This window comes from Capsicum annuum, chromosome 7, assembly GCF_002878395.1.
Source record: "Capsicum annuum cultivar UCD-10X-F1 chromosome 7, UCD10Xv1.1, whole genome shotgun sequence".
Classification (NCBI taxonomy): Eukaryota; Viridiplantae; Streptophyta; class Magnoliopsida; order Solanales; family Solanaceae; genus Capsicum; species Capsicum annuum.
The window spans coordinates 5,464,882-5,519,367 of record NC_061117.1 but is presented as its reverse complement, the minus strand read 5'-3'; the positions used below and the strand labels follow the sequence as shown (position 1 = coordinate 5,519,367).

The window sequence follows — 54,486 nt, the reverse complement described above, 5'->3', positions numbered from 1 at the left end:
TATATATATATATATATATATATATATAAAAATGTAATTAAAAAAAAACACCCCTACATGACACCAAAAAAAAAAACAATAACTTTTTTTAAAAAAAAACATTCTCCCTTAGAAGACTTTACAATAAATAACATCATTTAATTTTTTTTCCTTTAATTTTTATTTTATTAAATAAATATATAGAATTGAATTAAGAGTCCTAAAATATAGAAATATGAAACCTGAAACATATCGTAAAATTAAGAGTCCTAAAATATATGGAAGGAAATAAACAGTCCTAAAATAGAAAAAATATATTTCTTGAAAAAACAAAAATTACCATGAATATAGCTATTGTGATGTACCATAAATTACCTGATAACTTGGTACCAACCTAAAACTAAAAAAAAAAATTAAAAAAAAATCCACCCCTGACGTAAAACCCACAAAAACTGTATAATAATAAAAAATTATAATTTAAAAAATCCAGAAGTAATATAATAATAAAAAGTTGTAATTAAGAAAACCCTAAAATAATATAATAATAAAATAAATTGTAACTAAAAAAATCCCATCACTACGTGAAACCAAAAAAATAATATACTAATCAATGCATATCTATTCAACCAAAAAATATATCATATCATAATTAAAAAATTGTAATTACAAAAAAAATCACCCCAAGTGAACCAAAAAAAAAATATAATATAAAGGAGGAGACATTTTTGGACTTAAATTTAATGTTAAGGGCATTTTTTATCCAAATAGGTGGATGAAGGGGCATTTTTGAACCAATAGATGAATAAGGGTATTTTTGAGTCATTTCTAATACATTAAGGGTATTTTTGAACCAAATAGATGGATGGAAGGGTATTTTTGAGCCTAAAGGTGGAAGAAGGGTATTTGTGTACCATTTTCAATAGTTGAAGGGTATATTAGACCCATTTCCGTATTTTTTTAAAAAAAAAGGCCAAACCTATCGATGACCCCCTAAACTTGGCACCATCTTTCACTTAGTTACCTCAACTGGATCATGTTCATTTTAAACACCTCAAGTAGATAAAAGTGTCTTACTTTGACACTTTTTGCCCTTATTAAAAAATTGAGGCGAGGCGCGTGTGGGTCAGACGACCCATGTGGATTTTATAAGCCAATTATAACCTGTCACGGAGGAAACTACTTTACACATGATTTTTGTCCAAAATTAAGGGGTAAAATCCCACAAAATTCACATTTCCATATCATTTCTCAAACCCGATTGAAGAGCTTTGATATTTTTTATTTTGTTTACTTTTGATTCGATTTTCATTGATTCGTAGAGAGATCTAGCTAATAATGATATTTTTTGTAGGTACAATGCATGCAATGAAGTGTTGATTAATGTTCATCGACGAAATTGAAGATTTTTTTTTATAAAATTGATGAAATTGAAGAAATTTGAGGTACAACTAAAGTTGTTCTTTATTTTTTTTCTATTTTCCTTACTGTATGGATGTTTTACCCCAACAATTTGTAGTGTTTTTTCTGAATTTTTGTTATTAGGGTGTTTTTTAGGGATTTCAGTGACAAAGTTAGGGTTTTGTGTGGGTTTTTTTGGGAATTTTGCTAATTTATGTGTTATTTTCTTGATTTCCCTAATAAACAGGGTTATTTTGGTACTTTTTTGGTTCAAGGGTATTTTGGGTATTTTTTTTGTTGAGAATCTTGTGAGGGCTGTTAAGGAAATACAATGGACAACTATATTTTGACCTATTTTCATCATGGGGGGAATGTTATAGCCGGCCCTAAACTTAGTTATAAAGGTGAGGTTGATGTCTTTGTTGTTGCTATTGATAAAGACCACTATAGTCTTTTTGAGTTTCTTTCCTACGCCAAAGATCTTGGGTATTCAAATATTGAGGGGTTCTACTGTTAACATACAGATGGTGAAGAGTTAGTTCCAATTAATTCTGATAGGGAGTTAATAGACTTTGTGAAGAACTTGAAAGATGGTGATGAGCTTGATGTGTTTCTTCTTCATGGAATTGATGAAGATATTGAGGTTGTGTCACAGTCTTCTCTTCTTTTAGAAGGGCCACCCGTGTGTATTGATGAAGATGATATAAGTAGTGATGGTAATGAGGTTAGAGGTCTTGATGACGATCTGAATGGTAATGAATTAGATGTGCCCAATACTGATTCAGATGTTGAAATCCTTACTGAGGATGGTTCAGACATTGATGATGAGTTAAGAGCCTTTAGGGCTGAAAGTAGAAGCAAAGAAAATTCAAAAAAAAAAGAGTAAAAGCTAGAGAAGAAATACCTGTAGGTGAAGCTGGTATTGACAAAGGTTTTTAGGACATTTTCAGAAAAAGAAAGACAAATATGTGGATAGATTAGGAGGTGATGAAGAGTTCATTGATAATTCAAACTGTGATAGTATTGATAACACTGATTTGGTAGATGGGGATGTTGTTGTGGGTGCTCACTTACCAAGGAGAAGAAAACGTAGTAAAATCAGATTTGATGATGATTATGGTGTTGTTGTTTTTGAACTTGGGATGATTTTTAATAGTCCTAAGGAATTTAGAAAATCATTGGGGAGGTATGCAGTAGAAAACAGAGTTTAAATTATTTTAAGACCTAACGGGACTCATAGAGTGAGTGCTGAGTGCAAATTGAAGCCAAAATATAATTGGTTGTGTTATAGTGCAATTGACAGAGATTCTGGTAATTTCATGATTAAAAACTATAATTCAGTGCATAAGTGCACAACATCAAACAAGAACAAGTGTACAACTAAAATTGTTGCTAAAAGATTTAGAGATGACATAATTAAACAACCATCTTTAAGGATTTGGGAAATACAAAAACTGTGCGGAGAAAAATTGGGATTATATGTGGGTAGACCAATCTGTTATAAGGCTAGATTACAAGTTCCAAGAGAGTACATGGGGGATTGGAACTTGGAGTTTGCAAGATTATGTGATTATAATGAGATGATAAAACAAACCAATCTTGGTAGTTCTGTTTGGCTGAGAATGGATATAGAAACTGTCCTTGATAAAAATTTATTTACGTATTTCTATGTATGTCTTGATGCATTGAATAAAGGTGGATGGAAGGATGTAGAGGAATTATAGGGTTTAATGAATGTTTCTTAAAGTGTGCTTGTAAGGGTGAACTTCTAGTAGCAGTTGAGAAAAATGGTAACAATCAGATATTTCCTATAGCCTGGGCAGTTGTAGACAAAGAAACTAAGCATATTGGAGTTTTTTTATTAAATATTTGAAAGAGGATCTGCAGTTGGGTACTTGAGCAGGTCTTACTGTGATGACTGATATGCAAAGAGGAACTTGATTACATGAGGCAACTTAGTATGCAAGGTAAGGATATTGTTGGTGATTTATTGCATTATCCTAGGCAGTCATGGGTTAGGGCATTCTTTAAAGAAGATTGTAAGTGTGATGTTGTTGAACATAACATGTGTGAGACCTTTAACTCGTGGATCTTAGTTCCTAGACACAAGTTTATCATTACCATGTTGGAGGACATTAGGAGAAAAATCATGGTAGAACAGTAGATATGATTAGGTTTGCCAATACTTGGATATGTGATATTTCACCTATGGCTAGACTTATATTGGAGGAGAATAATGAAAGGGCTAGGGCTTGCAAGGTTCTTTGAAATGCTGATGTTGGGTTTGAAATTGGAGAAAGGGAGCTTAGGCATACAGTGGACTTGAGTAGTAGGATTTTGTAGTTGTACAACTTGGCAGTTAAGAGGCATTCCCTGCCAACATGCTATTTGTGCTTTTTATCATGTTGAACAAAAGCCCGAACCTTATATGGAGCATTGGTATAAAAAGGAAACCTTCATGAAGGCTTACAGTCACTTTATACAACCAATCTCCAATATGAAGATGTGGCCTGAGATAAACAATCCAAAGATTTGTTCAATGAAAAAGTTTGCAGTAAAGATTTAAGGAGATTGCAAGATTACTCTTCAATGCCAAACTGCCAATCTTGTTTCTAGACTCTCTCCAAGGAGTTTCATGCACTTAACTTTTTGTTGTTTCCCTGGCAGGCCAATATTACTTGCACAAATCATATAATATGGACCATGGGAACCGACTTCAAGTACCAATATTCTCATACATGGTTTCGGAATATAGACAAGCTCATTCACTACGTAAACCAAGTGAGTTTCCACTGTCGTTGTGATTTAGAAATCAAACACGTACAACTATGTACGCGATTATTTTCCTTCAATTTTAGTATAACATCCTGAAACTATTGTTTCTTTATGGATTGAGAATTAAGATAGGCAAGATGTCCCACACTTTTTGTGGCGTGTAAGATCCCATCTCATCCGCTTTATTGGATCATGATTTTGTGAATATAAAGTTACCTTTGTCTCAAAAATATTTCATTCGCAATACATAGAGACACCATAAAAGTTAGGGAATGTGGTATTTCTTGTATATGCATATATTATTGAATTGGAATCAATAAGAAAGCCTGAAAATAATGGCTGACATTTCTGGTCAAGCTAAATTTTTATATAAATCCTTCCTCCTCATATATGTGTTATCACTCCTTAAGTTATCAGTCAAACTAATAAGTATCGCGTGCTGACAGGATGGTCGTGCCAATGCTTTATATTCGAGCCCTTCAATTTATACTGATGCAAGATATGCTATGGATAAGTCATGGCCCCTCAAGACGGATGACTATTTCCCGCGAGTGTCCTTTTATACAAGTATTTTATCATCATTTTAATTTCAGTATTTAGAGCTTGATGCATATTTTTGTATCAGGTATGCAGACCGTATTAATGCTTATTGGACTGGATTCTTTACAAGTAGGCCTGCTCTCAAACTCTATGTTAGAATGATGAGTGGCTATTATTTGGTTGGCCATTCTGCTTTTCCATTTTCCTGAAATGAAGAAGCTTCTCCATCTACAAAATTCTAAATATGCAATTCTTACTTGGCACCTTTGTGTAATAGGCAGCAAGGCAATTAGAATTTTTTAAAGGAAGAAGTGAAACAGGAGGACCAACAACCGAAGTGTTGGCTGATGCGCTTGCCATTTCTCAACATAATGATGCTGTCAGTGGCACTTCAAAGCAATATGTTGCTAATGATTATGCCAAACCACTGTTCATAGGTTACAAACAGGTGAGTTTGCTCCGAACTCCTAGAAAAAGCTTGAGGTTGTTATGGATTTAGTCAATTTGTATTTTTAATGATGATGATTACCAAACACTACTTGCAGGCTGATGATATAGTGTCAAGTTCACTCACTTGTATGGTGGAACCAGTTTCAGCATCTGGATGCAAGCTAGCTAAAACTTTTATGTATCTAGCACTAGAATATGCCGGTAAGCATTTCATTTTCCTGTCAATCTACGTGCAAACATTTGTGGTGATTTCAGTAGTATATTCAAGCTTTTGGTGTTCTAATACATCTTATAATGATTTATTTCAGTTTCTCATTCCAAATAAACAACAAGGATGGTAAAAAATGCCAGGAACAAGATCTAGACTATTTAGTCATTATCTAAATCTTATGTCACCTAATAAACTGTTGACAGATGAGATGATTTTGAGTATTATTTTAATGACTAATCTTTTAGACAACTAGGATTTGCTTAATCTTATATATTGATGTGTTTTAGATGATTCTTCTTGCCCATCTGCTAAGCTAACTCATTTAGCTTGTTTTTTTAATTCACAGTTACTGGTAAAATCACCATAAAAGCTGATGTCTTTAGTTTCGGTGTGGTCCTAATGGAGTTGTTAAGTGGATGGATGGCACTTGATGAGGACAAGCCAAATGAGAGCCAATACTTAGTTGCATGGAACATCAAATCCTTTAAAGAGAAACGTATTGCAACAATTGATCCAGCTCTGGATGTGAAACAGGAGAGTACATTAGATAGCATCTACACTGTTGCGAAACTTATTGGTCACTGCACAACAAGAGAGCCTGGCCAACGGCCCGATATGTCCCATGTTGTGAACATGTTTGCGACGACGAGTGTGGTATTGATTACAGTTTTCCACTCAACCAAATGGTCAAAGGCTGGCAAGAATCGAAAGGAAAAGACTTGAGTTGCGTCGACCTTAAAGAATCTAAAGGCAGTATCCATTCAAGGCCTACTGGATTTGCCGAGTCCTTCACATCAGTTGATTGTATATAAAACAAGGTTCTGCACTTTGTGTAGTTGATCTGATTATCCTATTCAATAAATGTGGATAGCATTTTTGTTTGTTTTATGTGAAATTTTGTTCCTGTTTATCTATGTTTTCTTTCATTTTTGTTTGTATAATCTTGATTTCACATGTTTTGTTTTTCCATTCCTACCTGACCACACAATTCAGGCTTAAGTCCAAACTTTGTTCTCGATTCAAATTAACTTATTATCATTCAATTATATGTAATTTGATTATTTTATTGGCTTCATAGCAAAATTATGTGTTGGCCCGTGCAAAGCACGAACATACCTTAGCCTAGAGAAATCACTCTTATCTAGAAAGAAAGAGGTGTTTGCATTATATTACTGTAATTAATATTATGTATTTTTGTACCTAAAATATTTAATATGATTTCTTAATTATGTAAACGCTTACTTATAAAATCAAGAGTAAACTTGAAATCTTCTTGATTATGTTAAAAAGATATTTATTTTAAACCAAATATATATGGTGCATATAATTATAGGAGAATATATATTAAGTGGTTAACTAATTAATAGACAAATGGGAATATATGAATTTTTTTTTTTTTTCTAAAAAGAACAATTTAAAATATTTAATTGATATCTCTGTTTCAAAATAGTTGATCCTTGTTGACTTGATATTTTCTTAAGAAAATATCTATTAGGGACTTATTTTACTAAATTAGCTTTATTAATTATACTTTAAAAATATAAATTTGAGTATATACATTTTATGTAGTCACTAAGAAGTTCAACTAAAATGAAATGAAGACAGTATTTTATTAGAAGTTGAGACAGTAGTTTATTAGAAGTTGAGACGTTCAATTAGAATTTGACTTAATTTGCCTAACTCAATAAAATATTCTTGATAAATTTAAAAATTAATAATATATTAATGTAAAAAATGTGTAATAAAGTCCATAAGAGATTCACTGGAACTCACACACAAGAGTTACTCCTGCACGTCAAATGACACATAGAGGCAAAGTTATTACACAAGCGAATGCGTAATAGCAGAACTCCACCGCCAAAAAAGGGACTAATGGCAGCAAACCAATTGCACCACGACACGTGTATTCATCAAAGAACGGGGTTATTTATAATATTCCGATACTGACCCTGTGAGGACGACCAAAAAAGTCATCCCTAAACGACCAAAATAATCGTTTGGTCATGAAAACTAAAAAATTTCAAAGTTGGAATTAAAATTGAAGTTAGAGTTATGTTTGATCATGTTTTCTTTAAAAAAAAAAATTAACTTTTGAAAAAAAATTTAAAATATGATTTTATGCCCTAACTTTTACAAACTATCAAAATCACCCAACTAAAATTTACCTACTAATGAAAAAAAAAACACAATTAGCCAATATTATAAATATAATTACATATATATGGTCATATTTAATGAATTTCAATTATGACATATATAATATTTACACTAATAGTCATTTTTTCATATTTGAAAATTTTAAACATGGATGTTATATTAACAGATCACTGTTTCCTGTTTTTTAGTTAACAAATATTATCTTTCAAATAAATTTATTTTTTTAGAATTTATTTAATTTATTTCCTTCATTTTCCATTCCTAAAAAGTATGAAATGATGAGTTGTTATTAAATTTAAGGGTGCCGCTAATTTATTTTTTTAATTTTCTTATACATGAAAGATTTTACTGTGTGGAATAAATTATTTCTATGTAAAACATGCTTTGCATATTTATGGTATATTATATCATATATCATAAATATATAAATATGCTTAGTATGTTTCTTTATAATTTGTATTTTTATATATGTGTATATGGTATATACATGGTATAAACTTCATATATAACATACTTTGTATATTTATATTATAAATATGCTTAGTATATTTCTTAATACTTGTATATTTATATATGTGTGTGCATGATATATACATGGTATAAACTTTATATATAACATACTTTATATATTTTTATTATAAATATAATACTTTATATATTTATGGGTATAAATATAAATTAACAGTAAAAAAATGTCTTAAATAATGGAGAAAATTAAATAAGGGATAAAAATAATGATGAGAGAGAAAAAGAAATATATATTAATTAAGATAGCATTAAGTTTGAAATTATAATTATCTTATTCTTTAAAACTGTTATATATATAATATTGAAAAAGTAATGTTATAAGGAGAGTTTTATGTAAAAATTTAAAAGATTAGGGTTATATGTAGTAATAATAATAAAAGTTGGAATTGGAGTTGAAAAATTGTGAAAACAACAAAAACCTGTTTTTCCTTTTCAGAAAAAAATTTCAGAATTATTTTCCGAATTTTCATGGCCAAACACCACAATTTTTAACTCCAAAAATTTTTTTCGAAAAAAAAGAAAAAAATTTCATGGCCAAATGGGCCCTTAATAGATTCGATCGGATAGAAAAAGGTCAATGATTAATCTATCGGATTAATTACTATAATTGATCAGCTATTGAACATCATTAAAGATTGATTTACAACATCGATCGGAGCAATAATCGATCAATTCATATATCGATCAGATTGATAATTGATCTGTCTATATTTGTTGGATTGCTAATCGATCTATCTATATCCGTCGGATCAATAATCAATCTGTTCATATATCTGTTGAATTGATAATCAATTTGTCAAGTCGTAATTGATTCATCCATATATCAATCGGATCGATCATCAATCTGTCCATGCAAATTAGATTTTTTGATTAATTTGTAATTTTTAAAATATTTTGGTGATTTCTTTTTAATTCTTGACAATTGATGATTTGTGAATAACTTTTAAAACTTGTAATTAAATTTTAAATTATAAATAAATTAAAATATTTATAATGAGTCAACAACAATAATAACATTCGCAATGTATTTCCTCATAGTAGGGTCTGGGGGTAAAGTGTACGTACACCATGTTGCTGTCTCAGGTGAAATAGAGAGACTGTTTTTGATAGACCTCCAACTCAAGATATATAACATTATCACATACACAAAAATATAAAAACATATAGGCTAATAAAATACATAAAATAATCTAACCCTACTAGCTAATACATGAAACAATACAATTACAAAATAATACTATATACTATTATTCAAAAATCATAAACATCACTCAAAATTCCGAACAGAAAACTCCATATACAAATATTAAATGAGTCATTTCACTAAAAAAATTTTTGTAATTAATTTAACTACTAGTAAATGGTATGAGGTCATTGAACAAAGAATCTACAATGATTTCAGAGGTGTTTGGATGGACTTATTTTAAGTAAGGCTTAGAAGTTATAAGTCAAACGCCAAAACTAGGTAACAACTTGTTTTTGGCTTTTGACTTTTTTTCTTTTTTACTTTTCAAGCTAAATAAAGTTAAGTGCTTTTAATCACTTTTTATTCTTATCAAATACTTTTTTCGTCTTAAATTATCTATCTTAAATTGAGATGATATATTTATTAAGAAAAATAATTAATAATATGATTAGTTTATTATTAGACTCTATAATGTTTATATTTTAATTTAAAAAAAAATAATTAATGCAAAAAATAAAACATGAAATTGTTTTTGTCTTTTCCTGATTAACGAGAAAACAAGTAAAATGAGAAATTTAACTAAAAAATTTGGGACGAATAATTTAAACGGAGGGAGTAAAAAAAGAAAAAAGCTTCAATCCAAACACCTCTTAGGCGAGTTAGAAGCTCAAATACGAAAAATGAGGGTTGCAAAGAGTTCAAAAGGGCTGTTGCTCCTCTTTGCAATGCCTGTGATTTCAGTTTTTGCTATGAAAAGAGAATAATTCTACTGCCATTTTGCAGTTAAACTCAGCCAAACGACCCCTAAATCATTGCATGTTCTCTTCAAATTCTCAACCCCAAGGTGAGTGAGAATCAATAGTAGTATTAGTAGTAGCGAAAATTTTGATCAAATTGGTAGTGCAGGAGAAAAACAGGATCCGTATCTTGGTGGGGCAACCCGGATGGCAGGTGACCTTGCAACCGGTGCTTGCAGCCATGGCGGCGATTCCACTCTCTCTTTGCTGCATCTGTAAGTATTACAGATCCATGTTGCTCGGACTCTACAAGAATGTCGACGGCTGTGAATCGTATCCTCGAAAAATAGTTCATTTTTGGAGGATTCGACACGAGTGAGGCAACATTTTTTGAGAGTTCGAGCAACATAGGCGTCAATGATTATTTGTTTAGGGATTATTGAAAATCGCTTCTTTACATCCACAAGATTAGGGTGAGAATACACTGGGTTGTTGTTGTTATGTTGTTGCAGCTGGGAAATTCGCAGGTTGAGAAACACTTGAGAATTTTATTTCCCCATCAAAGGAAGAAAGCTTAGTCCAGAAGAGTAAGACCCCATTTGGCCATGAAAATAATAGTTTTTCAGTGTTGAAGTTGGAGTTGTGTTTGACTATGAATATAAATTGGAGCTGCTTTTGAAATTCTGTGAGAGAATTAAGAGTGAAAAAAGTGAATTCACTTTTTTAAAAACAATATCTTCACTAAAGTGAAATAATTATTTAGAGAAAAGTGAAAAAATTCTCATGACCAAACACCTACTAAAAGCTCAGAGGAAAGAATTGAGGGTTGCAGAGAATAGAGAGAAAGTTCAAAGGAATGTTGCTCCTCTTTGCAATACCCATGATTTTGTTTTGCTAGGTGATTCTTCCCATATGTCTTAGCCTTTGGTGGTTAGAGTTACCTGTTGTTGTTAGTGGGATTATACCCGTGGATTTAGTCGAGGTGCGCGAAAGCTGCCGTGGACACCACGAAAAAGTAAAAGCTCATAAATGAAGAATGGGGTGTGCAGATAGTAGAGGTGAAAAGTTCAAAGGGCTGTTGCTCCTCTCTGCAATGCTCGTAATTTCAGTTTTTGCTGTGAAAAAACCTAAATTCTAAGCCGGGGGTCTATCGGAAACAACCTCTCTATCTCATCTTTGAGGTAGTGATATGGACTGTGTACGCTTACCTTCGTCAGACCCCACTTGGTGGGAATATACTGTGTTTGTTGTTGTTGCTGTTAAAAATATATATTCAACAGCCCCCTTTCTCAGTTAAACTCAACCAAATGACCCCTTAAGTGTTTGCTTGTTCTCATCAAATTCTCACACTCAAAGTGAGAATCAATGGTAGTAATAGCTGTACTGAAAATTCTGAGGCTGTGATGATGATTTTCTTCTTTCTCTGAGCAAATCGATAGTACAGGAGAGAAATTGGACCCGTATCTTGGCGGGGCAACCCGGATGGAAGGTGTCCCTGCAACTGGTTCTTGCAGCCATGGCAGTGATTCCAGTCTCTCTTGCTGTGTCGTAAGTATTAGACATCTGAGCTTCAATGTTTGTTTTTTGGAAGAATAACATAAATATACATCTTAACTTGCTATATTTACACAAATTCCATCCTTACAAAGTAGAGGTGAAAAGTTCAAAGGGCCCGTGATTTCAATTGTTGCTGTGAAAAAAATATAAATTCTGAGCTAGGGGTTTAGGAAACAGCCTCTCTATCTCATCTGTGAGCTAGTGGTATGGACTGTGTATTTTGAGCTAGGGGTTTAGGAAACAGCCTCTCTATCTCATCTGTGAGGTAGTGGTACACTTACCCCTCTCGGACCCCGCTTGGTGGGAATGTACTGGGTTTGTTTTTGTTGTTGTTGTTAAATATAAATTCAACAACCCTTTTCTTAGTTAAACTCAGCAAAACGCCCCCTTAAGTGTTAGCTTGTTCTCACCAAATTCTCACGATCAAAGTGAGAATCAATGGTAGTAATAGTTGTAGTGTAAATTTTGAGGCTGTGATGATGATTTTCTTCTTTCTCTGAGCAAATTGATAGTAGATGAGAGAAATTGGACCTGTATCTTGGCGGGGCAACCCGGATGGAAGGTGTCCCTGCAACTGGTGTTTGCAGCCATGGCGGTGATTCCAGTCTCCCTTGTCGTATCGTAAGTATTCGACATCTGAGCCTCAATGTTTGTTTTTTTGGGAAAATAACATAAACATACACCTTAACTTGCTAAATTTATACATATTCACATCCTTACAAAGTAGAGGTGAAAAGTTCAAAGGGCCTGTGATTTCAATTGTTGTTGTGAAAAAAATATAAATTCTGAGCTAGGGGTTTATCGGAAACCTTCTCTCTATCTCACTTGTGAGCTAGTGGTTTGGACTGCATACACTTACCCTCCTCGGACCCCACTTGGTGGGAATATACTGGGTTTGTTGTTGTTGTTATTGTTAAAATATAAATTCAACAACCCTTTTTCTCAGTTAAACTCAACGAAACGACTCCTCAAGTGTTTGCTTGTTCTCACCAAATTCTCACACTCAAAGTGAGAATCAATGGTGGTAATAGTTGTAGAGTAAATTCTGAGGCTGTGATGAATGATGATGATTTTCTTCTTTATCTGAGCAAATTGATAGTACAGGAGAGAAATTGGACCTGTATCTTGGCGGGGCAACCCGGATGAAAGGTTTCCCTGCAAGTGGTGTTTGCAGCCATGGCGGTGATTCCAGTCTTGTCGTATCGTAAGTACTAGACATCTGAGCCTCAATGTTTGTTTTTGGAAAAATAACATAAACATACACCTTAACTTGCTATATTTACACAAATTCCCATTCTTACAAAGTAATTACAAAAATCCCAACTAATTGTCTATCTTCGTTGGATGTATTAGAACCTAATTACATATCTCGACAAACCCAAAAGCTGAAAGAATGTATCGGGAGCTAATTATGTATCTTTACAAAGGAAAAAATGTTTCTTCGTTGGTTGTATCGGGAGCTAATTATGTATCTTTACAAAGGAAAAACGTTTCTTCGTTGGATGTATTGAGAGCTAATTATGTATCTTGATAGATCCAAAATTTGGATTTTGAGTAATTATGTAAAATATCAGGATTTTCTATGATTAAGCTTCAAACTGTCGGGATTTGTGTTGTTTCCTTGTTTTTTCTTAAATGCAGTTGGGAAATTGGTATGTCGAAGAAAGCTCAGAGATGAAGAATAGAGATGAAGAATGAGGATTGCAGAGAGCAGAGGGGAGAGGGGAAAGTTCAAAGGGATGTTGCTCCTCTCTGCTATGCCTGTGATTTCAGTTTTTGCAGTGAAAAAATAAATAAATTCAAGCCCTTTTTTCAGTTAAACTCAACCAAACGACCCCTTAATCTTTGCCTGTTTTCTCCAAATTCTCAACCCCAAAGTGAGAATCAATAGTAATTGTAGTAGTAATAATAATTGTAGCTAAAACTCTGAGGCTGTGATGATGATTTACTTCTTTCTTTGAGCAAATTAGTAGTGCAGGAGAACAATAGGACCCGTATTTGGCTTGGCGGGGCAACCTGGATGGCAGTTGACCTTGTAACTGTTTCTTGCAGCCATGGCGGTGATTCCAGTCTGTCTTGCCATATCGTAAGTGTGATAGATCTGAGCCTCGATCTATGTTGCTCGGACTCTTCTAGAATGTTGATGGGTGCACATAGAATCCTCCAAGAGTAGTTCATTTTTGGACCATTCGACACGAGTGGGGCAACGTTTTTGAGAGTTCGAGCAACATAGGCCACGATTTGCTAAGGGTCTATTGAAAATCACCTCTTTATTTCCACAAGGTAGAAGTGAGCTTACATTGGTTGTTGTTGTTGCAGCTGGGATATTTACTGGTTGAAAAACACAAGAATTTTCCATAAAAGGAAAATAGCTTAGCTCAAAAAGTAAAGAAGAATGAGGGTTGGAGAGAGTAGAGAGGAAAAGTTCAAAGGGCTGTTGCTCCTCTCCGCAATGCCTGTGATTTCAGTTTTTGCTACGGAAAAAGAATAATTCAACAGCCCTTTTTTTTTTAAGGTTAAAAACTCAACGAAATGTCTATTAATCTTTGCTTGTTTTCTCCAAACTCTCAACCCCAAGGTGGAATTAGTAGTAGTAGTAGTAGTAATAATAATGGTAGCAAAAATTCTGAGGCTATGATGATGATTTTCTTCTTTCTTTCTCTGAGAAATTCGTTAGTGCAGGAGAGTGATTGGATCTGTATCTTGGCGGGGCAACCCGGATGGCAGGTGACCTTGCAACCGGTGCTTGCAGCCATGGTGGTGATCCGGTCTCTCTTGCTGTATTGTAAGTATTCCAGATCTGAGCCTCAAAGTTTGATTTTTCATAAATGCAGCTGGGGAATTGGCGGGTCGAAAAACACACGAGAATTTCCCAAAAGCTCAGAGATTAAGAATGAGGGTTGTAGAGAGTAGAGGAGAAAGTTCAAAGGGCTGTTACTCTCTGCAATGCCTGTGATTTCAGTTTTTGCTGTGAAAATGTAAATAAATTCAACAGCCCTTTTTCAGTTAAACTCAACCAAACGACCCCTTAAGTGTTTGCTTGTTCTCTCCAAAATTCTCACATCCAAACTGAGAATCAATTTTACTAGTAATAATTGTAGCAAAAATCTAAGGCTATGATGATGATTTTCTTCTTTCTTTCTGAGCAAATCAATTTGGGCAGAAAGAAATCGGACCCGTATCTTGGCGGGGCAATCCAGATGGTAGGTAACCCTGCAACTGGTGCTTGCAGCCATGGCGGTGATTTCAGTCTCTTTTGCCATATTGTAAGTATTACTGATCTGAGCCTCAATGTTTGATTTGCTGATAGTCCATTGGGAACAATCTCATTACCTCCACAAGGTAGGAGTGAGATCACACTGGGTTGTTGTTGCAGCTGGGAAATTCACAGGTCTATAATCACATGAGAATTTCCAATAAAAGGAAAAAAGTTTAGCTCAGAAACGAAGAATGAGGATTTGCAAAGAGTAGAGGAGAAAAGTTGAAAGGGCTGTTGTTCCTCTCTGCAATGCCTGTGATTTCACGTTTTGCTGTGAAAAAGTTTAGACGTAATACATAAACATGCCCTTTAACATAAACTTGAACTGGCATCTATGTCCTTCAACTTTGCTGTGCACATGTAGTCACTTAAACTCTTATAAAGTTGAACAAGTGAACAATAATAGTTGTTGGGGAAGTTCTGAGGCTATGATGATGATTTTCTTCTTTCTTTCTTTGAGCAAATTAATAGCGCAGGAGAGCAGTTGGACCCGTATCTTGGCGGGGCAACCCGGATGAGAAGGTGACCATGCAACCGGTGCTTGCAGCCATGGCGGTGATCCAGTCTCTTTTGCTATATCAAAAGTATTACAGATCTGAGCCTCAATCTATGTAGCTCGAACTCTTTGAGAATGTCGATGTTCGATACAAGTGTGGTAATATTTTTGAGAGTCTGAGCAACATAGTCACGGGTTTGCTTTGAAATTTCAGCTCTGAAGAATGAGGCATCAGAGAATTGGAAGTTTCTGTAAAGGGTGGTTGCCCATCTCTGCTTTGCCAGTGATTTCACCATTGATGACCAAAAAACCCAACATCCCTTTGAAATAACCCAAAAGAAGAAGAAAGCAAATTGAAAATACTTCATCCAAACACACCCCTATACTGTTCCTGCTCTTGTTCTTCCTCTGTCTCTGTGCTGCTGCTGTTATGCTGTAAAGGGGCTGTGATGATTGCTTGCTTCCTTTCTGGGCTATGTTCAATCATGTCATTTAGAGAATATCCGATCCGTTTCTTGGCAGGGCGACCCAGTACGGTTTTGTATAGAAAACTGGTGTCTGCAGCCATGGTGGCGTCACTCTTCTCTTTTGCTTTGTTCAAATACAGCAAATCTGAGCCCTCAATAACCCATTTCATATAATGGTTGTTTGAGCTAATTAACTCCGTGCATTAGATTTTTGTTACCTGGATTTTGGCATGGCAACCTAAATTTCTGTGATTCGTAGCCATGGCAGATTTCCAGAAATTTCAATGCTCTAGATACAAATCTGAGCCGCCAGCTATTAACATAGTAGTAGTAGTTGTTGAACTCTGCATCCAAGGGTGTGTGGCCTAGTGGTCGATGAAGTGGGATGAGAGCCTAAGGTCTTGGGTTTGAATCCCAGCAGAGACAAAAAGCACTAGGTGGTTCTACCTAGCTGTCCTAGCCTTGGTGGATAGAGTTACCTGATATCTGTAGCTGGTGGGAGGTGACAGGTATCCCATGGATTTAGTCGAGGAGTTGTTGGACCATCGATTTGATTTATAAGATTAATATAAAGAAGCCTAATACCTTTGCAAATTATGCAACCATTTTCTCAAAGTAGCAGTGATAATATATTCTTATCTGAGCTTCGGGAATAAAGACAATCCGACCTGTATCTTGGCTTGAAAACCTCCCGATGCTGTGTGATTTAAGGCTTGTCTTTCACATACAACAGCCAACCGGTACTTTTGCAGCTGCAGTGTGGTCCCTTTCTCTTTTCCCCATTAGAAGGTCAGATCTGAGCATCAAAATCGCAAGTAGTCCCGGACTTTTGATTGGTGGAAACCAAACCCATTTAACTTATTTTGAAGCCAGTTCAATGAGGCTTCATTGCGAAATGCGAATTATTTGTTTATTTATTTATTTATTTATTCATTCATTCATTCATTCATTCATTCAGTTTTGCTAGTAGGCCCAAGATTTCTTGCTGCTGTGTGACTGCATGAACACCTAAGCAGCGAGAATCATACTAGAAAAAGGTGAAATTGAGGCAGTGATGTTATAGTTCTTGACTAACAGAAGCTACAAGTTAAGCATAGCCTAGAAAGGAAGAAAAATGAGGCATCAGAGAAATTGGGATTTTCTGTGAAAGGGTGGTTGCCCGTCTCTGGTTTGCCCGTGATTTCTCCATTAATGGAAAAAAAACCAACAGCCCTTTGAAATAAACAAGAAAAACAACTACTTCATACCAAACACACCCTTATATGCTTCTTGTGCTTGCTCTTTCTCCTCTCTTTGTGCTGCTAAAATGTTGTGAAGGGGCTATGTTCAATCATGGCAATTGAGAAAATATCCGACCCGTATCTTGGCAGGGCGACCGACCTCATTAGCAAACTGGTGTCTGCAGCCATGGCGGTATTGCTTCTTCTCTTTTGCTTTGTTAAAATACAGCAAATCTGAGCCCTCAATTAACCCATTACTATAACATCAGCAACCTTACCCTTCAATAACCTGTTATGGGTTTGCGTTGAAATTTATGCTCTGAAGAATGAGGCATTGGAGAAATTGGGATTTTCTGTAAAGGGTGGTTGCCCATATCTGCTTTGCCCGTGATTTCTCCAAAAAAAAAAAAAAAGAAAAACCAACAGCCCTTCGAAGTATACAAAAGATATAGGAAAAAGGGTCAAATTTACCCCTTTGAAAAATTGGGTAAATATATCTTTCGTTATACTTTGGGGTCAAATTTGCCCTCGCTGTCATACTTTGGGTCTACATTTACCCCTCTATTTTTGAAAATTGACTAATATACCCTTCGTCATACTTAAAAGGCCAAATTTACTCTCGTTTTTAAAAAACTTTTCATAGGTACCCTTTCTTTAAGCGGGTCCCTTCTGTTTTGCTTTGTCATAAAATACAGCAAATCTGAGCTCTCAATAAGCATTTCATTTCAGGTCTAAAGAAATGAGGCATAGGAGTAAATTTTGGGGATTTCTTGGGCGGTTGACCTTCAACTTGACAAAAACCCTTCTGTGCATGTATGTATGACAACGATAGTATATCCAGTGTAATCCCGCAAGTGGGTGAATATGTATGTATGCGTGTATACATGTTGATGGACAATCCTGTTTGGATGGTTGTCCACATTGGTATTGTATTTTTGTTTTGGAAAACTATACGAGATGCAATTACAATGAAGCTATAAAAAGCACCTCATTGGCACCTTAAGTTCTGGGGTAAGTTTTTAATAGGGATGTGATTGATTTTTCTGAGCTTAGATTGCATCAGGATTTGATAGGCCCTATCTTGGCGCGGCAGTCCGATTTCGGGATTTGCAGCCATGGAGGTGGTGAGATTTCCGTGCCCAAGATGGAATACAGATCTCAGCCTCAAAATCTTTGTTATTATCTTCTCCATTTGACCAATATGTTGTGTTCTAGATTTCAGCTTGCTTGCTGTCATTTGAGATGGGAATGTGGTGGGCTATTCTTTTGTTTCTCAATTTGCGTTGAAATGTTTTGTTGGGGTTATTCGAATTCGGTCCTTTCATAATTCGTTTAATTCTATTGGAGCAGGAACTGATAATGCATGATACTTTGTGTTCTCGATATGGGAACCAAATAAATATAGGAAAATAATTAGATAGATTAAGTTCTTTCTATGTTTGGTAGAGGGGGGTGGGTGAAGTTGTAGTAGAGTTGAAAGAAATCATTATCTCATCTGAATTGCATAAATTTGTGCATATTTTTAGCATAAGGTCTTTTTTATTTTAGCATGTTTACAAGATAAAGGAGAATCCAGTCCAGAATGAAGAATGAGCCCGACACAAAGTAAGGTACTCCAGGCAAAATATCAAATATAATGGGAAAAATGGTGCTGTTGTATCATCGTGCTAATTGAATCAAACATTGGAATTGAGATGCTGATATGTTGTCTGTGAAATCCAAATTGCATTTTCTACGATATAAATCAAGGCCTTCCAATTTGCAGACACCTATGCTTCTAAAATGGTGAGTTATAGTACGTCAGGAATTGAATTCATCAGAAACAATTTTGACGTTAGTCAAATCTTTCTTCAACTTGTTTGCTGACTTTTCTTTCGCCACACATAATAACAAAGCATTATAAAGCCTTTCTTAGCAAATTGTGAGTATGACTACTCATCTAATTTTCTCCTTGATATTTGCGTATTAAAAGGATTAATAACTTCATGCACAATCATGTTAAGAATGTGTTCAACTGTTCTGATTACATCTTGCATAAGTTAACTACTTAAAGTTTTCATTACAAACATGTTGCAAAATCGTTGGCAATATATTCCAACATATCTCATAAATCTTTTTTTAAAAATATTTGTAACACTAATTGCAGTATTATTGTGGCAAATGGGTCTTACTTAAGTCTACTGTAGGTTGCACGTGGCAAGTTGGTGACCAGCAAGTGTAATTGCTGTAAATTCACAGTGAATGAGGTTTAGATATAAATCATATCTATATATATTATTATAGTCGATATTTATCTGTATATATTATTATAGTCAAAAACATGATCATATTTTATTACCTGAAAAATATTTGAAGTCATTTCAATTGTTACATGTCACCACAAGCAATAATAGCATGATACTTTTCTAGTAGACGGACTAAACAAGAAACTAGATATTAGTGCACTGTATAACTACAAGTTTTTTCGTCCGCATATGTAACACTGGAGGTTGAGCCCTGAAGGAAGAATGAGGCGAGGGGCTTCTCGGACGGCGGTTGAGCGCCCTTGTCATCCAAAACTTCCACAATTTCTTGAAATCAATGGAAGAGTAACAATTTCCTGTAAGAGGCAGTGATGATATTTGTTCATTGGGGCATTTTCTCAAATGACCTTTTCTAAGGCTATTATTTAAATTTTTCCTCATTTCTGTTGGGGCATTGAGACATCCCGACCCCCATTTTGCCTTGGCAAACACCGGAATGGTCTGTGATTTGAGGTTTCTCTTTCACTTGCAATTGATTCTATTGCAGCTATGGCGTGGTCGCCTTCTCTTTGCCCCATCAGACACGGAGATCTTGAGCCTCATTTTCTAAATTTCGTTTTGATGACACTGGAATCAAACACGAGACCTTCTTTAATGGAATCTCATTTTGCCTCGTTTCTAAGAGAATTAGGATTTTTCCTTCTCTTGATGTGGTAAGTCTGTGGAATTCTTTTCACAATAGATAACAACACCCTCTTTTATCGAACCGTTGATTAGCCTTCAATGGACGGTTGTTTTCTGGAATTGGGATTCTTCAGTTTTATGTGTTAGACTGACGTGATAACCAACTATCACCACATCATTTCTGCCAAAGGCTTTGAGGCTTTGGGGAATGATTCTCATTGTAGATGACCGACCATCTTCGACATGCCAATGCTTTCTGTCTCTCTCTAAACCAGGCAGCCTTTTCTGTATGCATGTTTCTGTATATGAAAATATGTGAATATGTACTTATGTTTCAGCTATCTTAATTTGTCCTCAGTGGCTGTGTTCCAAAGCAATGAACTCGATAAGGGGAAACAAGAGGGCAGTGATGATATTGCTTGCTGAGTTAATTAACATCGGGCATTAAATTTCTCTCACGTATATCTTCTCATGGCAACTTATTTTTGAACTTGAATTTCTGGATTCACAGTCCAATGTCCTGACCGCGAGGTCCACTTGATTAGGTTTTCAGAAATGTCATTCCTCCAGATATAATCTGAGCCTCCGGCTGAAAGCAAAGCATTAACATAGTAGTGGTAGTAGTCCTTGGACCTTCGGTTTGATTTATTTGTTCATTCAGTCATTTTCGCTTTTAAGAACAAGATTCCTTGCTGCTCCATGGCTGTGTGAACACCTAATCAGCGAGAATCATACTAGAAAAAGATGAAATTGAGGCAGTGATGATGTGGTTCTTGGCAAACAGTAGCTACAAGTTGAGCATAATCTAGAAAGGAAGAAAAATAAGGCATCAGAGAAATTGGCGTTTCCTGTAAAAGGGTGGTTTCCCATATCTGCTTTGCCTGTGATTTCTCCATTCAAGGACAAAAAAAAAAAACCAACAGCACTTTGAAATAAACAAGAAAAACAACAACTTCATACCAAACACACCCTTATATGCTTCTTACTCTCGCTCTTTCTCCTCTCTTTGTGCTGCTGAAATGTTGTGAGGGGGGCTATGATGATTGATTGCTTCCTTTCTGGGCTATGTTTAATCATGGCAATTGAGACAATATCCGACCCGTATCTTGGCAGGGCGACTCGGTTAGCAAACTGGTGTCTGCAGCCGTGGCGGAGTTGCTGCTTCTCTTTTGCTATGTAAAATACTGCAAATCTGAGCCCTCAATATCCCGTTACTACGACTACAACGACAACAACATACCCAGAAATGGGGGTCTGTGTATATGCAGCCTTACCTTTCAATTACCCATTTGCGTCGGAAAACCCATTACAGGTTTGCGTTGAAATTTCAGCTCTGAAGAATGAGGCATTAGAGAAATTGGGATTTTTTGTAAAGGGTGGTTGCCCATATCTGCTTTGCCAGTGATTCCTCAAAAAAAAAAAAAAAAAAAAACCAACAGCCCTTTGAAATATACAAAAAACAAAAAACAAAATCCAAAATTCTTCGTACCAAACACACCCTTATAATTCTTTGTGTTCTTTCTCTTTCTCCTCCTTTTGTGCTGCTAAAATGTTGTTTAGGGGCTATGATGTATGATTGCTTCCTTTCTGAGCTATGTTCAATCATTGCAACTGAGAAAATATCCAACCCGTATCTTGGCAGGGCAACCCGGTTATAGCTTTGAATAGCAAACTGGAGTCTGCAGCCATGGCAGCGTCGCTTTTCTCTTTTGCTTTGGTCAAATACAGCAAATCTGAGCCCTCAATAACCCATTACTCCATTACTGCAATAACAACATAACCAGAAATGGGGTCTGTGAAAAGTGTATTAAGCGTTACCCTTCAATAACCAATTTGGTCGGAAAACCCGTCACAGGTTTGCATTGAAATTTTAGCTCTGAAGAATGAGGCGTCGGAGAAATTGGGATTTTCAGTAAAGGGTGGTTGCCCATCTCTGCCTTGCCAGTGATTTCGCCATTGATGACCGAAAAAAACCAACAGCCCTTTGAAATAAATAAAAAGGAAAAAAAGAAGAATGAAAATTGAAAAAAGTTCTTTGTGCTGCCACTGCTGCTAATGATGCTGATGTTGGAAAGGTGCTGTGATGATTGCTTGCTTCCTTTCTGGGCTATGTTCTATCATGGCATTTAGAGAATATCTGACCCGTATCTTGGCAGGGAGACCCACTGATGGCGTTGAATAGCGAACTGATGTCTGCAGCCATGTGGGAGAATGCTCTGCTCTTTTGCTTTGTTCTGAAACAGCAAATCTGCGCCCACAATAAGCCGTTTCATGGATTGGATGGTGAGTCTTCTCGGGTCGGAAAACTCATTACTGGTTTGTTTTGTAATTTTTGGAACTTGATTTCCTTGTTCTAGAAAATCTCTTAGAAAAGGAGCATTGGTGTTACCGGTAAAGTTGCATCTATGTGTTCTGCTTTGAGAACAGCCTATTGCAGAAATGCAAGGTAGGACTGCGTACAATAGACCCTTGTGGTTCCTCGGACTCCACTTGTAGCGGTAGCTTAATGCACCGGGTTGCCCTTCATTTTTTACTAGGAAAATCTCTTTTTCTCTTGTGTTTGTGAGTGTGGTTTCTGTGTTGACGGAAGTTGCATAAAGAGGCAGTGATTATGATTTTCTATTTCGGGGCTAGCCAATTCTGGCATGGGGATGACCTGGCCTATATCTCTTGGCGTGGCAACACGGTGTATGGCCTGTGATTGAGACTTCTCTCGTCCATGCAATCGGTGTTTGCAGCCATGGGGCCTTTTCATAAAACGCATTTGAGCCCCATGTTCTTGAAAAGGGAGAAAAACAGAATCTTTTGCGTGGTTAGTTTTGGATAAAAATAAAAAATTGAATGTGTTGAACTTGCCATTTTCTGCTGCAAGCTTTAAATCATCTTACAGTCCTAATGTGTCACACCATAATTGTTCAGTATCAGGCTGAACATAGCCTTGAAAGGATGAAGAATGAGGCAACATAGAGATTGGGATCTCCCATAAAGGGTGGTCGTCCCTCTGCTCTGCCAGTGATTCCTTGAAAACCAAAAAATCAACAGCCCTTTGAAATAAACAAGAAAAAGAAATGTCGTCATCCAGATACACCCTTTTGGACTGTTGAACCTGCAATTTTCTACTATTAGCAATAAACCATCTTGCAATCCTGATGTATCACTCCATATTTGTTCAGTATCAGCTGACTTACCCCTCAATAAACCATTTGGGTTGGAAAATCCATAACGGGTTTGCATTGAAATTTCAGCTCTGAAGAACGAGGCATCGGGGAAATTGGGATTTCTTTAAAGGGTGGTTGCCCATCTCTGCTTTGCCAGTGATTTCTTCATTAATGGACCAAAAAACCAACATCCATTTGAAATAAACAGGAAAAAATAAAATAAAAACTTCATACTGAACACACCCCTATACTCTTCTTGCTCTTTCTCTTTCTCCTTTGTGCTGCTAATTTTGTGAAGGGGCTATGATGATTGATTGTTTCCTGTCTGGGCTATGTTTAATCATTGCAATTGAATAATGTCTGATCCATATCTTAGCAAGGCAACCTGGCACGGCTTTGAATCGCAAACTGGTGTCTGCAGCCATGGCGCAGTTCTCTTTCGTTGTAGAAAATACAGACCCCTCAAGCCCTCGTCTGTAAACCCCTCCCCCTACCTCAGAAAAGAATAGGAGGAGGAACATCGCGGCGGTGCCTCTCTTCGGTCAAGCCCTCAATAACTCATTCAGGTTGGAAAACCCATTTTGTTTTGGCTTTGAAATTTCAGCTCTGAAAAATAGTGTCATAGAAATCGAGATTTTTTGTATAGGGTGATTGCCCATCTCTGCTACACCGGTGACTTCTCCACCAATGGACCATAAAAGACCAACAGCCCTTTGAATAATCAAAAGAGAACAAATTGAAAAAACTCATCCAAATACACACCTCTATTCTTCTTGCTATTCCGCTGTCTCTTTATGCTGCTGCTGCTACTATTGCTGTAAATGGGCTGTGATGATTGCTTTCTTTCTTTCTGGGCTATGGTTAATCACGGCATTAGAGAATATCCCACCCGTATCTTGGCTGGGCGACCCGGTTACGGCTTTTGAATTGCCAACTGTAGCCTGCAGTCCTGGCGGCTCGCTCTTCTCTCTTGCTTTGTTCAAATACAGCAAATCTGAGCCCTCAATAACCCATTTGGGTTTGCTTTGAAAAATTTCAGCTCTGAAGAATGAGGTGTCGGAGAAATTGGGAATTTCTGTAAAGGGTGGTTGCGCGTCTCTGCATCGCGAATGATTTCACCATTGATGAACCCCCTCCCCCAAGAAGAAAAAAAAAAGAGCCCTTTGAAATAAACAAAAAGGAAAATAAAGAAAACAAGTTGATTAAAATTCATCCCAACACACCTCTGTACTCGTTTTGCTCTTCCTATGTCTCTGTGTGCTGCTGCTGCTAATGATTTTGTAAAGGGGCTATTATGATTGCGTGCTTCCTTTCTGGGCTGTGTTCAATCATGGCATTTAGAGTGTATCTGACCCGTATCTTGGCAGGGCGACCCAGTTATGGCTTTGAATAGGAAACTGGTGTCTGTAGCCGTGGCGACGTTGCCCTTCTCTTTAGCTTTGTTTGAAAACAGCAAATCTGAGCACTCAATAACCTATTTCAGGGTGTCTTTGGTGGTGAGCCATCTCTGGTTGGAAAACCCATTACGGTGTTGTTTTGAAATTTGTGGAACTTAATTTCTCTACTTTTTCTATGGAAAATCTCGTTTTTTTTTTTTTTTTTTAAATGTTTGTTTCTGCGTTGATTTAATTACATAATGAGGCAGTGATGATGATTTTCTATGTCTGGGCTAACCAATTCAGGCATGGAAGACCCTACCCGTATCTTGGCGTGGCAACATGGTATGGCCTGTGATTGAGACTTCTCTGTTCCATGCAACCCATGTTTGTAGCCATGGCGTGGCTGGCTTCTCTGGTCTTGTTATAAACCACATCTGAGACCCATTTTTGCTTGAAAGCAAAAAGAATTCGAACCTTTTGCATGACCTAATGTTTGAATATGTTGAACCTCTTGTACGTTTGATGATACATACAAGAGGCATTGGGGAGATCGGGATTTCCTGTAAAGGGTGGTTACCCCTCTCTGCTATTGTCATGATTTCCAATGATAACCAAAAAATCAATCTCTTTGATATAAACAAGAAAAAGAAAAACTATAAAATTTGGAGGTGTTTGGCCATATGAATTACTCACTTTTTTCTAGAGTAATTTTTCACTTTATTTCTAATCTGTGTTCTGCTATAGAATTTTCAAATTCAACTTGAAGTTGGATTCTAAATTTGGAAAAATGCTCCTAAACCTGTTTCCCAACTCCATCTTTATAAATTCCAAAGATGGTGCTATCTTCTCTTCTTTGTTTACCTAACACAACTCCATTTTCAACTCTAACTTTATAAATTTCAAATAAGTGAAAAATATTTGAATCTATAGCCAAACGCTACTAGAACTGTCATCCAAACAAACCCTTTTGGACTATGTTCACTCATTGGATTGTGATTATCGGACCTGTATCTTGGCAGGGTGACCCGGTATTGCTTTTGTAAAGCCAACTGGTGTTTGCAGCCATGCGGTGTTCCTTCTCTTTTGCTTTCTCATAAAATCAGCAAATCTGAGGTCTCAATAATTGTTTCATGTTGATCGATGTTGAGTCCATTCTTGTTGGAAAATCCATACAGATTTGTGCTGAAATTCCAGCTCTGAAGAATTTTGAGGCATTGGAGAAAATTTTGGGGATTTCTAATGTTATCATTGTCAAAAAAAAAATAAAAAATTTTGGGGGATTTCTGGGGTGTTTGACCATCTCCGAAGCTAAGCACCCTTCTTCAATGTGAATATGTGGGTGTATATACAACAATGCTAGCAACATACCCAGTATAGTCCCACTAGACGTGGTTGTTTTATTTTTCAAGCCAGACACCCTTCTTCTATGTGTATACGCGAGTATATATACACAAGAATACCAACAACATACCCTGTATAATCCCACAATTGGGTCTGGGGAGGCTGGGGTGTATGCAGATCCTACCCCGACTTTGTGGGATAGAGAATCTGTTTCAGAAATGTCGCTGGAGAGATTCAAACTCTTGCTGGAAACCCTATGTAATTAGCAGGCCCTCGGCTTAACCACTTGGCCATATTGACACTTGTTTGGATGGTTGTTTTCAACTTTTCATCGTGTCATTGCTTTGATAGGTATACATCAAAAATTTGAAGACAAAATTATAATCCGGTGATAAGAAGAAATTCATGGTCCCTTAAGTTCACTGGTGGTAGGTCTTTAATAGGGCTGTGATGATTGATTTTTCTGGGTTAGATGGAATCAGGATTTGATAGGCCGTATCTTGGCGGGGCAGTCTGGTTATAGTATTTGCCGCCATGACGGTGTTGAGATTTCTGTGCCCAAGATGGAATGCAGATCTGAGCCTCAAAATCTTTGTTATTACTGCATCTCTATTTGACCAGTTTGTTGTCTTTCAGTCACATCTCTATTTGACAAATTTGTTGTGTTTCAACCACACCTCCATTTGACCAACTTCTTGTGTTTCAATCACATTTCTATTTGACCAATTTGTTGTGTTGAAGGGAGCCTTGGAGTAACTGGTAAAGTTGCTGCCATGTGACCAGGAGGTCATAGGTTCAAGCCTTGGAAACAACCTCTGGCAGAAATGCAAGCTAAGGCTGCGTACAATGCACCCTTGTGGTGGGGGCCCTTCCCCGGACCCTGCGCATAACCGGAGCTTTAGTGCACCAGGCTGCCCCTTTTTTTTGTTGTGTTTCTGTTTTCAGCTTGCTTTCTGTTGAGATGGGCATCTTTTGTTTCTCAGTACTTAAAAGTTCAACTTTTGCAATGAATGTTTTTGTTGGGGTAGTTTATTTGAATTTGGTTACTGCTATTTGAGTAGGAAAATTGCTAAGCATTACTTTGTGTTCTTGATAAAACCAAATTGGATATAGGAAAACAATTAGTTAGGTTAACTTCTTATGTTTGGTAAAGGGTAGACTATAGAGTAGAGTTGGAAAGAATCACTTTCATGTCTAAATTGCAAGATAATGAGCATTTCTTTAGTCTAAGATCTTATTTTAGCATGCTTACAAGGTAAAGGAGATCCAACCCAGAATGAAGAATGAAGGCTGACTAGAAGTAATTTATTTTCAGTGTTTACTTGAGCCCTCATATATCTAAAAATTCTGTATGTAATTATGTTAGTTTTTTATGTAACATACATTTGTTTGGTTGCTCCTTAAGATTATTACGTGAAAGATTTCATGTTATATTCTAGTCTAGTGTAAGTTTTTGATATTCTTCAATTTTGGTGTAATTTGTACTTTTTTCTTAAAATTCTTGTTGTTTCTATAAGATAAATATGGCTTCTGGTAATTGCTAATTCATATAAGTATCATCCCATTTCTCTATTTTGGTTAGCAAGTAAATGGCTTAATTTTGCGTGGTTTCTTTTCCAGGCAAAATATCAAAAAAAATTGGGGAAAATGGTGTTGTTTTGTCATGGTGCTAAAAAAATGTACATTGGAATTGAGATGCTGATATCTCGAGAATTCCAGTCCTTCCAATTTGCCAATGCCTTTGCTTCTGTGATGGTGAGTTGTAGTACATTAATGATATTGTATCGTCTTGCTTAAAACACTTTGTGTTACATTTCTGTGAATTTGAGTTCTAAATATTTCTAGTAAGACAACCTTTTTTTAGGTGGAAATGATTGAGTTCTATAAAGGCAAACCCTTTCAGCAGAAATATTTTTGATGTTCATCAAACCTTCCTTCAAATTTTCTTTCTGACTTTCACATATGATACCTGTGAAAAAATAATGGAGAAAATTATTAATGAATTATGTGTCTACATAATTACATTGACACCCTATTTATAGACACTACATTACAATCCTTTTCTAAGTAGGATTTTGTATACTATTCCTATTCCTATTCCTATTCTAATACTCCCCCTCAAGCTGGTGCATATAAGTCATATGTACCTAGCTTGTTACAAATATGATTAATACGAGGACTGGTGAGGGACTTGGTAAAGATATCTGCAAGTTGATCACTTGACTTTACAAATTTTGTAACAATATCTCCTGAGAGTATCTTTTCTCTAACAAAGCAACAACCAATCTCTATGTGCTTGGTCCTCTCATGGAACACTGGATTAGATGAAGTATGAAGGGCTGCTTGATTATCACATACAAGTTTCATCTTACCAGTTTCTACAAATTTTAGTTCTCTCAGCAATTGTTTGATCCAAACCACCTCACAAGTTGCTGCAGCCATTGCTCGATATTCTGCTTCGGCACTATAGATCGAGCAACCACACTTTATTTCTTACTCTTCCAGGGCACCAAATTACCTCCTACTAAAACACAATATCCAGATGTAGCACGTCTATCAGAGGGTGATCCTGCCCAATAAACATCTGTATATCCAACAATATGCTCATGGCTTCGATCCTTGAAGAGTAGTCCTTTACCTGGAGATGACTATATATCGCAAAATAAGAACAACTGCATCCCAATGACTGTCATAGGGGGAAGTCATAAATTGACTTACAACACTTACAGGAAAAGAGATGTCAGGTCTAGTCACTGGGAGATAATTCAACTTTCCAACCAACTGCTTATACCTTCCAGGATCACTGAGTGGCTCCCCCTTGTCCTGACTGAAGTTTAGCATTTGGATCCATAGGAGTGTCAATGGGTCGACATCCTATCATTCCTGTCTTCTTAAGATGTCTAAAGCATACTTGCATTGAGAAATAACAATACCATATATGGACTGAGCAACCTTAATATCTAGAAAGTATTTCAGTCTGCCAAGGTCGTTAGTCTAGAAATGCTGAAAGAGATGTTACTTCAAGTTAGTGATACCATCTTGATCATTGCCGGTGATAACAATGTCGTCAACATAAACCACCAAATAAATACACAGATTTGGTTCAGAATGGCGATAAAACACTGAATGATCAGCTCCACTGCGAATCATGCCAAACTCCTGAATCACTGTGCTAAACTTTCCGAACCAGGCTCGAGAGGACTTTCAAACCATAGATTGACTTGCGCAATCGACATACAAGGCTACTAGATTCCCCTTGAGCAACAAAATCAGGTGGTTGCTCCATATAGACTTCTTCCTTAAGATCACCATGCAGAAAAGCATTCTTAATGTCCAATTGATAAAGAGGCCTATGACGAATGGCAGCCATAGAGAGAAAAAGATGGATTGATGCTATTTTAGCCACGGGAGAGAGTGTCACTATAATCAAGCCCAAATATCTGTGTATATCCTTTGGCAACAAGGCGAGCCTTCAGCCGATCAACCTGACCATCTGAACCAACTTTGACTGTATAAACGCAACGGCAACCAATAGGAGATTTACCTGCAGGAAGGGAAACAAGCTCCCAAGTACCACTAGTATGTAAAGCAGACATCTCATCAATCATAGCCCGTTTCCATCCTGAATGGGAAAGTGCTTCATCAGTAGTCGTAGGGATGAAAATAAAGGACAAAGATGTTACAAAATCATAATGAGGTGATGACAAAAAATGATAACTCAAGAAAGTATAACGTGGGTTAGCATTACGAGTGAATCTTATACCTCTTTGAAGTGCAACTGATGGGCTAAAAGGAGGCAGGTCTGCAGTAGGGGAAGTGTCAGGCGCATAACTTGAATCATCTGGGTCTGATGTTGGACGTGGCGGTGGTGATAAGTCAAAAGTGGTGGCACTATCGCTGGAGATGGAGAAGTAACCGTCTCAAAGATTGGTGTAGGTAAGACTGGAGGTATGGGTAAAACCTCAGAGATATTAAGATGATTAGAAGATGTATGGTAAGGTTGAGGTTCAAAGAATGCGACATCAGCGGACATAAGGTAGCGTCCAGATCTAGTGGATAGCATCGATATCTTTTTTGAACTCGAGAGTAACCGAAGAAGACACATTTGAGAGCACGAGGGGCTTATTTATCTTTTCCTGGGGCTAAGTTATGAACAAAACATGTGCTCCTAAAAACACGAGGGGGGATAGAGTAGAGATGTGACTAGGGAAATTGTATGGAATAGAGAACCTGATTTTGAGTTGAAGATGATGACATTCTATTAATAAGATAGCTAGATGCGAGGACTGTATTGCCCCAAAAACGCAGTGAAACATTGGATTCAATGAGAAGAGTGCGAGCAGTCTCAGTAAGATGCCTAATTTTCCTTTTTGCTATACCGTTCTGCTGAGGGGTGTATAGACATGATGTTTGGTGAATGATTCCTTGATGAGTCATAAACTCCTGAAACTGGGAGGATAAGTATTCTAAGGCATTATCATTACGAAAAGCACGAATAGAAACACCAAATTGATTTTGTATCTCAGCACAAAAACCTTTGCATATAGAGAATAACTCGAACCGATCTTTCATCAAGTAAATCCAAGTACATCTTGAAAAATCATCAATGAAAGTAACAAAGTAACGAAATCCTAAGGGTGAAATTACTTTACTAGGACCCCAAATATCAGAATGAACTAATGAGAAAATAGACTCTGAGCAACTCTCAATACTACGTGAAAATGTAACACGGGTGTGTTTTCCAAGTTGACACGAGTCACAATCTAATATGGATAGACTAGACAAACTAGGCACCATCTTTTGTAGCTTGGATAGACTCGGATGTCCTAAACGTTTGTGAATAAGGTCGGGAGGATCTGTAGCGGAGCATGCTGTGAAGGAATTTGAAGAGGTAAGATGGTAAAGGCCTTGTGATTCATGTACTATGCCAATTGTCTGTCCCGTTTTGCGGTCCTGCATTAGAAAAGAATCATAAAAAACAATTATACTACAATCAAGGGCACGTGTCAAACGACTAACAGATGAAGGATTAAAAGGACAACCAGGGATATAAAGAACAGAGTCTGGAGTGACAGAAGATAGGGTTTTGGCTTGTCAACTCCTTTTGGCTCTGTTCAAATTCCATTAGCTAAAGTGATAGCAGGAAGAGATTGTGAATAAACAATATCAGGCAGAAGTGATTTGTCACCCAGAAGCACTTGAGTCCACAACCTTATGATCCAAGGATAGGAGATTGTGCAGTTGAGTCTATTGGTATAAATATATGCTTGCTTGATACTGAAGATACTCATTATATTCTTTGTTAGATAAATACACCCGTTGATCACCTGTGGTGTTAGACGGAGCAATATGAGCATTTTTAGGTGGTCGATCATGCAAAGAATAGCATATCCCACGGGTATGTCCAAGCCTATTACAATAACTAAGCTTAGGTCGAGAATAGAATACGCCACGAGTATGTCCAAACCTTTTACAATAACTACACCTAGGTCGAGATCTTCTAAATCGACCTTCCCCTCATTGATTCTTCATAAACTCTAACATCTGGGTTTCTGATCTTCTTATTAAGATACAGATTTAATCATGAAAAAGGAATACTATCGGAATTTGGTCGGGAAAAAGAAATGTCGTCGGATATAACATCTGATGTTCTGAAGTTGCTCGGAATCAGAAAATAATCATATGAGCAGCCTCAGAATGAATAAGCGAGGCTGCTGGAAAAAAGTAGTTGCCAGAAAAGTTGTCGGAATTTAGGTTCCGGCGATCGGAATCTTGAAAGACTTGTCGGAATCTGTAAAAGAGTACCTGGCCGGAGTTGGAATGCATCGGCGACCCCAACGAAAAAAGAACAACTCAAAAATTTGACCAAAAATAGGCTCACGCGCCGACGCGTGACCAGATCTTGCCGGAATTTCAGAGTTCCGGTAGGTGCGTGGATGGTATTTTTTCGGCAATTTTGGTCGGGTTTTTTTGGCCTGAGCTTCCCAATCCTCTTGGTGGTGTTGTATTTAAAAAGAGGCACAAATCAGTCGCTGGAATAGGCGCACAGGGGCTTAGTTTTCTTTTATGAAGTTTCTCACCAACTCTCTGATACCATGTGAGAAAATAATGGAGAAAAATTATTATCGAATTATGTGTCTACATAATTACATTGGCATCCTATTTATAGACACTATATTACAATCCTTTTTCTAAGTAGGGTTTTGTATACTATTTCTATTCCTATTCATATTTTAACAATACCAAAGCATTATTAAAGCCTTTGCTTACAAATTGTGGAGTATGACTCTCTTCATTTTTTCCTTGGTATTTGCTTATTTAAGGACATTACTTTATATACAATTAGGTTAAGAATGTGTATCCAATATTCTGATTACATTTGCATTTTTAATGAGTTTAAGTTTTGTGCACAATTGGGATACCACTTTTTTATATCAGACAATTTAAAGGTATTTACAGTAACTGGCACCTAAGGGTGTGGTCTAGCGGTTCAATGAAGTTGGGTTGAGCACCATAAAGTTTCAAGTTTAATTCTTAACAGAGACAAAACACTAAACACTAGATGATTTATTCCAATCTGTGTTAGCCTTGGTGGACATAGTTACCTGGTGCCTGTTGCTGGTTGGAGGTGACAGGTATCCCGTAGAATTAGTCGAGGTGCGGGCAGGCTGGTTCGGACACCATGGTTATCAAAATTTTTTTTAACTGTTTATCATTTTTAATAAAAGGGAAAAGGCTCAAATATGCCACTGAACTATCAGAAATAGCTCATTTATGCCCTCCGTTAAAAGTTGGGCTCATTTATGCCATCGCCATTGCAAAACTGGCTCATCCATGCCATTACTTTTTAACAGCCGGTTTTTAAAAATAGCCTTGCCACGTGGCAGCTTATTAGAGGGCCACGTCATTTTTTTAAAAAATAATTTTCTTTTTAATTTTTTTTTTGATCTATTAAAAAGAATCCACCCAATTTTTTGATCAATTAAAAATCAATTTGATCTATGCTTTTAAAATTTGATTAATTTTTCATGATCAAACAAATATTTAAAGAATTTTTTTTTTTAAAAATCTACTACTAAAATTTATAACCAAACGCTATTCTAATTAAGCATATAGTATGTCTTAGAATACATGAAATATTTTGTCAGCCGAATGTAAGTAACTTTTTATTTTTTTATTTTTTTATTAAGCATAGAATGGCATCTTCAGCATCAGGGGCGACTCAAGCAAATTTATGGCCTAAGGCAAAAATCAAACGGAGGCCTTGCGTTTTATTTTTTTATATAAAATTTTTCTTTTTTCTATAAATAGTATTTAATATATTTCTTAAAATTTGTAATTTAGTATTACTAAACAAAAATAGGCCCCTCAAATTTTGGGGTCTTAGGCGGCTGCCTTTTCTCCTAAAGGGTTGAGCCGCCCCTAATCAACATTCAACATTTGTACGTAACACTTTATGCATCATCATTTATCATTGCAAAAACAGGAAGGCGACAACATGCCGACATATATAGTATACGTAGAATTGGCAAAATGAGAATCTAACTATTAATAATATAATAATAATATTTGATGTTTATATATCCCTTCAGTTTCAACTGAAAAATGACAAAAGCTTTAGTTTACGTGAATCTTTAAAAAAAATAAAATAAATAAAGTGATAAAAAGCGTGGAGTGTATACTCTCTCCGTTCCCTTTTAGTTACTCGTCCGTCAATTAAAATAGCTAATTTATTATAATATATTTATTAAATGATGTTTACTATTGCATTTGAAATTAATTTGAAGAAAAAAATAATTAATATTAAAGGTAAAATATGAAAACAATCTTAATATGTCAAAAATGACCAAAAAACGAATCGAACGAGAATGTTTTAAGAATATATTCATGAAAAATTAATCAAATTTTAAAAGCATATATCAAACTAATTTTTAATGGATCAAAAAGTTGCGTGGATTCTTTTTAATGGATCATAAAAAAAAAAAAAATTAATTTTTTTTTTAAAAATAAAAAATGACGTGGCCCTCTAATTAGCTGCCACGTGGCAAGGCTGTTTTTAAAAACCATCTGTTAAAAAGTAATGGCATGGATGGGTCGGTTTTGTAACGGCGATGGAATGAATGAGCCCAACTTTTAACGGATGGCATAAATGAGCCATTTTTAATAGTTCAGTGGCATATTTGAGCCTTTTCCCTTAATAAAAATGTAATTTATAGATAAGAATAAACAACATAGGGGGAGGTTTAATCCTACGTGTACTTAACCTTACCTTGCTGGTAACAAACTTATTTCCTCCTCTAAAGTTTACAGTTTCGAGTTTTTCATAATTTTTCACAGGATCACAAGTTCATTTCTGAAGTAATTCTTTAGTTCTTCAAAAATTGTGTATCTTGTAGCAAGTAATTCGTCAAACACCTCATTTGTTGTGAACCTGCGGGGAGCTTCTTTTTGTTTAACAGCAAATCCTCATGCATTTCTAACAAATTTCGGATTATTCATTTTTACAAGCACCTAAAGGATCCTTGTATATTAAGGTTACTTGATGGGACTTTTTGAATTGAAGTTTTATTAATGTTGAATACTTTTAACAATGGAAGACGAGAAAAAGGAAAGAGAGACCAAAAAAAGGTAATAGATCTAAGGAAGTGACGCTTCTTATGCAGTTCAAAATTAAATCCATTTTAAAGACATCCTCCGGCAAAAAAAATTTCGCAAAATATTGGGGGATCGAGGGAGAAACTTAAGTGTATGGTGGTAAGTGAAGCAAAGAGCGAGAAAGCATCAACTACTTAAGAGCATGAAGACACAGGATTGAAAAAAAGAGAAAGAAAATGAATAAAGAAAAAATAGTGAGTAAATTTTAGAAAAACACAATAAGAATCAGTAGCCTGTTATAGCAGGTTTAATTTTAGAAAAATAAACAAAAAATAAGAATTGGTAGCCTGTTGTAGCAGGTCAACAGTACCTGTAAAAAAAAGGGGGGGTACACTGGCAGTGAACCAAACTTAACTCTTTTTTAATTGCTTAAAATTTTCATACAAATGCATTGTAAAATTATTGTCAAAATGTATCCAAAATATTCCTACGTATCTCAAAAATCTTTTGTTAAAATTCTGTACATAACTAATAGAGTATTGTAGCAAATAGGTCTTGCTCAAGTATTTTGTTGGTTGTCATGTGGCATTTTGGTGACCAGAAAGTATAATTGCAGTAAATTCACAGTGAACGAATCTATATTACATCTGTATGTACAACAACATATCTAGTGTAATCCCACAAAATGGGTCAAAATGGGATCTAGGGTGGGGAGGGTAGAGTGTACGAACACTTACTCCGACTTGGAGGTAGTGAGGCTATTTATGATTAATCATATCTCTATATACTAATGTAAAATATATCCATCATATTTAATTACATTAAAAGTTTATAAACTCATCTCAATATTTGCAGGTCTCAGACAAACATTAGCATGGTGCGTTTCTGGCAAACAGTCTAAAAGAGCAATTGTATATTAGGACACTGTATAACTACAAGCTTTTTCTTCCACAGAACAATGGTGATTGCTCCCAGAAGAAAGAATGAGGCCAACAAGGATAAGAGGGACTTTTAAGAGGGTGGTTGACCCCTCTGTTTGGCCTATGATTTCTCAATTAACAAAACTAACAGCCCTCTTCTTCTGAAAACCAAGAAACCAAATATCTGGCGCCTTCGTTGCTCTGTTGCTGGATCTTTAGTCCAAAATTTTCTCAATGTCTGGAAATCTATGGAAGAGTAACATTTTCTGAAAGAGGCCGTGATGATACTTGTTAATCGGGGCATTTGCACAAATGGCCTTTTCTAAAGCCACTGTTTAAATTGTCCTCATTTCTATTTGGGCATTGAGATATCCCGACCAATATCTTGGCTTGGTAAAAACTGGAATGGGCTGTGATTTGAGGCTTTCTCCTTCACATGCAACCGGTTCTTTTGCAGTCATTTGCAGTCATGGCGTGGTCGCCTTCTCTTTGCCCCATTAGAAAACTGAGATCTGAGCCCCATTTTCCAAATTTCCTTCCGGACAACCCGGGAATCGAACACGTAACCTTTTTTGATGGAAAAAGATCAATAACATCCTTTTTATGCACCCATTGATTAGTCTTCAATGGGAAGTGTTCTCTGGAATTGGGATTCTTCAATTCTCTGTGTTAGACTGACATGATAGCCAACTTCACCAGGCAACCTTTTCTGTATGCATGTTTTTGCATATGAGTATATGTGGATTTGTGCATATGTTTCCGTCGTCTTTATTTTTTCCTCACTTGTTGTGTTCCAAATCAATGAACTCCAAAAGAGGAACCAATATGGCTGTGATGATAATGTTTGTTGAGCTAATTAAACATCGGGCACTGGATTTTTGTTGCCTGTATCTTGGCTTGGCAACTTGAATTTCTTCAATTTGCAGTCATGGCAGGTGGCAGAAAAGCCGATGCCCATACAAATCTGAGCCTCCAGTTGAAAGCAAACATTAACTGTCTAGTAGTAGTACTTGGACCTCAATCTGGTTAATGGCAGTGATGATATTTGCTTATCTGGGCTTCAAGAATAAAGACAATCAGACCCGTATCTTGGCTTGGCAAACCCTAGATGCTATGTGATTTAAGGCTTCTCTACTACAGGCAACTGGTACTTTTGCAGCCATGGTGTGGTTTCTCTTTTCCCGATTGATAACCCAGATCTGAGCCTCAAAATTGCAAGTAGTCATGGACATTGTTTGGTGGAAGCCCATATTCACTTATTTTGGAAGCCACCTCATAAATGAGGCACCAAAGAGAATTATTCATTTATTTATTTATTTATTTGTTCATTCAGTCAGTTCTACTGATGTTCTGGCTTTGTGAACGCCAACAGCGAGAGTCATACTTGAAAAAGGTGAAACATTGAGGCAGTGATGATATGGTTCTTGGTAAACCGGCAGCAAGACATGGTTCTGTGAGTGTATCTAAGTCCAAATTCTGCTCGAACTTAGTCAGACATATATAGAAAACTTGCTACTTATGGATCCAGATTCTTTTCCCTCAATTCATTATAGTTGTTCTATGATGGCTAAATTCATTGCTATTTTCTTTTCCCCTTTTCACCATGGAGGGTGTGGCGAATTGGTCAGAACTTCCATAGAATCTACTTATTACAATAGCGACGCTTGCAACAGTTATGGGGGATTTCGTTGTATTTGGTGCTGTTTGTAAATCATGGCGAAGTGCTGCTACTAACGAAAATTTTGATGTCTCATCTCCCGAAATTGCTTTGCTTATGCTGACTGCTGGTAAAGATGATGATTACCGAGAATTTTACTCTGTTTCCATGGAGAAAGGTTCAAGCAGTTTTCTCCCAGTAGCTAAAGCGAGATCGTGTCTTTCAACACAGGGATGGCTTTGCACTGTGCAATATACAGGTATCGGAGATATGTGTGGTTGCATCCTTTCTCATGAACCCAAATTCAGCTTCCTCCACATACTTCCTCCAAACACACCCCTATGCTCTCTTGCTCTTCATCTGTCTCTTTGTGCTGCTGCAGCTATTGATGTTGTAGAGGGGCTGTGATGATTGCTTGCTTTCCTTTCTGGGCTATGTTCAATCATGGCATTAAAAATATACCCGATCTGTATCTTGGCAGGGTGACCCAGTTATGGCTTTGAATAGCAAACTGATGTCTGCACCGATGGCTGCATCAATCTTCTCTTTTGCTTTGTTAAGAAATACAGAAAATCTGAGCCCTCATTAACCCATTTCGTGGTCTTCCATGGTGAGTCCATTCTCAGATTTGCAAACCTATTATGGTTTTGTGTTGAAATTTCGGCTCTGAAGAATAAGGGAGAAAATGATAAAAATGGTCTCTTATGTTTGAGGATATGTCTAAGATAGTCCCTTAAGTATGCATTTAACAATTTTGGTACTTTAAGTTTGCCAAAATTTTAACATTTTTAGTCTCCGTAAAATATTTATTGAGTTCGATTAGATTTGAAGGAGATGGTGGGGAAAAAGGGAAATTAGTGGGAGCTCACAACAACAACCCAGTGAAATGTAAGAGGAGGGAAGGGGAGGGTTTTGTTTACGCAGCCTTACCTCTACCTTGTGAAGGTTAAAGGGTGGTGAGCTCCCGCTAATTTTTGGGATTTCTTGGGTGTTTGACCTTCTCAGATATGCCGATGATTTAGGGGTCAAGCTATAGAATTTCCCCAGAAATGAGGCAAAACAGAGAGTTTGGGATTTTCTTTGAAGGGTGGTTGCCCCTTTCTGTTCCACCATTGATTGTCCTCCATTATCAACCAACAGCCCTTGTTTATGGAAAAACCAAAATGGATTTAACATATATACGCTGAGACTTTGTCTTTCTTCTCTGTGTGTGTATGTGTGTGTTTTACAGTGTTGATGAAATGTTCATGAAGATGCAGTGATGATGATGTTTCTATACTGGGCTAACCAATTTGAGCTTTGAGATATTCAACCCATATTTGGTGAGACGACCTGGCTTCTGTCTCTCACATGCAACTGGTGTTTGCAGCCATGGCATGGTTGGCTTCTGTTTTGTGGAACTTTTGCCTTATCATAACATACATCTGAGCCCCATTTCTTTGAAAAGAAAGAAGAAGAATAATCTTTCTGTGATTTACTGCTACAAGCTATAAATCTTCTTGTAGTCCTATTGTATCATCATATTTGTTCAGTATCCGCTGAGCATAGCCTAGAAAAAAAAGAAGAATGAGGCAATGGGGAGATTGGGATTTTCTGTAAAGGGTGGTTGCCCCTCTCTGGTCTGCCCGTGATTTCTCCATTGATAACCAAAAGGTCAACAGCCCTTTGAAATAAACAAGAAAAAACAAAGAAAAAAAGAAAAAACTTTCATCCAAACACATCCTTTGTACTGCTGCTTCTGAACTTATAAAGGGGCTTGCTTTCTTTTCTGGGCAATGTTCAATCGTCGAATCGAAAAAAATCTGACCCGTATGTCGTCAGGGCGACACTGTACGGCTTTGAGTAGCAAACTGGTGTCTGCAGCCATGGTAGCATCACTCTTTCTTTATTTTGTTCAAATACAGCAAATTGGAGCCCTCAATAATCCATTTCATGGTTTACTGTGTTAAGTACATTCGCGGTCAAGGAACTCTTAATTGAAATTTCAGCTCTGAATAATGACGCATTGGAAAAATGGGAAATTCGAAGGTGAAAAAAAAAAAGGAATTCCCCCCCAAAATGGAAAATGGTTAACCCAAAAATGAGGCAAAACAGAGAGTTTGGGATTTTCTTTATTGGGAGCTTCCCCTCTCTGTTCGGCCATTGATTTTCCTCCATTATCAAACAACCAACAGACCCCGTGTTCTATGAGTAAATGGAAAATTGATTTAACTTGTACATGCTGTCTTCTCTCGTCGATATGTCTTTGGGGATTTAGATTCAAATTTAGTGTGTCTGACAACCTAGAAAAATTAGGGTTATAGCTGCCGATAACTGGACCGCCGCATTCTTTGTGTGTGGATGGATAGTACATAAAGAGGCAGTGATGATGGTGTTTCTATTTTCTTGGCTAACCAATGCCGGCGTTGAGATTACGGACCCGTATCTTGGTATGGCAACTTGGTATGGCTTGTGGCTGAGATTTCTCTTCCATGCAACCTACAGACCCGTATCTTGGTATGGCAACTTGGTATGGCTTGTGGCTGAGATTTCTCTCCCATGCAACCTACGTTTGCAGCCATGGCGTAGTTGGCTTCTCTTATGCCTCATCATTCCACGCATCTGAGCCCCATTTGCTTCCAAAAAAATAAAAAATTCTTTTGCATGATACAATGTTGGAATATGTTCAACCTGGGACTTTCTGTGCAAGTTTACGTCATCTTTCAAGTCCTTATGTATCATCATATTTGTTCGGTATCAGCTGAGTTCTGTAAAACAATTTTCTTGAGTCGAGGGTTCATCAGAAACAGTCTTTCTACAACAACATACCCAGTGTATTCTCATATAGTGGGGTCTGGGGAGGGTAAAATGTAAGCAGTCCATACCACTGCCTCCGAAGAACTAGAGAGGTGGTTTTCGATAGACCATCAATATATATATATATATATATATATATATATATAGGCAGATTAATTTCAATAAATGACAAATTTTTCTTGTTTAAATCAATATATTGTAAAATATCCTACTCAGTACTTCCTCTTTCCCGTTGTTTCTTTATGTCTATAGTTCTTTTATTCTATATTTTCCCAAAACATATAAATTTTTTTTTTTTTACCCAGTTCATCTCTTCCTCTCAACCTATGTTCTTAACAAATTACTTCTTTAACCACACCCCGAAAACTTCATCTGGCAACTAACACTCGTCCTTCGTCTATTCTGCAAACCTAGCGGACTTATCAAGGCCAGAATTTCTAGGAATTTACAAGTTAATCCATCATTATTATTAAGAAATTAAGAGGTTAACCATATACTAAGGGTAATGAATTTAAACAAACATAGTTTAATTTACATGATGTACGACAGACACATTTAAATAGTAAATGTTGAAACTCAATTTTATAATTTTCAAGGTATAAATAAAATAAGCATGATAAATAGTCCTAAAGATTTAGATAGAGTAATAAATATTCTAAGATAAAATAGAAATAATAGGAGAAAAACCCTTAGCACATTGGAACGCTAACGTAATTATGTGTAAATTAGAAATAATCAACTCAAAATATACCATAAAGATAACATCTATAGAACCTAACAATGAAGATATAGAAGAATTTGAGAAAGAAATCAAAGAATTGTTAAAATTAGAAGTGATTCGAAGATCAACATCTAGACACAGATCACAGATCAGCAGCATTCATGGTAAGAAACCATAGTGAGCAAATAAGGGGAAAAGCTTGTATGGTAATAAACTATAAAAGATTAAATGACAACACCAAAACAGACGCATGTAAGTTATCAGATAAAAATGAGTTAATTAATAGAATACAAGGTAAAAAGATATGTAGTAAATTTGACTGTAAATCAAGATATTGGCAGGTAAAAATGCACCCAGACAGCATAGAATGGACAGCATTCATCTGTCCAGAAGGGCATTTTGAGTGGCTCGTTATGCCGTTCGGACTAAAAACAGCTCCACTCATTTTTCAAAGAAAAATGAATAATATTTTTAGAGATTATAAAAATTTTATATTAGTATATGTAGATATTTTAGTATTTAGCAAAGATATGCAGCAACATTTAGGACATTTACAAATGGTATTTAGTCTATTTGTTAAATACGGAATAATAATTCGCAAAAAGAAAATGGATTTATGTAAAACACATTAATTTCTTAGGAATCACCCTAGGAAATGGGAAGATAAAACTAACATCTCATATAGTCAAAAAGGTATTAGAAATGCCTGACAAATTAGAAAATACTAAAGACCTACAAAAATTTTTAGGATTAGTAAATTACGCAAGAAACTTTATTCAAGACTTAAGAAAAATAGCAGGACTTTTATATGCTAAAACAGGCTGTAAAGGGCAGAAACATTTTAATCTAGAAGACATTAAATTAGTACAACAGATTAAAGAAAAGGTTAAAAATATCCCAAATTTAAAAATTCCACTAGAATCCGATTATTTAATCGTCCAGATTGATGGAAGTAAATTAGGATGGGGAGCAGTGTTAAAAGTTAAACCTAATAAATATAGTGATAAAAATGAAGAAAAAATTTGTGCATATCAAAGTGGACAATATAAAGAAAAAGGTAATATGCCTAGTATAGATTTAGAAGTATTAGCTATAGTACATGGTTTAAATAGTTTTAAATTATATATTTTAAACAAAGAAGAAGTTTTAGTAAGAACAGACTGTGAGGCGATTGTTAAATTTAGCCAAAAAATAAATGATAAAGCTAGTAGTAGAAGAAGATGGTTAAATTTTATGAACACTATATCGGTATATAAGAACATTGTTTTTGAATATATTAAAGGTAAAGAAAATGAATTAGCGGACCAGTTAAGTAGGTTACAATTAAAAACAAAATTGGTTAACCAAAACTAATGTTTGTTTCAGCATGCGACCACCTGGTCAACATACAACAGACAAGGGCAAGGGAGTAGCATCTTCCTCATCTCAAGACATTTATTATCAGAGACTGCTAGGAAACGTTAAATTTAGACCCCAAAATTCTATAGGACTTCAAAATTCCATAGAACCAATGGAAAGAATAGACTTTGGACCTTTTAATTTAATTTCTTTTCCACCCAGTAATTATTTGTTCAAACTTAGACCAGAACATGTTTTAAACAGACCCCAATAATGTTTGGTAGATAATCTTTGGATAGCACACCATAAGCCAGACCACAAACATTTTTTAGCCTCTATAAATGCTTTATGTCAATATATATTAGACAAAAGTAAGCCTAGATTCAAATATTATGTCATTATACATGGTAAAACAAATGAAATTTTTCAGACTTGGTTAGAAGTAATGGACTCTATAAAAGGTGTAAGAAATCTTCTTTACAAAGGTTTTAATGATTTTTCCGAAGCTTTAGACTATGCAAGAGGACATCTTGGACCAAATTTTTATTTATCACCAGCCCTCAGATAAAATCCAGACCAGACACCCCTAATACAATATTCAAAGGGATTCAGGAAAAATAATTTTTTGTGACCATTGCACCTCAATGACCGACGCCTTCAAAAGATCAAATCTTCGGAAGGAAGCTCTTATTGTGGAAAATTCTAGACTCATGGAGCAAATACAGACTCTACAAGACAAGCTTAGTAAATATCAGACAAGAAAGACTCATGCAAGTACTCAGACACATAGTTCTCCATCTCCATAAAAAATGGATGAGAAGGGTGTGCATTCTCCTCTGAATGCTCAGAATTCCAATGTATCGGATGTTGGTACAACTAGTCCGGTTCAAACGGTAACCGGTAAAGACAAATTAAATCCGTTTATGGCTGTCACTTTGCCAAAAAGTGAAGATGAAGCAGGACCTTCATCAAAACCACCTAGAACTAGTACCTTAAAAAAGATAATAATGGCGAAAAAGAAAAATAAACAAATTGAAATTTACGTAAAACAGACATTAGAGAAATTCTTTAGTAGCCAAGAACAAGATAAGCATATGGATAGTAAAGACAAACCATGTACAAGCACAGATAGGGTAGTTCCAAACATGAACAATACTACAGACATTAATGTTCCAAGATCGTCAGATGAAGAAGACGATAGATTTGAAGATAGTCTTCTCCAAGATGCTCAGGATCCCTATGAAGATGATGACTTTGGAATGAGCTTCGACACCATAGCCCTACATAACTTGGATACATAGACAGACAGAAGACAAGTGGAAAAGAAGATAGATACGTGGAATAATAAGATGCAAGTATTATGATGGTATTATGATAAGAGTGCCATGTGGGTATGCCCACTTCGAGTCTTGTAATTAGTCAAGTCCATGTCAGAGTGCTTCCTTTATCATTACTTTCCCAAAAGAAAAGAAAAACTGTTGAAGCACGCGTTTAGAAAGGAGGAATAATAATGCATGTGACGATGGAGCCCAATCTGTACCCGACCTGCATTATTAAAGAATCTTATCCTTATCTGTCGGCCATATTGTCCAGGCCACGTAGTTTAATCCGAGTCCACTCCTTTTTTCTTAATTTGGTCTATATAAGACTTAGAAATAATAGCGAAAGGTAGATCGAAAAAACTCTGAAAACCTTTAGGGTGTGTTTTGATGGTTGTTTTCATTGTATTGTATTGTTCTTTTGAAAAGCTATACAACAAATATAAAGCTGAAATTATATTGGCTGACGTACAGGGCCTTAATTGTCCTTTAAGTTCAGGTGTAGGTCTTTAATAGGGCTGTGATAATTGGTTTGTCCGAGTTAGATGGAATCGGGATTTGATAGGCCGTATCTTGGTGGGACAGTCCGGTTATAGAATTTGCAGCCATGGTTTAACTCCCTCTGTTTGGCCTATGATTTTCAATTATCAGTCTTCTTTCTTTGTCAAAGAAAACCAGAAACAAATTATCTGGCGCCTTCGCCATCACGCGTTAATGGATGCTTTCGTCCACAACTTCCATAATTTCTTGAAATCTATGGAAGAATAAACATTTTCTGAAAGAGGGTGTGATGATACCTTTTTATTGGCTTTTCCAGAAATGACTTTTTCTCCACTATTTAATTCCTGTCCTCATTTCCATCCGGGCAATGAGACATGCTGGCCCGTATCTTGGCTTGGCAAACACCGAAATAGCCTGTGATTTGAGGCCTTTTCTTTCACGTGGAATCGGTTTTTTCGCAGCCATGGCGTGGTTGTCTTCTCCTTGCCCATGAGAAACTGATATCTGAGCCTTATTTTCTGAATGTCCTCGGGACGGTCCAGGAGTCGAACACAAGACCGTTCATCAAAACTCATTTTGCCGCGTTTCAGTGAGAATTTGGGAATTTTCCCTTATAATGATGTGGTATGTCTGGGGAATTCTTTTCATTTGGGAACACTCTTTTTATGCAACCATTGATTAGTCTTCAATGGAAAGTTGTTCTCTGGAATTGGGATTCTTCAGTTTTATGTGTTAGACTGACGTGATAACCAACTACACTGCCATAACAGTTTCAGCTAAAAGAATAAGATATCGGGGGATGTTTCTCAGTTGGGATGCTTATGTTCAGTTGTCTTAATTTTGTCACACAAAAAGGGGAAACAATTGGGCTGTGATGATTATGTTTGCTGATTGTGCATTAGATTTTTGTTGCCTATATCTTGGCATGGCAACTTGAATTTCTTCTGTTTACCATGACAGGTGCCAGAAAAGTTGATGCCCCAGATACAAATCTGAGCCACCAGTTGAAAGCAAAGTATTAACAGTAGTAGTAGTACTTGGACCATCGGTCTGATTTATGAGTTTAATCCAAAGTATCCTAAAACTATGCAACTATTTTCTCAGAAGTGGCGGTGATGACATTTGCTTATCTGGGCTTCGAAAATAGAGACAATCGGACCTGCATCTTGGCTTGGCAAACACCAGTTGCTATGTGATTTAAGGCTTCTCTTTCACATGCAACTGTTACTTTTGTAGCCGCAGCATGGTCTCTTTCTCATTTCCCCATTAATAACACAGATTGAGCCTCAAAAACTGTTAAGTAGTCTTGGACATTGTTTGGTGGAAACCTATTTTCACTTATTTTGAAAGCCTGCTCGTAAATGAGGCATCAATGAGAAATGTGCAACTATTTATTTATTTGCTTATTCAGTCTGTTTTGCAAGTAAGCCAAGGATTTCTTGCTGCTGCTACTGTTGATTCTCGTCTTGCTGCTGCATTGTTGAGTGAACATCTAAACAGCGAGAATCATTCCATAAAAAGGTGAAAATTTGAGGCAGTGGTGACATATCTTGACAAATAGCATTATTTTTCTGCATTGAGATGATATTAAGACTCGTATCTTGGCAGGGCAATCTGTTGAAGGTTGCAGCCATAGCATTTCTGAGTAACTTAATACTTATCATAGAGAGATCTGAGCCTCGGATCAAGTACTTTCTATATTTATTAACTCCTTACACCCAACAACCTATGTGACATGTAAGACCACTAGATTTAAATGGCATTTTAGTACATTACACACCTATGGTTCCTCCATTAGTTCAACCAGTAGTCCTCTTCCTCTTTATTCCTCATAGAAAACCAATATCTGGCCCCTTCGCCATCATGCTTACTGGAATCTTAATATGAGCTTAGTCCAAAACTTCCAGTGTTTCTTGGAAATTTGGAAAAGAATAACCATTTTCTGAAAGAGGTGGTGATGATGCCTGCTTATCTGGTTAAACTGTCAGAACAGGAATTCCAACCCATATCTTGGCTTGGCAAACACCGGCTATGATTTGAGGTTCGTTTTCACATGGTATCGTTTTTTGTTTTTGGGCAGGCATGGTATGACCTCCTTCTCTTTGTCTCATTAGGAGCTCACATCTGAGCAGCAGCTCGAGATCAAACACGAATCCTACGACTGAAACCCATTTTGGGCTGTTTCAGCAGCTCAAAGAACGAGATATCAGAAAGCAATGGTGATTTTTCCTTACGAAAAGAAATCACAGCACCTTTTTTATGTCAACCGTTGAGTAGTCTTCACCACACCATTGCAGCTTAAAGAATAACACTGTGGGAGATGACTCTCTGTGGATGACCATCTCCGACATTCTGGTAATCTCGTCTTACTTTAAATTAGACGACAGTTTGTGCATATGCATATTTCTCGTGTCTATGAGACATTGTTTGTCCTCACTGACTGTGTTTCAATGCAATGCAGACAAAGTTACATGTTCATGAAGTCAGGGAGGAGAAACAATGAGGTTATGATGATAGTGTTCACTGAGCTCATTTAGTCGGGCATTGGATTTCTGTAGCCGGTGTCTTGATGGGGCAATCTGAATTTCTGGAATTTGCAGCTATGGCTGGTGCAAAGAATTCAATGCCCCACATATGCTGAGCCTCTTGCATCATTTTTCCATTACCAACGAGGCCAACAAGAGGAGAAAAGGACCAAAGGACTTATGGGTGGATGCCCCATTATGCAGTCTTATGCTCCTATCTGTCTTTAGTTAGACAAGCACAGGCTTATCTTTGCCCCGCCCCCCAGTGACCTGCTCGGGGATAACTTTTCGCACCACAGCTTGGGGAATGTATCTTAACTTTGTATGGCAAATGAACTCCTCGTTTTAGTCTTCTTTTCCTTCTTTGGGCTCGGTGTAATAGTAGCCGTGGACCTTGAAGCAGATAATAGCTTGTTGATATATTGTTTTTTGTATTTCTTCCAGGTTCATAGTGTTGGAGAACATCTACTTTCAAAACTGTGGATTCTTGTTTCATGTTGGTGCATGGTAATTATGAAACGACGAAAAATTATATAATCATTTCAAATCTAGTATTCAGCAAAACAATATAAATTGAATCTGAGTTTGATGTATCCAAGTTTAAAAGTACGTTATAGTTCTATACCTAACTTTAATCTAATGAATTGATTATCATATATGTAGGTAACGTTGGCGTGTCCTATGTTGTACAAATTATTAACATAGCTTGTCAGAAGTGTTTTTTTTTTTTTTTTCAATAAGTAGTCATCAAGTTACAGTTCAAAAACAAACTAAATTTTGAAAGTTTAATATTTGGTACTATACAGTTTCATTTATTGGTCAATAAATTAACAAAAACTGAACGCTCAACCCGAACAACCTCTACTAACAATACCATAATCATATTTTTATACTCTGTTTGGATGATTGTTACCTATGTTATTGCATTGTATCATTACTATCAATAACGTGTATTGTTTTGATTGCCCAGTAAGCTCCATTTTTTATAACCTTGATTGGTACTTATAACATATTGCATGTTAAACTTTTCGGGTTTGGGCTGTGGAAAAAAATTTGGGCAAAACTTATCGGGCAGTTCCCGATGGTCTATTTAGTGGACCGAGTTGTTTTGGCTGGATTGGGGGAGCCAAATTTCAAGTCAAACGGGCGAAACGGTAGAACTGCGGGGTTGTGACTTTTGGTGGGTGTTAGTACATGGTACGGGGTGGTTTCAGTCTCCTGAGAAAATTCTGGGTAAAACCTTTCAGGCGGTTCCCCGATGGTCTATTCAAAGGATCGGGTTGCTGAGTCAGTTTCCAAGTCAAACGGGGCAAAACAACAGGAATTGCAGGATTTTTTTCGACTTTCGATGGGTGTTAGCCAACAATTTAGGGGGTGGGCTCGGGTTTCAAGAAAATTTTGGGTGAAACTTATCAGGCGGTCCTCCATTTGCCTATTAAATGAATTGGGTTGCTTTGGCGGGGTCGGAAGAGCCATTTTTCAAGTCAAACGGACGGAACGACAGAAATTACGTTTTTTTATGACTTTCAGCGGGTGTAAGCCCATGATTTCGGAGGTGGGCTTGGGCTCCAGAAAATATTCTGGGCGAAACTTCTCGGGCGGTCCCTCGATGGCCTATTAAATGGATTTGGTGGCTTTGGCGGAGCTGGGAGAGCCATTTTCCATGTCAAACGTGTGAAACAACATGAAATTCAATTTCTTGCGACTTTCGACGAGTGTTAGTCCACGGATCAGGGGTTGGGTACGGGTTCCTAAAAAAATTTTGGGCGAAACTTTTCTGGAGGACCTCTAACGACCAATTAAATAGATCTAGTTGTTTTGGAGCGGCTGGAGGTGTTATTTTCCAAGTCAAATCGGAAACCACAAGAATTGCGGGGGGTTTTACTATTTTCGGTGATTGTTAGCCCAATGATCGGGGGTGGATGTAGGCTCCTGGAATTTTTTTGGAAAAAACTATTCAGGCGGTCCCCTAACGGCTTATTAAATGAATCGAGTTACTTTGGAGTGGCTGGGGAACCATTTTCCAAGTCAAACGAACGAAACGACAGAAATTATGAATTTTTGTGACTTTCGTTGGGAGTTAGCTACAGACCGGGGCGAGTGCGGGCTCTACTAGATGACTGATCTAAAAAGGAAAAGAAAGCACATAAAATGAAATTAAGAGAGTATTGACTTGACGCATCCTTTTAAAAAATAGTAATAAATAGTAGGAATAATTTTATACTTTTAATAATTTATTTATTGCTTTAAGATATGAATTGCATAATTCATAATATTTAATAATAAAAATAAATAATAATAAATTATTAATTGAACTGTTTTTTTTTTCATACTGAAATTCCCATAAATATGATCTCTTTTTTATGCTTACGCCGATGATGATTTTTGTTCATTCGCTTTCTCAGCTTTTCTAATCGGGTCATTTGAGATGACCCGACCCGTTTTTGCAGCCATGGCGTTGCCGGAATCTCTTTTGCTAATTTTTTTTCTAAGCTGCATTTGAAAATGGATAACTGGTAAAGTTGGGTCCGGCATTTTCCCATATTGATTTATAGTTGTTTTTGTTTTCAATTGGAAATTCCGGCCGGAATTCTCAGCTCCGATCATCTTTTTTACCGGAGAACTCCTCTTCAGCTCTGTTTACCGGCAATATCCCTTTTCCCTCCAACAATTTGCTACTGTAGGATCCGAATTGTGAGTTCAATTCGACCCGATTAGGATTCGGGTTTTATATGGGCCTTTTCATGTAAGGCCCAATTGATTAGGGTTTATATGGCAATAGTATAAGAACCAGCACCATTAACACGAAAATGGAACAAATCTCATTACTCATTAGTTTAAGTATGAGGTGGTGGAGAAAAGCAGAGAGCTTTAGGGAGTTTTAATCGATGGGTGGTTTTGCCACTCTCTGTAATTCTCCGCCGCCAATGATCACTCAAATGATCGCTAAAAAAACCACCCATTTTCGTGTAAATTCACGAGTGCTATTCCCTACGGTTCATTTTGTTTTTAAACGTTGTTTGGATGGTGGTTTCCCGTGGTTTCATAATGTATATAAGGCAATGAAGAATTCAATGATTTTGGCTTTGTTTGGATGGTGGTTTTCCATGGTTTCATAATGTATATAAGGCGATGAAGAATTCGATGATTTTGTCTTCTTTGGAAGATGAATCAGACATATATGTCCATTGAGCTGGGAAAAAGACTATCTTGGTGTGGTAGCTCAGTTGGGTTTGTGAGAAGTGGAGGAGAAAGTTCCAATACTTGGGGTTTCTTTTCTGTCTCATGAGGCTTACTGATGCTTACAGCCATGGCAGTTTTTTTGAAGTTTCTTTGGTTTTGTCTGAGAAAAGGCAAATCTGAGCCTAATCTCATTAGTTTAAGTATGAGGTTGCGGTGACAGCAGAGAGTTGTTGGTAGTTTTCAGTGGGTGGTTTGGCCCCTCTCTGTCATTCTCCGCGACCAATGATCACTCCGTTCATTGCAGAAACAACCTTTTGGCAAAATTACTCTCTTTTTTTTATTGCTACTAATATGAAGAATTGTAAGTTTTTGTATTCTTTGGAAGATGAACCAGACACATATTACCTTTGAGATGGAAAAAAAACTGTATCTTGGTGTGGTAGCTCAGTTGGGTTTGTGAGAAGTGGAGGAGAAAGTTCCAATTTTTGGGGCTTCTTTTCTGTCTCATTAGGCTTACGATGCTTGCAGCCATGGCGGTTTTTTGAATTTCTTTGGTTTTGTCTGAGAAAAGGCGAATCTGAGCCTAATCTCATTAGTTTAAGTATGAGGTTGTGGTGAAAGCAGAGAGTTGTTGGTAGTTTTCAAGGGGTGGTTTGGCCCCTCTCCGTCATTCTCCGCGACCAATGATCGCTCAATTGATTGCAAAAACAACCCTTTTGGCATTGTTACTCCCCGGGTTTATTGTTACTAATATGAAGAGTTTAAAGTTTTCGGATTCTTTGGAAGATGAACGAGACATATATTACCATTGAGCTGGATAAAAATTGCATCTTGGCATGGTAGCTCAGATGGGTATATGAGAAGTGGAAGTGAAAGTTCCATTTTTTATCTTTCTTTTCTGTCTCATAAGGCTTACTGATGCTTGCAGCCATGACGGCTTTTTGAAGGTTTGTCTGAGAGAAGGTGAGAGAAGGCGAATCTGTGCCTCTCATTAGTTTAAGTATGAAGCTGCTGTGGGCATTGCACGGATTAGTCATGTAGACTGCCACACTGCATGCTGACATGCCCAATGGGCGCCAATGTCAACTAACAGCAGTCACCTCGAAATGCCTTCAATACCTCTACCTCCTATATATGCTTTAAAGACATGTTTTTGTTGGAGAATCATAATGTCTATAGAGGTGTTGGGAGTTTTCAATGGGTGGTTTTGCCCATCTCTGTTATACTCTGCAGCTGATGATCACTCAATTGATTGCAAAAACAACCCTTTTCATGACATTATTCTGTTTTTCTTTTTCTTTTTCTTGTTACTCTGTTTCTAAATTATGTTCAATGAGGCGATGAAGAGTTGAAAAATTTGTCTTCTTTGGAAGATGAATCAGGCATGTATCCATTGGAATGGAAAAAAACTGTATCTTGGCTTGGCAGGTCAATGGGTCTGTGAGTAGTGGAGGAGAAAGTTCCATTTTTGGGATTTCTTTTGTGTCTCATAAGGCTATAATTGATGCTTGCAACCATGTCGGGTTTTTTTTGTGAAACGCTTTGGTTTTGTCTGAGAAAAGGCGAATCTGAGCCTATTCCAACAACAACATGAACAACAAAATACCCAGTATATTCTAGCCTACTCTATTTCTTTGGTTTCATTAAAAAGAATGAGGCTTTTGTGACTCAGGGAATGAATTCTTTTGACAGCCTATGAATTCTTTTGCTATCTAAACAAGATTTCTTTTGAGTAAATTCTAGGAGCGGTCCCCCAACGACCTATTAAATGGTCTGGGTCGCTTTGGAGAAATTTCTTGAGCGGTCCCTGATGACCTATTAAATGGTTTGGGTTGCTTTGGAGGGGCTTGGGGAGCCATTTTCCATGTCAAACGGGAGAAATGACAGGAATTGGTGTTAGCCCATGATTCGGGGTTGGGTGGGTACGGGCTTTGAAAAAGATTTTGGACGAAAATTCTCAAGCGGTCCTTTGATGGCCTATTAAATGGATCGGGTTACTTTGGAATGGCTGGGGAGTCATTTTTCAAGTCAAACGGCAAAATAACAGAAATTATAAATTTTTGCAACTTTCGTTGGGAGTTAGCCTATGGATTAAGGGTGGGTGCAGGCTCTAGAAAATGACTTGTCTTTTAAAAAAAAAAAAAGGAGAGCAAATAAAAAGAAATTAAAAGACTATTGACTTTACACACACTTTAAAAAATAATCTAGGAATCATTTTAGGATTCCACTTTTAAATAATTAATTTATTACTTTAAGAAATGAATTAAATAATTCACAATATTTAATATTAAAAATAAATAAATAATAATAAATTAGGGTGAAAATCATTTCTCCCTCAACTTTACTTTAAAAATTAAACTCCCCTCAACTTTAAACAAAAAGCATTCTCCCCCCCCCCCCCCCCGACTTTTTCCTACATGTTTTTTTTAAATAATTATTTTACCCTTACACTATTAATCTTTATTTTTCTTTATATCTTTAAAATTATTATATTTTTTATTTTTAATATATATAGTAAATTTTTGAAAATAAAAAGAAAATTATTTTCTAGACAAAAAAAGTGAGATACATATATTAAGTATATAAGTTAGTGATGTTTTAAATGTAATAAATGACCATGATATGAAAATTTATTTATTAATAATAATTAAAACTGTTATATCTACTTATACTAGTGAAAATAGCAAATAAAAATAATTTTATAAACATATTTCAACGCATGTAATATAATAACAAATAACAAAAATGAAGACATATTTTATACTAAATTAATTCAAAAGTTTATTTATATTATAAATATATGCTACCTCTGTTCACTTTTAATTGTCACTATTTTGCTTTTTGAGGTCAACCTACGTGAACTTTGACCAACATTTTAAGATGTATAGTTTAATATTTAAATTTAAAATTTAGATGATTAGAAAATATATGAAAATGCTATAAGTTGCAATTCTTCTTCATATTAATAAAACGAAAAAAATATATCTTAAAATATTTATCAAAATTTATGTAGGTTGATCTGAAAAACGAAAAGTGACAAGTACAAAAAAAACTAAGGAATATATCGAAACTCATGTGCATATATATATCTATATCTATATCTCTCTATATATAGGTATATTACATACGCACATTTAATGCATGTAAAATAAGAGATAAAGTACCTAAACTATATGTGAAGTTGTTATAACACACTTAAACTTTAAGGGAATCTAATACCACCTAAACTCATTTTTTGCTGATCTGACAGTGAAGTATCAAAATATTTTATATTTTTTTAGGGGGAGACGAAAAATACTTGTGCGTTATCTTGATAAAATAATAATCATAAAAAATAATATTAGGTTTTCTGATAAGTTCATTAAAAAGGTTAAATTAAAAAATTTAAATAAAAATATATAAATACTTGATTAAAATAAATAATGCATATTATAAGAAGATATTGTTAATACCAAAATTAAAATAGATATTGTCAATGTAAAAGGAAAAAGAGGGGAGAGGGAAAATGCTTATTATTGAAAGTAGAGGGTGAATTTGATTTTGAAAGTAAACTTGAGTTTTGGGAGGGGCGGGGCGGGGGGGCGGGGGTTGAAATGATTTTCACCCTAATAAATTATTAATTGAACTGTTGTTTTTTCATACTGAAATTCCCATAAATATGAGTATTTCCGGTGAGTATAATCGGCGGCTTCAAATAGGCGATGATGATTTTTGTTCATTCCTTTTCTCAGCCTTTTTAACCGGGTCATCTGAGTTTACCCGACCCGTATTTTGACCCGACCTGTTTGCAGCCAAATCTCTTTTGCTTGAGCTTTATTGACATATTTGAGCCTCAATTTTTTTCTCTAAGCTGTATTTGAAAATGGATAACTGGTAAAGTTGGGTCCGGCATTTTCCCATATTGATTTATAGTCGTTTTTGTTTTCAATTGGATCTCTCTTACCGTCGAAGTCCTCGTCAGCTCCGTTTTCCGGCAAAATCCCTTTTCCGTTCAACAATTTGCAACTGTAGGATCCGAATAGTGAGTTCAATTCGACCCGATTGGGATTCGGGTTTTATGTGGGCCTTTTCATGTAAGGCCCAATTGATTAGGGTTTATATAGCAACACTATAAGAACCAGCACCATTAACACGAAAATGGAATAAATCTCATTACTCATTAGTTTAAGTATGAGGCGATGGAGAAAAGTAGAGAGCTTTAGGGAGTTTTAATCAATGGGTGGTTTTGCCACTCTCTGTAATTCTCCGCCGCCAATGATCACTCAAATGACCGCGAAAAAAACCACCCATTTCGTGTAAATTCACGAGTGCTACTCCCTATGTTTTGTTTGTTTTTTTTGCTTTGTTTGGATGGTGGTTTTCCATGGTTTCATAATGTATATAAGGCGATGAAGAATTCAATGTTTTTGTCTTCTTTGGAAGATGAATCAGACATATGTCCATTGAGCTGGAAAAAAGACTATCTTGGTGTGGTAGCTCAGTTTGGTTTGTGAGAAGTGGAGGAGAAAGTTCCGATTTTTGGGATTTCTTTTCTGTCTCATTAGGCTTACTGATGCTTTCAGCCATGGCGGTTTTTTGAAGTTCTTTGGTTTTGTCTGAGAAAAGGCGAATCTGAGCTTAATCTCATTAGTTTAAGTATGAGGTTGCGGTGAAAACAGAGAGTTACTGGTAGTTTTCAATGGGTGGTTTGGCCCCTCTCTGTCATTCTTCGCGATCAATGATCACTCCATTGATTGCAGAAACAACCCTTTTCGCAAAATTACTCCCTTTTTTTATTGTTACTAATATGAAGAATTTAAAGTTTTTGTATTCTTTGGAAGATGAACCAGACACATATTACCTTTGAGCTGGAAAAAAAACTGTATCTTGGTGTGGTAGCTCTGTTGGGTTTGTGAGAAGTGGAGGAGAAAATTCCAATTATTGGGGTTTCTTTTCTGTCTCATAAGGCTTACTGATGCTTGCAGCCATGGCGTTTTTGTGAAGTTCTTTGGTTTTGTCTGAGAAAAGGCGAATCTGAGCCTAATCTCATTAGTTTAAGTATGAGGTTGTGGAGAAAGCAGAGAGTTGTTGGTAGTTTTCGATGGGTGGTTTGGCCCCTCTGTCATTTTCCGCGACCAATGATCACTCCATTGATTGCAGAAACAACCCTTTTCGCAAAATTACTCC

At 36.4% G+C, this 54,486-nt stretch overlaps 1 protein-coding gene and 2 long non-coding RNA genes across 21 annotated transcripts; all 3 read left to right on the top strand.

Annotated features, from left to right (window-relative positions):
• Nucleotides 1-3,962: 3,962 nt before the first annotated feature.
• LOC107856280 (receptor protein kinase TMK1-like) lies at nucleotides 3,963-6,231 on the top strand. 3 transcript variants are annotated; one of them, XM_047415137.1, is made up of 5 exons: nucleotides 3,963-4,158; nucleotides 4,599-4,821; nucleotides 4,970-5,140; nucleotides 5,238-5,343; nucleotides 5,700-6,231. In XM_047415137.1, the coding sequence occupies exons 2-5, from the start codon at nucleotides 4,759-4,761 to the stop codon at nucleotides 6,074-6,076; spliced, it is 717 nt and encodes a 238-aa protein (XP_047271093.1). In that variant the 5' UTR covers nucleotides 3,963-4,158; nucleotides 4,599-4,758; the 3' UTR covers nucleotides 6,077-6,231. The 3 variants fall into 3 exon arrangements, with proteins under 3 accessions (XP_047271093.1, XP_047271095.1, XP_047271094.1); XM_047415139.1 differs by having other exon boundaries at nucleotides 4,599-4,871; XM_047415138.1 differs by lacking the exon at nucleotides 3,963-4,158 and having other exon boundaries at nucleotides 4,407-4,821.
• A 3,682-nt stretch (nucleotides 6,232-9,913) lies between these two features.
• Nucleotides 9,914-39,072, top strand: LOC107877646. 14 transcript variants are annotated; one of them, XR_007057555.1, is made up of 7 exons: nucleotides 9,915-10,068; nucleotides 10,131-10,236; nucleotides 10,474-21,962; nucleotides 22,044-22,170; nucleotides 27,386-27,520; nucleotides 35,216-35,237; nucleotides 35,315-39,072. It is a non-coding gene; the product is annotated as an uncharacterized LOC107877646 (long non-coding RNA). The 14 variants fall into 14 exon arrangements; XR_007057553.1 differs by having other exon boundaries at nucleotides 10,131-12,722; nucleotides 13,160-21,962; XR_007057559.1 differs by having other exon boundaries at nucleotides 9,922-11,509; nucleotides 12,031-12,139; nucleotides 12,623-21,962.
• A 1,806-nt stretch (nucleotides 39,073-40,878) lies between these two features.
• On the top strand, nucleotides 40,879-46,674 carry LOC124899999. Of its 4 annotated transcripts, none has more exons than XR_007057564.1 (3): nucleotides 40,901-44,201; nucleotides 44,573-45,967; nucleotides 46,074-46,674. It is a non-coding gene; the product is annotated as an uncharacterized LOC124899999 (long non-coding RNA). The 4 variants fall into 4 exon arrangements; XR_007057563.1 differs by having other exon boundaries at nucleotides 40,901-44,236; XR_007057562.1 differs by having other exon boundaries at nucleotides 40,926-45,653; nucleotides 45,727-45,967.
• The last annotated feature ends 7,812 nt before the right edge of the window (nucleotides 46,675-54,486 follow it).

What these genes read in the sequence shown, in the direction of transcription:
- LOC107856280 (XM_047415137.1), top strand. Translation starts at nt 4,759, where the DNA reads ATGCATATTTTTGTATCAGGTATGCAGACCGTATTAATGCTTATTGGA. An exon ending in TTGGACTGGATTCTTTACAA is followed by an intron (nt 4,822 to 4,969) that starts GTAGGCCTGCTC and finishes TTTGTGTAATAG; the next exon opens with GCAGCAAGGCAATTAGAATT. An exon ending in TGTTCATAGGTTACAAACAG is followed by an intron (nt 5,141 to 5,237) that starts GTGAGTTTGCTC and finishes CACTACTTGCAG; the next exon opens with GCTGATGATATAGTGTCAAG.